The sequence below is a fragment of the Callorhinchus milii genome, unplaced genomic scaffold (assembly GCF_018977255.1).
Source record: "Callorhinchus milii isolate IMCB2004 unplaced genomic scaffold, IMCB_Cmil_1.0 Scaffold13, whole genome shotgun sequence".
NCBI lineage: Eukaryota > Metazoa > Chordata > Chondrichthyes > Chimaeriformes > Callorhinchidae > Callorhinchus > Callorhinchus milii.
In genome coordinates, this window is record NW_024704754.1 from 10,707,738 (window position 1) to 10,779,826 (window position 72,089).

At 42.5% G+C, this 72,089-nt stretch overlaps 1 protein-coding gene and 1 non-coding gene across 4 annotated transcripts; both read right to left on the reverse strand.

Annotated features, from left to right (window-relative positions):
- Positions 1-26,987: 26,987 nt before the first annotated feature.
- LOC103177273 (GDNF family receptor alpha-4) lies at positions 26,988-47,841 on the reverse strand. 3 transcript variants are annotated; one of them, XM_007891363.2, is made up of 8 exons: positions 47,404-47,841; positions 39,087-39,368; positions 37,271-37,363; positions 33,918-34,263; positions 32,266-32,375; positions 31,224-31,358; positions 30,529-30,674; positions 26,988-29,353 (listed from the first exon to the last, which is right to left on the reverse strand). In XM_007891363.2, exons 1-8 carry the CDS (start codon positions 47,441-47,443, stop codon positions 29,183-29,185), a joined length of 1,323 nt encoding a protein of 440 aa, XP_007889554.1. In that variant the 5' UTR covers positions 47,444-47,841; the 3' UTR covers positions 26,988-29,182. The 3 variants fall into 3 exon arrangements, with proteins under 3 accessions (XP_007889554.1, XP_007889553.1, XP_042196086.1); XM_007891362.2 differs by having other exon boundaries at positions 33,918-34,266; XM_042340152.1 differs by lacking the exon at positions 47,404-47,841 and adding an exon at positions 40,858-40,896 and having other exon boundaries at positions 33,918-34,266.
- A 3,725-nt stretch (positions 47,842-51,566) lies between these two features.
- trnap-cgg lies at positions 51,567-51,638 on the reverse strand. Its single transcript has one exon. It is a non-coding gene; the product is annotated as a tRNA-Pro (tRNA).
- Positions 51,639-72,089: the final 20,451 nt, after the last annotated feature.

Genomic DNA, 72,089 nt, shown 5'->3' on the forward strand with positions numbered 1-72,089 from the left:
GAAAACCGCTGTTATCACACCCCTCCTCAAAAAACCCACCCTCGATCCCTCTAATCTTGCACACTACCATCCCATCTCCAACCTACCCTTCCTTGCCAAAGTCCTGAAACATATTTTTGCAGGTCAACTATCACACCTCTCTCTCCACTCCCTTCTCGAGCCCCTACAGACTGGTTTTCGCCCTGCCAACAGCACAGAGACAGCGCTTGTCAAAGTCACAAACAGCATTCTCTCTATCTCTGATCAGGGCTCCCTCTGCCACCTTGTTCTCCTAGATCTCTTTGCCGATTCGACAGAGTTGATCACACCATCCTCCACCTTTGGCTCCCCTCCCTCATCTACCTTAGTGGGACTGCACTCGCATGGTTTGAGTCATACTTAACCAACCGCCTCCATTTCATCTAAGAAAATGGTTTCTCCTCCCGCACTTGCCTGGTCACCTGCGGGGTATCCTAGGGTTCCATCCTTGGCCCTCTTTTCCTTATCTATATGCTCCCTCTGGGCAATGTCATCCGCAGACATGGGGTAAACTTCCACGTATATGCGAATGACCCACCAATCTACCTTGCCTCCTCCAGTACCAACTCCAGGTCCACCGACGTTCTATCAGCTTGTCTGCAGACATCAAGGTCTGGATGAGTGTAAACTTCCTGCAGCTGAATACGGCCAAGACAGAAGCCATATTCCTTGGCTCCCGTCAATGTCTTCACTTCTGCGGATCTAATCTCCTTAAGCTCCCTGGGCTCTACCTCAGACCCACTGACTAGTGTGCAACCTAGGTGTCCGGTTCGACCCCAACTGTCCTTCCTCGCCCACATCCAGTCCGCTTTCTCCCACCTCTGCCACATTGCCTGCCTGCGACCGTACCTTACCTCAAATGCAGCTGAAACCCTCGTACATGGGTTTGTCATCTCTTGCTTGGATTACTCCAACACACTTCTCGCCGGTCTCTCCAGCTCTACCATTCTCAAGATCCAGCCCATTCAAAACTCTGCTGCTCGCATACTGACCCAGACCAAACTCCATACCCACATCTCACCAGTTCTGGCCCAGGCTCCACAGTAATTCCATTCCCCAGTCACTCCGCTTCGCCTCCTCCTTAGCCTCCTTCAAGTCCCACCTCAAGACCCTCCTCTTTCGACCATACCATCGGCCACCCCCTTTCCCCTCCCCTCTCCCCGCCTGACCCCAGCTCGGGTTTGAAATGCTGTACACTGTCCAGCACCTTGGGACATCTTCCCGACGGGAAAGGCACTATACAAATGTAATCTTGTTGTTGTTAAATCTAGGTGCTTTAAATGCAATATCATCGAATGGATCAACTTCAAGATCTTCACTCTCATGTTCAAATCCATTCAGTCCCTGGCACCTCCCGACCTCCTCACTCCACAATCCACCACCCAGCACCTCCGCTCGACTGGCATCGGCCTCTTGCTCATCCCTTGCACCCTCTGCCCCACCATCGGAGTTCGTGCTTTCAGCCACTATGCCCCAAAACTCTGGAACACTCTCCCTCAATCCCCCCACCTTGCCCCCTGTTTCCGCTCTTTCAAGTCCCGCCCGAAAACTTTCCTGTTCGACCATGTTTACAGCCACCTCCCCCCTCCCCCCGGCTTGAGTCAGACTCCACAACTGTTAAAAGTTGAGACGCTACCCTGCGTGGAAGGCGCTATATACGAGCAAGTTGTTGTTGTTCTATATCTCAGGTCCATAGCACGAAAGTGCCCTTGAAATGAAGGTATTATTTCAAGGGCACAAATGTACTAAAGTCAGCCGAACTGGCAGACGTGGCCTTATTTTGGTGTCTCATTCCAAGGATGGACTATGGAAAGATATCTGGCACAAGAATGTTCAATACTGTCACTGGATACTGGAGAGAAAAATGTACTAATCCCCAATACAGTACCAGCATTCTGCATTTCACCAGCATGAAATAAAGAATAAAAAAGTAAAAGTAAAGTGAAACATTAATTAAAGATAACGCTAAACACGTACTGGAACAAACTAACCACAATACCCCTTCCTCAAAGAGTTTCCTTGAAGTCAGATGCTCTTAGTAAGACTTAGCAGAGCTTAAGACACTAAGCCCTTGACACAAAATCTAGGTGCTTTAAATGCAATATTAGGACCCTAGCAACCTGTGATCCTTAGCCCTCTTTACATAATGGAAAAGAGGGCAGAGTGAAACACAAACAGATCGTGGTATCGAGACATCTCACACCGAGCTTCAAATTTCAGTGATTTGGATGACACTCTGAATCAATAGGATGGAATGAGGCCAGGTTTCTAAGCGCAAGGATTTAATATCAGACACACAAACGGTCTCACGTTCAGAAGAACAAGGCTTGAAGGGAGAAGGAATGACAGAGATTCATCTACGCATATCTCCAAGGACACAGATAAAATCATCAGTTTGAAGCCCGAACCTTCTGGGATTTGTTTAAGCAGCAAGTTAGGATGAATAATGCGTTGTTTTGATAAGATGACCCATACTGTCAGGGCTCTTAAACTTGATAAAAAGTTACTCCAGCTGCTTGAAGAAAAAAGATAACTTTCTGTTTGCAATTTAGCAAAAATGGGATGACATTAACGTTGTAGGTTATTGATGGGTGTGTAGTTTCGGGACCCTGGAAACATCTATATTGTTCCATAATTGGTGCTTTAAAGCATTGCTCCTCCCAGAAAACAAGCATCTTTTGTTACTGTGTTATAACCAGTGTGTGAATGCAATGGTCCCATGATACATAACACTATTTTGGATTTGCAAAACACATTGTACAACACACTGGAATGCACTGGCAATCTCTAAACTCTCTAAGCAGTCATGATTTGCCGTGGAAAGAGTTGAGGGACTTGCTACTCAATTGAACGATTCCCTCAAGTGGCTGAGCTGTCTCGTTCTTGCAAACTGTCTGGTGATCAACCCTTCTGCAGGTTGGGGGGGGGTTGTCCTTTGGCGAAGAGATCCTGGAGCTAAGTCATCTCCTCTATGAACTTAGTGATCTGACACCTGGCTTATGCAGCCCCCTAGTAATTCAGCAACTATTAATGATTGATCAGCCTGTTTTCTTCATCAATGGGAATTGTAGGAGCAGTTATATTATGAGACGGAGGGAGGGGATTATTTTTCATACTTCAGTAATGGGTTGCATAGGAACATTCAACGATGACCTGCTGCAACAATGACTCCGGACACTGCTCTATTAACTTGCAGCAAATAAATGATTAGCTGGAATCACTTTTCTGGTGATAATAATTGCCATATTTGATCAGTTGCATTTGGTTCACCCAAATGGGTAATCTACCTAGTAAGAGCTGGTGCTCAGGTATTAATATTTGCTGTTTGAAGGTGGGTGTGGGGCGGGGGGGATATAATTTTTTTCAGGACAAGCCTTTGTGCTGGAGCAGGCAGTTCTGGTAATGGGAAGAGAATGGAGGAGGAAGATGATGTGCCAATTTATCTGGCACAAACCTATTGTAGCAGGTCTCCACGGTACAGGAGCATGTCTGACCAGGAGAGGAAAAAAGTTGAGCAAGGGGAAGAAGAGATGAAGAGGGAAGAGGAGAAAAGGGGATAGAAGGAGGAAGTGAACAAAGAGATGAAGAATTTGGGGGAGGAAGGTGGTGGGGGAAGTGTTGATTTCCTCAGTTCAGACCTATCTCTCTTTGTTCAGCGAGGAAGTGGTACAGAGCCCTCGCTTATCAAAATGCAGTGAAAGAGTTTGAGCTGAAATGATCTTTTTCTCTCTTTAGCAGCTCAAGGGCATAACTCTCATTTCAGTGATTTGCAACACATCAATAGCCAAGGGGAAAAAAAACATCAAGGGCCTCATAAAAATGGACTCGTACGGACCAATAAAAGCAAGGAACAGGCAGGGAGAAACAGCTCTTTACTGCAAACCAACCAATAGCTTTGTGTAAAGTGAAATCCCTTCTGGGAGACACTGGCTGTGAATTTATGGCTTATCACTTCCACTTTGCTACAGGATGCATCACTGCGTTCAGGGTAGAGTGATTTATGATGTTCTCATGAATGTATCTAACTTGCGCGATACCTGACTTGGAACTGGATGATTGGACAGTATAGAGGGAGCTTTATTCTGTACCTAACTAGTGCTGTTACATGACCTGGAATTGTTTGGTGTCATAGTGCAGAGGGAGCTTTACTTTTTTATGAAACCTCTGTTGTACTTGACCTGGGAGTGTACAGTGGCATAATATAGAGGAAGCTTTAATTTGTATCTAATACCAAGCAGTACCTGATCTCAGAGTATTGAAGGTGACAATGTGATGGAAGCATTGACTTGTTTCCAACTTATTCTGTGGCTGAACTTGGACTGCTCAATGCTGGAGATTGGTGCGAAAAAATAAACGTACGTTTTGTTCCTCGATATTGACATTCTTCATCTTGAAAAGCACAAAAAATCACCAAACAGTATTTTTTTCAGTTGTGGAAAGAGGGTGAGCAACACTTCCATTATTCCGGAAGTCACTTTCATTAACATTGACTGCCAAAGACCTCAAAATTCTTTCTGACACCAACAAATACTTCCAGTGCTGGAGGATTCAAATTGACATTGGTGACTCACCTCAAATGAAAGAATTGAAACAGGAAATAGGTTTTCATTTTCAATCCTGAGTGAGACATGTTTTTCAATAAATTTATTTTCAATATGGAGGTTCAATTTTTTTCATTTCATTGCCTCTTAACTTGTCCAATTTAATTTAAAGAGTCATAAATAGAGAAAATGTTCAGTATTCAGTAAGTCGTGCCTGCTTGTTCATGTGGACATTACAGATCCCAAGGCACTACTTAAACAAAGTGAAGGAAGTTTTTCCTGGCATCCTGGCTGACAATCCTTCAGATAGAGCTGGGCATTCACTTCATGACTGTTTGTGGGACGTTGCTGTGATCAAATTGGCTGTTGTGTTCACCCACGAAAATACAGTCACTATGTTTTACAATATAATAATAGTCATTACTCTTTACAGTATATCCTGTATATCCTGTAAAGTGTTTTAAGATGTCCCTCTGATGAAAAAGGTGCTCTATCAAAGGCAAGGAATATTAAGATTGAGGTACAAGTGTAGAGTTCACAATTAATCCACTTTGAATAAACCATTGGTATATAATAATAATCATCATGTGGAATCCTGTGGCTTAGTGGTTAGAGCACTCGCCTCACAAGCGAGATGATTTGGGTTCAATTCCCGGGCGGGGCCAAATGTTGGGTAAGTTTCCTTACTTCACACACCTCTGTTTACCTAGCAGTAAATAGGAACCCAGATCACTTCTCCGGGTGTAATAATAATAATAATAATAATAATCCTTGCATTTGATATAGCGCTTTTCACGTCGGGAGGATGTCCCAAAGCGCTTCACAGAACACACTGTAAAGTGAATTGACTGTATATTTGTGGGCGAACGCGGCAGCCAATTGCGCACAGCAATGTCCCACAAACAGTCGTAGATTGAAAATGACCAATTTATTATTGTTTTTTTTTTATTATTTTTATTATAATAATTGTTATTATTTTTTGTAATAATCCCTTTCCAAAAAAGAGCAATTTGGTCATTCAATCCACGACTGTTTATGGGATATTTGTGTGCGCAATTGACAGCTGTGTTTTGCCCACAAAATATACAGCTAATTCACTTTACAGTATATTCTGTGAAGTGCTTTGAGACATCTGAAAGATATAAGGCTCTATATCAAATGCAAGGATTATTATTATTATTTTCATCATCATTCTTGCATCATCCTTCACATCAGGAGGATGTCTCAAAGCGCTTCACACAATACATTGTAAAATGGAGTCACTGGATTTTCATGTGTCCAGCTACATGCTGTAAACACTCAAATATGCATATACACACCCATAATCAGCCATAAAATCATAGAATTGTACAGCACAGAAGGAGGCCAATTGGTCATTGCTCTTACATAAGTTTGCATTTATTGAAGATGCACTGCCATGCTGATCATGGGTGAGAAATTCCTTGACGATGTACTAGGAAATATAATAGGAAAATACCACTCTAAGCATACATTACCACTCATTGCACTTAGCAACAAAAGGAATTTCACTCTTCAACTCTACAAGACTGAAAACATACACTTACAATCAATCATTTACAACTCTGCAAACATGGTTCCAATGGTATCTGTCAGAAGGTCATCTGAGAGAGTTAAGCTGGTACAGTCATTTACCATACTCACCTTTAACTTCTCAGATACAGGTTGCAATCCTACCCAGAACTGGGGTGAAAGTCTCCTTTATCTGTCAGTTATAAGAGTACATTCAAGTTGTGGGAGTCCAAACCTTAGATCCCACTGTTTGTATGTCCACAGCACAACTAGACTGGCAAAGGAATTGGAATCACACTACTAATAAGTACATTGTTGGCAAAAAGCAGAAAGATGCTTTTTTGGGTGCAATATATTTATCAAAGAATGGCATAGCAATTGCAACAATATAATATTATTGGTGATATTATCAGATGGCCCACTTATGATCTTCAATATATGTGAGTTGCAAGTTGTTGTTCACAGGGTATATCTCTCCTCCAGCACCGAATTACTGAACTCAATTGTTTCTTAATGACCCAAGTGTTGTTACTGTCAGATTGAATGTTTCTGGAGTCAGAAGGAAATGAAGAACTATAGAACAAAGCAAGTCATTTTGACCCATGGAGCCTAATGGGATTATCACTGACCAACCTACCTTCTTGAGCAAGTAAACACAAACCTGTACAGATGAAATACTCTGAAAGCATCAAGACTTTAATCAGTATTTTTCAACCTTCATCAGTCATTTTCCAGAGGTATTGCTGCCATGAACTCTTCAGGACTCAAGTTGAAATGTTACAAACTTCCTTCAGAAAGCTTTTTAAGCATTTTACCTTATAATAATCCTTGTAATTGTGTGATAATCCTTATCACATCTTTGAGACGTCTCAAAGCGCTTCACAGAATGTACTGTAAAATGAATTGACTGTATATTTTGTGGGTGAAATGCAGCACACAGCAATGTCCACAAACAGCTGTGGATTGAATGACCAAATTATTATTTTGAAAAAAAGGTTATCCTGAAAAAGTGATCTGCCAATCGACTGACAACCAAGTTCCTACTTACTGCTAGGTAAACAGAGGCATGTGTAGTAAGGAAACTTGCCTAACATTTCGCCCTGCCCAGGAATCGAACCCAGGTCCTCTCACTTGCGAGGCAAGTGCTCTTATCACTAAGTGCAGGACTTCATATCACAATATGAAAACAGCCCTGTGTCTTGCCATCATCAAAGAGCTATATGGTCAGCTCACCGAGAACAAAGGAAGACGTAACTATAGGTGTGAACTAGAATGATTGAAATAGTGCTTACTCCCCCAAACTGCCGAGAATGAGAGAGAGCCCTAACACAACCAGCTTGCATTTTACACAAGGCTCAAGTGTTATTGGAGGCTGTACTTATTGACTGAATGTCTCGCTGAGCAAGGAGGAGGAACCATTGAGCAAGGCAATTAATATTGATGGAAATTAGCTTCTTGTGCAGTTTTGTACCTTCTGAACTTGTAGCCATTCATGCCTGAAATAAGATAAGAAAAATAATCATACAAAGTCAGAATAGAGTTCATCCCAGAGTAAAGGATCAGGGAATAGGGATGGTGATAATTATTACATCAGCAATGCTGTCAAAAGCAGCCATTTGTTACTGCTGGCTAGGTGGCTGACAGCTATTGAGTGCTTTTCATCACTTTCCTGGTCAATGTAAATTAAATTAAAGTAAGTTAAGAGCCAAATACAGAACAAGTAAGTGTGTGTGTATGTGCTTTGAGTTCTCAGTGGAACTATCCTCTGTATCTCATGCTTTTTGAACGTGGGTGGTGGGGGCTTATCTTATGTGGAGTCCTGTAGCTCAGTGGTTAGAGCACTCGCTTTGCAAGCGAGAGACTTGAGTTCAATTCCAGGCAGGGCGAACCCTTGGGCAAGTTTCCTTACTCCACACATCTAATAATAATCCCTCCAAAACCCAAAACAATAATAAATTGGTCATTTTCAATCTACGACTGTTTGTGGGACACTGCTGTGCGCAATTGGCTGCTGCGTTCGCCCACAAATATACAGTCAATTCACTTTACAGTGTGTTCTGTGAAGCGCTTTGGGACGTCCTCCCGACGTGAAAAGCACTATATCAAATGCAAGGATTATTATTATTGTTATATTATCTGGTCCTCTGTGTGTCTAGCAAGGAAATAATTCCTTCAAAAAAATATACAAATATACATGAAAATGTTCAGGGTTATATCTTTAAATTGCCATATGTAACATGTACATGTGTGTGCTAAGATTAAATTTCTTCCATCTTCTCCCTTCCCTGTGATGCAAAGAAGGAGCATTGGCTCCTTTAAGGCTGGTCTCAAGACCCTTCTCTTCGACCGTGCCTTTGGTCTACCTCTGCCACTAATTGTATTGACTGTATATTTCTCTGCCTTCCCTCACCCCTACCCCACCCCTCCCCCCTGCACTTTGGAACGTCCTCCTGATGTGAAAGGCGCTCTATAAGTGTAATTTTGTTGTTGTTCACTCCCAACCATTGATAATTATCTCCCTTCGGCTCTGGAAGATGTGACTATTAATAATAATAATAATAATCCTTGCATTTGATATCGCGCTTTATCATGTCTTCGAGACATCTCAAAGCGCTTTACAGAATATGATGTAAAGTGAATTGACTGTAAATTTTCTGGGCAAAATGTGGCAGCCAATTGCACGCAGCAGTGTGGGTTGCTTAATAAAATGAAGATCCACATTAGTTTTGAGGTGAAAATCTTCTGATTTTCAGGAAGAAAGGCCATTTGGTATATGATGCCCTCTACGGCCCATTCACAATGTCCACAACGTGAATTTCAACCCATCTATTCAGGGAGACACTTAGCAGAAATACATCATGAACCCCAAAGGCATTCAACCAAAAATCCAGAATATTATTTCACCCCACCTCTCCACTATTCACACATGTCCTTCTATGAACTATCCTTCCCCTGCACCCCCCACATCGTACCCGTCCTGTCACAGCAGCCCACATATTACTGTTACATTTCCAATAGCTCACTGAGTAAATATATCTTTTTTCGGGGCGCTGTCTCTTGTGAATGGATGGTTAGGAACCACTCAGAATCTAGTGCTGTCTGCAGGTAGGATTGAATATGTAACAAGTGTCAAACAGAATGCGGGTAAAGAGAATGTCATTGTAATATACAGCATTGTATATATAGACTCAGCAAAAACTCAGGCTGTGGATGTAATGCAATCTGTTGTGTGCTGACAGAGCCGAGGTGTCAGACTGAAACCGAGCTGAGGTAGACAGCTAATGTCACAGCCTTGCAGTAATGGGCAGCTCTGCTGATGGGAAACAGTCAGGCAGGCAGATGGTTTCTCCCCTGAGAGCACAGGGGTGAGGACGACAGCAGTGCCCCAATTCCTCACGGGACGGGAGGAGGAGACAAGGTAAGGTAATCTGAAACAGCCAGATCTGCCAGAGGTGGCAGTAGGTCAGCCCGGCATCATTACACTAATGGATCATGTCTGACATTTCAATGTTTCTCTCCCATTCGAAAAACAACCAAGACAGAGTGTTCCATTTTACGAAACAAAAAAAGATAATAATGTTCTAATTTAAACCTGTCTACTTTACTTAGTCAATAAAATGTTAGAGCTTCTCAACGCATTGTCCTGGTATGGTATGATCATATCTCACATGATCGCTGCACATAGAGAACAGCTAGCACCAACAACAACATATTTACCTGTATACAACACAGCTCCTTTTACAATGGAAGGATGTCTCAATGTTTTGCAGAACTGAATGGGAAGCTGAGCTGGGGGAGAAATTGGCCTCAATGTCCCACGGGAGATGGGAGGGTAGAATCAGCAGGAACCCCTGCTGAAAGATCCCCATGTATGACATTCAGTAAGACCAGGATCACATTTAGCTGTGAGTACCTACAGAGAATAAAAGAGACTTCAGCGTTCAGCTGATCACTAAATAATAATAGAACACGGCAAAATTGAATGTGCAATAAACACAACAAAATATTACAAAATATTACACTGTTGACACAAATAATGCATTATTTTCCTTTCAATAACAAACATGTATTAACTTATCTGTTTTTCACCTACAATCACACAATCACTCAAAAAAAATGTGGTCATTCAATCCACAACTGTTCGTGCGAAACTGCTGTGTACAATTGACTGTCGCGTTTTACCCACAAAATACACAGTCAATCCACTTTGCAATATATTCTGTAAAGTGCTTTGAGATGTCTCAACGATGTGATAAGACAAAAATTGGAAGGCTGTCAAATGAAAGGCATATTATTATTAGGAAAATGGAAAAACCTCTTGCTAGTAATGGCATTCCACAGAAAATAATGCGAGTGGGTGGTCCTTTACCTCAGTGGTGTGTAACCTTGTCCTGACCTCAATACTCAGATGTAGGGAAGCCTATTATTTAAGTACAGGACTCCCAAGTTATTAAAGCTCCCTGAAATACCACAGCTTTCATTATTTCTGAACCACTGCTTCATCCGAAAAATACTCAAGACTAGCCACATATCTCTCTGACTGTAGCATGGCGACGTTATCTTACTTAATGCCAATTTTATTCATGAGACTGTGGGTTTAGCATGCTTTATGTGGATTAAATAACTGTGTCAAGAAACATTTTGTAAGGGTTAGACCGATTTCATTAATTTGATGACATCATGTTCTGGAGGAAACATTCACCAAGGGTTAAAGGTCGGGGACGAGACTGGGAGTTGTGCCTAATGAATAGGCCCAGCGGACAGAGGGTATCTCCTTGGCGACATTGAGTTATGACGATTCTTTCATAACTGTGTGAAAGGCCCATAACTCCCAGGAGCTGTGGAGTAATTGTGCTTTATCACATCAGTGATGGTTCAGCATGTACTGTAAGTGCTCTGGGATGCTATCCTGTGTGAGAGGCATTATATAAATGCAAGTTGTTGTTGTTGGCATAGGGTTTGCTGCCACAAGATATTCCTTTCAAATTATTAGTGAGAATAAGATTGCAGTGCGGAACCTTAAAATGTACACGTACTAATCGTGCTTTTTTTAAAAAAAACATTCCACCTTTTACATTCCAAACGTGCTGACTCATGCTAGTTTATAGTTCCATGGGCACATGGCCAATCTTGAGTAGTTTGCTTGTTACTGTATATAAGTATGTGTGTATGTGTGTGCAGGGCAGGGTAGGGAAAGGGTATCACAGTTGAGTCCTGCTGCCCTGTTTCATTTATCTTGTGATGTCTCATTTTTAAGGTACCAAAGCATGCAATACACTGCAATGTCTACTACATCATGGGCACAATTTACTTATTGATGTATAAGAACTGGAGCAAAGTGTGTGCATGCGTGTTGAAGGAGTCCTGTAAGCTCAGTGGTTAGAGCACTCGCTTTGCAAACGAGAGACTTGAGTTCAATTCCAGGCAGAGGGCGAACCCTTGGGCAAGTTTCCTTACTCCACACAGAGCCTAATAATAATCCCTCCAAAACCAAAAACAATAATAAATTGGTCATTTTCAATCTACGACTGTTTGTGGGACATTGCTGTGCACAATTGGCTGCTGCGTTCGCCCACAACTATACAGTCAATTCACTTTACAGTGTGTTCTGTGAAGCGCTTTGGGACGTCCTCCCGACATGAAAAGCGCTATATCAAATGCAAGGATTATTATTATTAAGGTAGAACACAGAACAGTATCTTAAAAGTGCTTTGTTTCTCTGGATCTGAAAATGACCAGAAAGGAAAAGTATGGATAAACAAGGCCCTTTGACCCATTTGATCTCATCTTTTGACCCAGTTGAGACCCATCTGATCTCAACCCACCGTCTTCCCATTTCAACATGAATGTCTGTTCCAGTTCAATTAACTCAGTTAAGAACATAAGAACATGAGAATTTGCTTGACGAAAGACCAAGGTCCATCTAGTTCGCTGTTCATCAGTCGCTTGACATGTCATGTCCCAAATGGTATACTGTATCCTGAGATATTGTTTTCTAGCAGAAATCTATCTAATTTGATCTTGAAACAAATGACATTTTCTGCTTCCGCTGTCTCCCTAGGGAGCCTGTTTCATAAGTTTACAACTCGCTCACTGAAGTAGTGTTTCTGCTGATTTATTCTGAATTTACAAACAAAAAATCAAAAAAAATTACTATAGTATAGCGCCTTTCACATCGAGAGGACGTACCCCTTCAGCCGCAGACCATTAGTAAAGTATCCTATGTTACTGACTAAATCTTTGCTGATGTATTTGCTGATTCCTTACACTCTTAGGTAAGAACATAAGAAATGCTGGACAAAAAAAGACCAAGGTCCATCTAGTTTGCCTTCCACCTCCCCACATGTACATATGTCAGCATATGATCCTTCAGCATATCTTTCCAGCCAGCATGCTATGTTGCTGGCTATATCTCTATTGACATCGATTTCAGTATCTCCCTCACATCAAACTCAGTAACTCCACCAAGCCAGCACTCTGCTCTACCGATTATATCTCTACAGATGTTAATCTATCTCTATCACATTGTCGGGGGCTCAGAAATTCTTCCTAGCTAACCCGCTGTATTACTGTCTGCAAGTCTACTGATGTTCAGCTATCTTATTCAGACTACTGGACTCAATAACTTTTCCTATCTAGTCAGCACTCATAATTAAAACACAAGTATTTAACAAGAAAAAAAGGGGGAATATTTGTCTTTAAAAGAATCTTAGGCAGGAGAGGGCAAATAAAAGACAAAGGAGAGTTATGGCGCAAGAACAAATGACTGAAAATGGGAGCAGACTTCAGCAGTTTGGCAAAAGGTGTTCTAGCTTCATTGTGAAACCAGAACTAATGGGCATAGGTTGAGAATTAAAAAGTTTCAAGCAACACTCGAGGTTAGATGTAGTTAGATGTAGTGTGTGGAAGGAAAAGGATGATATGAATCTTGCCTAACAAATCTAATAGAATTTTTTGAAGAGGTGACTGCGAGGGTTGATGAGGGAAATGCGGTGGACGTTATTTACATGGATTTTAAAAGGGCTTTTGATACAGTATTGCATAAGAGATTAATACAAAAATTAGAGGCCCATGGGATTAAGGGGACAGTGGCAGTTTGGATAAGGAACTGGCTGAGTGACAGAAAGCAGAGGGTGGTGGTGAATGGGTGTTTCTCGGAATGGAAGGAGGTGTGCAGCAGTGTCCCCCAGGGATCGGTATTGGGACCACTGCGCTTCCTAATATATATTAATGATCTGGACTTGGGCATAGAGAGCACTATTTCCAAGTTTGCAGATGATGCAAAGTTAGGTAGGGTAGTAAATAGTGAGGAGGACTGTAACCAACTGCAAGCAGCTATACACAGAATGGTGGAATGGGCTGACATGTGGCAGATGGATTTCAATGTGGATAAGTGTGAGGTGATACACTTAGGTAGGAAGAATGATAGGAGGCAATATAGGCTTAGTAGCTCAATCTTAAGGGGGGTGAACGTACAGAGAGATCTGGGTGTTCAAGTAAGCGAATCATTAAAGGTAGCGGGGCAGGTAGATAAGGCAGTAAAAAAGGCATTTGGTGTACTGAGCTTCATTAGTAGGGGCATAGAGTATAAGAGTAGAGAGGTTATGGTTAATCTATACGAAACACTGGAGGGGCCTCAGCTGGAATACTGCGTCCAGTTCTGGGCACCTTACTTCAGGAAGGACATTAAGGCACTGAAAAGGGTACAGAGGAGATTCACGAGAATGATACCAGGAATGGGGAACCTTAGCGATGAGGACAGGCTGGAGAAGTTAGGACTTTTCCCATTAGAGCAGAGAAGGTTACGTGGGGACCTGATAGAGGTCTTCAAGATCATGAAAGGTTTCGACAGGCGAGATAGGGAAAAGCTGTTTCCGCTGGTAGGTGTGTCTCTGACCCGTGGTCACAGTCTTCAGATATCCACCAAAAGAAGCAGAGGGGAGGTTAGAAGAAAATTTTTCACTCAGCGAGTTGTTCGAATTTGGAATGATCTGCCCGAAAGGGCAGTGAAGTCTGACTCGATAACAGTTTTTAAGAGAGAACTGGAATAGGTATCTGGGGAAGACGGGTTTGCAGGGTTATGGGGAGAAAGCTGGTGATTGGGGTTGGTGAAAGTGACTTGGTCTGTCAAAGAGCCGGCACAGACTCGATGGGCCGAACGGCACTCCTTCTGTGCCGTAATATACTATGAATCTATGAAGATGGATCAAAATTCTGGAATATTTTGATCAATTATCTTTTGGTTTCAGATAAAAGCCAGAAATCATTAAGAAATCTTGTTAAAAGTAACACCAATTTGACCTCACGATGAGTTAGGTCGGTCTCAACAGTGTTGTAGATGTTCGCTGCCTTGTGCTCAGGGATGTTTAGTGTGCAGCCATCCACCAATCATTTCATTTTCTCCCTGATTTGTGTGTGGAGATACTTAAATTACTGACAATTTTGACACTGTCCATTGCGAATTATTGAATTATTTGAAATACGGCACAGTTACAGCAGTGAGGAGAGGATCCAATTGCACGTTACTAAAGATTAACTCAATTAAATTTAAAGGCTCTGCATGGAGCTGGAGAGAACATTGTGCATATCACAGGCCAGTTCTGACCACAATGCCACAAATTCTTTCATTTCACCCATTCCCATGAAGTGCTTTGAGACGTCTTCCTGACATAGAATCATAGAATCATTACGGCGCAGAGGGAGGCCATTCGGCCCATCGAGTCTGTGCCGGCTCTTTGACAGAGCAACTGACTTTTATTAACCCCACTCACCAGCTTTCTCCCTGCAAACCTGTCTTCTCCAGATACCTATCCAGTTCTCTCTTAAAAGCTGTTATCGAATCAGACTTCACTGCCCTTTCGGGCAGATCATTCCAAATTCGAACAACTCGCTGAGTGAAAAAATTTCTTCTAACCTCCCCTCTGCTTCTTTTGGTAGATATCTTAAGACCACGAGTCACAGACACACCTACCAGCGGAAACAGCTTTTCCCTATCTCACCTGTCGAAACCTTTCATGATCTTGAAGACCTCTATCAGGTCCCCGCGTAACCTTCTCTGCTCTAATGGGAAAAGTCCTAACTTTTCCAGCCTGTCCTCATAGCTAAGCTTCCCCATTCCTGGTATCATTCTCGTGAATCTCCTCTGCACCCTTTCCAGTGCCTTAATATCCTTCCTGAGGTAAGGTGCCCAGAACTGGACGCAGTACTCCAGCTGAGGCCTAACCAGTGTTTTGTACAGATTAACCATAACCTCCCTACTCTTATACTCTATGCCCCTACTAATGAAGCTCAGTACACCAAATGCCCTTTTTACTGCCCTATCTACCTGCTCTGCCACCTTCAATGAATCGCTTACTTGAACGCCCAGATCTCTCTGTGCATTCACCCCCCTTAAGATTGAGCGATCAAGTCTATATTGCCTCCTATCATTTTTCCTACCTAAGTGTATCACCTCACACTTATCCACATTGAAATCCATCTGCCACATGTCAGCCCATTCCACCATTCTGTGTATGTCTGCCTGCAGTCCGTCACAATCTTCTTCACTATTTACTCCCCTACCTAACTTGGTATCATCTGCAAACTTGGAAATAGTGCTCCCTACGCCCAAGTCCAGATCATTAATATGTTAGAAAGAGCAGTGGCCCAATACCGATCCCTGGGGGACACCGCTGCACACCTCCTTCCATTGTGAGAAACACCCATTAACCACCACCCTCTGCATTCTGTCACTCAGCAGTTCCTAATCCAAACTGCCACTGTCCCCTTAATACCGTGGGCCTCCAGTTTTTTGTCAAAAGCCTTTTTAAAATCCATGTAAATAATGTCCACCGCATTTCCCTCATCAACCCTCGCAGTCACCTCTTCAAAAAATTCTATTAGATTTGTTAGGCAAGATTTGCCTTTAACAAATCCATGTTGGCTGTCTCTAATTACCTCATGTTCTTTTAACTAGAGATTTATTTTGTCCCGGATTACGGTCTCCAGTAGCTTTCCTATTATCGAAGTTAGGCTGAATGGCCTGTAATTTCCGGGCTTGTCTTTCTGCCCCTTTTTGTAGAGTGGGGTAACATTAGCTACTCTCCAGTCTCTTGGCACCACTCCTGTGTCCAATGATGATTGAAATATAATGGCCAAAGCCACCGCTGTTTGAACCTGTATGAAAGGGTTATATCAAATGTAAAGTTTTTTTAATTTTAATTATAAACAGAGGGAATACATAATAATAATCGTTTCATTTCATATAGGGTTGTTCACATCATGAGGACGTCTCAAAATGCTTCACAGAAACACTGTGGATTAAACTTTCTGTATGACTGTTTCTCACTGGATAAACTGGCTGACCATGGAGGGGTCAGCAGTTGTTCCTTGCCCGACTCCACTAGCTTCCCATCGCAAAGAGGATACAGTTCAAGATCCTGATCCACACCTTCAAGGCCCTCCATGGTGTTGCTCCCCACTACCTCTTCTACCTTCTAACACCCTACCATCCTGCTCGCTCCCTCCGCTCAGCAGGCTCTGGCCTGCTTCACGTCCCCCGCCCACTATTGTCGGGCGGGCCTTCAGCTACTCTGCCCCCACACTCTGGAACTCCATACCTCAGTCCCTCTGCCTCGACTCCTCCCTTGCTTCCTTCAAGGCCCATCTCAAGACGCTCCTCTTTGACCTTGCTTTCGATCACCTTGCTTCCCCCACCTGCCCTCCACTCTCATTGATCCCAACCCCCAGCTCAGGTCGAAACACTGACTGTCGCCTTGGGATATCTTCCCGACGTGAAAGGTGCTCTACAAAATTTAATTTTTCTGTTGTCCTTGTTGTTATCGTTAGTGAGCTAACAAAAGGATTGCTGCGTGACATAGGAATTTCACAATGAGGGTTTCATAACACCAGTTTCCATCAGATAAAGAGTTAGAATAATTCAGAGTCCATAATGCCACGAGAGTCCTGTAGGCCCACAGTGCAGAACAACACCAAGGTTCAAAGGGTAGCAAAGAACATTAGAGAGAATATCAGGAAGCTGTGATTCAGTGAGCGATATTTGAGCACCTGAAGCCTATCATTTATAGGAGGAGGGGAAGATTAACTTTATATGGATAACAATGCCCTTTTAATATAATGGTCCTTATCACTACAGAGACCATATGTGACAGCCTATGGGGTATTACAAATATGCACATAGTAATTATGACATCAGAATTTAGTCAGTAGTCTCAATCTAATGCTTTGCTTTCTCAGATCAGCATGATAAATGTTCCCTGGAGGTTTCGTGCACAGTGCTGATCCCTGGCAGCTCTTTACTGTTCAATTTCTGCAGTCATTTTCTCACTTCACTGACTATCTTAAGATACAACAAGGGTGAAAATTGCAGCAAGGAAGGTGTAATAATAATAATCCTTGCATTTGATATAGCGCTTCATCATGCCTTTGAAATGTCTCGAAGCGCTTCACAGAATATATTGTAAATTGAATTTTGTGGGCGAAAACACGGCAGCCAATTGCGAACAGCAGTGTCCCACAAACAGTCGTGAATTGAAGTGACTATTATTATTTTTTTGAAGGAATTATTACCCCTGGAAAAGCAATCCACCAATCGACTAATAACTGGGTTCCTACTTACTTATAGGTAAACAGACGTGTGGAGCAAGGAAACCTGCACATTTTGCTCTGCTGGGAATTGAACCTGGTGCTCTAACCACTAAGCTACAGGACTCCACCACAAATTTCACCCATTGCTTCATTAGCTGAAAGCCACAAAACCAACTTCTGTTTCTTTCAGAAGCAACCTTATTTCTCACTACCTGACAATGCAACAGTGCTCCAGATCAGTGTAACATAACACAATGTTTCAGATTAGTGCAACATTACATTATTATTCCAATATTGTACAATAATAATGTTCCACATAAATGCAATAGCAAAACAAAGACATTCTCCTCCGTAAAAGGCATTATATAAGTGCAAATCTGTATTTGTTGTAAGAAAAACAGTATGTGTTTGTGTGTGTGTGTGTAGGATTTATTGCAGTAATTGAAGGTATCAGCCTATTTAACAGAACAGATGTGTGTGTATGAATTTACTCCATGGGCCTCTGTTTACCTGCAGTAAGTAGGAGCCTGGTTGTTAGTCGATCGGCGGATCACTTTCTGGGGGTAATAATCACTCCCAAAAATAGGTCACTCAATCCACGACTGTTTGTGGGATACTGCTGTGTGCAATTGGCTGTTGCGTTTTGCCCACAAAATAGTCAATCCACTTTTCAATATATTCTATAAAGCACTTTGAGACATCTCAACGATGCGATAAGGCGCTATATCAAATGGAAGAATTATTATTATGAACTTGTGGATCCATTCCGTTATCCCTTGTTACAATCACCAAAATTCCTAAGTTATTTGAGTGCCTCCCTACACGGGACAAATTATGGGTGTGATTCTGTATCTGTCACTGTACTCTGGAGCTGCAATATACTAGTGAAATCTAGAGTTTCTGCTTCCTCTGAGCATATTCCTGGAGGAATGTCCTGAGCATTGGCATGTAATTAGCATTCCCTTTTCCCGGTCCATTAGCTGCTCAATGTTAGTCACATTCATACACTGCTTATTAATTAGCAGCAGGCAAGACTGTCATCTCCAAGTGCTCAGCTAAGCACCTCCCCCCATTATAATAATTTACAAGCCAGGATTTAATAGAGAAGCACTGTTCACACAGAGACAGAGTGACGGGTTATCCAAGCTTAATGTCACAAAGAGTATCTGTAAACCACAACGAATGGGTTACTTCTCTGGATTTTGCCACAGGTTTCCACTGCTAAAGCAGCCTGTAGGAAGAAAGTACAACAACAACTTGCATTTATATAGCCAGTCACATGGTGTAGCATCCCAGAGCGCTTCTCAGTGATAATACACAAACTCTGTTTCACCTTATGTAGGAACATAGGAAGTAAGCGACAAGAAAAAACTATTATATTATAAAATTATAGACATTTATAGTGTAGAAAGAGGCTATTTGACCATTTGGTTCCGCTCTCAAACACATTTAGCCCATTCCCTTGATTCCCATGCAAATGTGGATTCTGCCTAACTGAGGGAATTGAACAACTTTTTTTTGTCAGCCGCATGTCTGACACGTGCGGAAATCCATCACCATGCTTAAGAGTATCCAAACTAAGCTAAAATTTCCATGAATCCTGCCTACACATGGAAATTCCAGAGATAGATTGTTGGAATGGTATGCACACTTTCTCCCTGGAGGGACACATCCTGCTTATCTAATTTCAGAAAGCAATAATAATCTATACTAATAAAACAACAATTTCTGTCTGTCTGCGCTTCTCAACAAGGATCTCAATAACCAATTTATGTAGAGACATGATTTATACCTCATCGGAAAGGTCTTGCACCTAGGAATGACATAGGCATATTTGTTTTTGGGTGTCTCCTATCGTATATGAGTTATGACCTAAAATGTATTTTGGTTTTGTGTTTTTTGCTGCAGTTACACCTGGTGGCCACCGAGTCAAAGTGGCGCTGTGCCATCATGCGTCACAGAGCACGCACATAGCCAAGTGGTGGCGGAAACAAAATAAAGAACACAGACAAAGCTAAGCCGCGGCAATAACAACAAAATTCCATTTTTAAAGCGCCTTTCAAGTCGGGAGTACGTCCCAGTGATTGTAAATTATACGTTTATATATTTATCATTATATTATCATCATCAAATTACATTTGTATGGCGCCTTTCACATCAGGAGGACGTCCCAAGGCGCAAGACAGTCAGGGATCCGCACCCGAGCTAGTGGTTGGGATCAGGAGTGTTGGAGGGGAACGGAGTGTATGATGCTTAAGTGAAAAGCAAACCTTTCAAGAATAAGAAACGGGACAGCCAACTGTGCACAGCAGTGTCCCACAAACAGTTGTCAATTGAGTGACCAATTTATTATTATTGTTTTTTTTGAAGGAATTATTACCCCCGGAAAAGCGATCCGACCATCGACTAACAAAGGGGTTCCTACTTACTACTAGGTGAACAGAGGCGTGTGGAATAAGAAAACTTGCCTAATGTTTCAGCCTGCCGAGAATCAAACCCAGGTCTCTCGCTTGTGAGGTGAGCGCTCTAACCACTGAGCTACAGAACTCCACTATCAAGCATAGGTTGGTAAGAGCCAAGGCTTAGGGACCCCAAAGTGTGCATTGGGGTACTGCTAGAGTCCAACCAGCTAAAACCGCATAGTTGCCATTGATGTTGCTGTCCAGCAAGCTGTCTTGCTGTTTGTCCAGCTAGGACTACACTACCCGTTAGGGTTTTGGCTTGCAGGGTTAACAGAAACTAAGTGGGATGACTCTCTGCCTCCAGTCTGCCCTTCCAGGTCCTGCCGATGAGCCAGGCTGTCATCAGCAGTTCCCTGGAAAAAAGCAGACCTGCCTGACTCTGGAACCGGACTACCGAGACCACCACAGAGGGCTGGCTCAATTCTGACATTCCATTGCCAGGCATGTCACCTTGCAGCCAGTTCAGCTCCAAGGAAACCCCACTTAAACAAATACAGCATTGAACCTCTATATTCAGTTTGGGCCTGAACAGTAGAGTCATGAGTCTCATGACTGGGAGCCTTTTGTCCACGAACAACTAGAACACTTTTTGCCAAACTGCTGAAGTCTGCTCCCATTTTCAATCGTTTGTTCTTGCACCATAACTCTCCTCTGCTTCTTATTTTCCCTCTCCTGCCTAAGATTCTTTTAAAGACAAACAAAATTTGGGGGAGGGGGGAAGATTCATGAAGATGAACTGTCATCTTCACGTATTGGCAAACATGGGAGCTAGAAGCCTTCTTTGGCAATCTGATTTCAGGGACATAGAAAATGAGATCAGCGTCTGAGTGGAGTTCGAACAGGATGGCATCAGACAAGTGCAAATACCCGCATGATTCTCCTTTTGTGCATCCTGTAAATTAGACTTTTACTTTGCTAGTAGAAGCTGCATTATCCAACGTATCCTGTATTGGGAGACCTATATCTATATCTAAATAGGGTGTTGGTAACAACCTGAACCCTGGACAGCTGCTACTTTGCAGGACAAAGCAGGAACGATTAAATTGCTAAACCAGTTACTGAAATCAGATTTTCTCCTTCCCTGGTTCTGGGCTCCTGTGAGGATTGTAGGAGAACAGCTCCCACAAGACACCCCTATTGTCCCAGAAATTCTGGCTGTGGCACACAGCGAGCGGTGACGCTGTAAGACTGTCTGCTCCATGAAAGGCTTTGCATATGTTTGGAAATTACAAGCTGGGTGGGCTGATTTCCCATGTTCCTGATAAAAGGCACACGTATTCAGTGCCATTCCAGGCCTTAATGGCGATAATAATAATAATCCTTGCATTTGATATAGCGCCTTATAACATCGTTGAAACATCTCAAAGCGCTGCATAGCACTTTGAAAAGTGAATTAACTGTGTATTTACGTGGGGGAAAAATTGACTGTATTTTTGTGATCACGAGCAGTTACAGTATATCAAACAGTGTAATGCAACCACTATCTGGAGCCCTTTTACACACTTCAACACTTCAATACACTTTAACACAGGGTGCTCCTAAATGATATTAACGTGAGCCCCCCCCTCCCACCCCATCCACATAAAACATCAAGAATCAGAAATTCAGGATTCAAATTACTGATTTTATTAACGAGTTTGAAATCCAGGCGAAACCTTCATGGTAAGAATGAACAGAACTGAGAATGGAGATACAAGGGGTTGCTATGTCTCTCTTATACTTCACAAAGTTCTTATTCTGTCCTTGGTATGAGTCCTTGGTATGAAATTGCTTGGCCTGTTCTTGTACATCAGGTCTCTATAAATGCGTTGCTTAGTACTTCAGTCAAACCTCACTACAATGAACACCCTCGGGACCGACAGAAAACATTGTTATATCATTATTTTAGGGTTTGGACGACAAATAAGATGCAAAAATCATGTCTTGCCATTGGGGTCGTTAACAACAACAAGATTCCATTTATAGAGCGCCTTTCACATCGGGAGGATGTCCCAAGGCGCTGGACAGTTGGGTCAGGACCCGATCAGGGGGGTTAAAACCAAGGGTTTGGTATAAGCAGGGCTTGTTATAGTGAGGTTTGACTGTACTTATGCCCAGCAGCTGCCCTTCCTTGTCTCTCAGTGGGGATGGGATTGAAGATCATTGTGAGTGCTTGATATCTGTTTCAGACCACCTTCTGAGCTCAGTGGAGAGTCGAATGGAACCTTGAATCGTGAAGCAAGATTAGTTGCTAAGCCTCGCTTCATCAATGGACGGTAACCCCTCTTCAATTGTGCCTCACCCCCTGCTTCAAGTGGTTGGTAACTTAAGGACATGTTGAATGCTGACAGCTTTCAGACCCCATACAGATGTCTGAGACGCATATGCAGTACAGGGATTTATGTCCGTTATTCTTTAATAAGAAATGTGTATTGATCGAACCATTAAAAAATTCAGCGTGAGGAAGAATATGTTCTTTGCTACATTCAAAGTTTTAAAATTTCAATTTCAATTTCTTAATAAAAAATCCTGTCCAACAATTGTCCAGATAAATCATTCATTTCATGGTAGTAGTAAAACATTGCTTTGCACAAATTGGCCGCTACATTCACCTACAGATACACAATCACTACAATTTACAAAAATTACCTGTGAAGCACTTTGAGACATTTCGGTTGTATGGGAGTTATATCAATCAAGTGCAAGAACTATTATTCAATCGGTTAAGAAATACTGCAAGTTAGACTGCACTTTTCAATGGGGTGGGTGGGGTGCGGCATAGTGTCTCAGATGGATGGCCCTCATGATACAGTGGGTATCTCTCTCTTCAGTGAAGAATTCACATACTAAAAGGATAAGTTTGATTTCTGGTGTATCCTGAGCAGGCTGAACTCAGCCAGGTAATAGTCAGGGGCAGTACAATTAGTCTCAGAAATGGCAAAGACAGTGTTTTTGATTTCAATGCAATGTCCTTTGCTTAAAATTGTGTGCATGAGAGCAGAGTTCGATTTGGCTGTGATCTTTTCCATGGTCAAATAGTCAGCCATTACTGACTATATTGGCTCACAATAAAAGAACAGCCAGTTGGGTGAGCTATCCGAGGGTGTTTAATATCCTGAGAACTGAACGGGAGATATAAAAAATAAAAATCTGAAAAAAAAGGGATGAAATCTCACTAACAGCCCCTTATAAATAGCCCTTTCAAAGAGATAGTCTCACTTTTTCAGCTGCTGGTTTTAAAAGCAAATGAACCAAATTACAAACAATTAATTTTAACTTTAGCATTCTTTCAAAATCTACCGCAGCCTCTAAATTACTATTTAGTCCTTCTTCCAAACTGCAGATAATTCTCTTATTGAACCATTCTGTCAATCATGCGACAATGTTAATCTTCACTGATGGTAACACAAGACATCAGTCTTCAGTCAGTGTAATCTCAGTTGCTCCGAGCTGCCATTAGCATTGTTTTCTTATTACTGAGACTGCAGAACACATTATAAAAGTGATGGATGCAAAGTGACGGAAGACTGTAATTTAATCTCAGGGTTCAGAATGCACCCTGAGCTTCCCTCTCCTATGGTTTATGATATCATCTGAACCCCTTAATCACATTCCAGCCTGGTACTTGCTGCCAAATGCCATAATTCTAGTTCTTTATCTCAGTTGTATTTTACTCATTTTACTGAACGAGGAGCTGAATCAGCAAAGATGAGTAAAGATACAGGGCTCTATCAAATGTTCATCACTAAAAGTAGCCATCTTTTTGGCAAGACTATATTAATGGGTGTGTTTGTGGAGAGGCTCCATTATCAAAACCTAACAAAGAGATCACTAATTTAGCAACAGGATATCGTAGACACCAATGATTAGTGCAGGGTGCTGGCCAGAAGTACTTACTTAACCTGACAGTGTGAGGGAGCTGGATATACAACACAACACAATTTACATTGATATGGCACCTTTCACGTTGGGAGAATGTCTCAAAGAGCTTCCGAGCTGGGGGAAAGATGAAAGCAGAGAGGGAAAGATGACTTTAGCAGAGATAAACTCATTAATATATTGAGTAATATATGTGTACCCTCCTACCCTACACTACACACCCTCCTCTTCTCAGGGTCAGTATCTGTTCCATGCAAATTCTCCTGCTTCGTTAGACATCACTGTTTTAAAATAGTTGGAAGGTATCCCACCTCTGTGACCATTTCAATTAAAAGTAGCCATCCGTGGTCTGGCTTTCAGCCTCTGCCCCCATCCTTTGGAACCCCATCTCACATTCCCTTTGCCTTGCTCCCTCCCTTGCCTCCTTCAAGGCATGTCTTAAAACCCTCCTCTTCGACTTTGGCCACCCTCCTACCCTCCCTGCTCTCCATCCTCCCTGATCCGAACCCCTCCTGCTCAAGTCCAAATTCCTGACTGTCCAGCACCGTGGGACATGAAAGGCACTATACAAATGTAATTTGGTATTCTATCTGCAATTGCAGTTAATGCTAAAACATTAGTCACATTATACATGAATGTTACATAACTCAATGAACATACACAAGACAGAAGATAGATTAGGGGCTAGGATGGAAACAACTGTGAATCCAATTATATTTTCACTTGACCAGCATTATTCTAGAGCAAGGGGTGGGTTCACTTTATACCAACAACAACTTGCATTTATACCCCATGCAGGATAGCGTCCCAGAGCGCTTGACAGTGGTGGAGCACGGCACTGAGCTGGAGGGAGGGATAAGTGATCGTAGTGCATGTTGAATAGGAAGGTATTCAGGATTTGTGCGTCATTCGCATACAAGTGAAAGTTTACACCATGTCTGCGGATGACTTCATCAAGAGGGAGCATATAGATGAGGAAAAGGAGGGGGCCAAGGATTGAGTCCTGGTGTACACCACAGGTGACCAGGTAGGGGCGGGAGGAGAAACTGTTTGAGGAGATAAAGTGAAGGGGGTTTGTTAGATGGGACTTGAACCAGACTAGTGCAGTCCCACTGAGGTGGATGAGGGAGGAGAGGCAGTGAATGAGGATGGCATGGTCAACTGTCAAATGCGGCAGCGAAGTCCAGGAGGACGAGGAGGCAGAGGCTAATTTGACCTTGACAAGCGCCGTCTATGTGCTGTGCGCAGGGTGGAAACTAGACTGGAGGGGCTTGAGGAGGGAGTTGAGGAAGAGGTGAGAGCAAAGCTGGTTAGCGTCAACTCGTTCCAGAGCATTGCAAGGAAGGGCAGGTTGGAAATGGGTTGGTAATTTGTGAGGTTGAAGGGGTCAAGGATGGGATTTTTTGAAGAGAGGGATGACAGCGGTTTTAAGGGGGAGAGGTACAGAATCTGAGAACGGCTGGTTGACTGTGTCGGCCAGCAGCAGGGAGAAGAGGGGGCGTTTCGTGACCAGCAACTGGGTGGGGATGGGGTTGAGGCAGCAGGTGGTGGGCTTCATCTGAGAGATGGTGGTTGAGAGGGAGGTCGGAGTAATCGGGGCAAAGGAGTGTAGGGAGGGAGGAGTGGTAGCAGCCATGGTGGAAGGAGGGGGTGGTGTAGATGTTCTGGGGGGTGTGGAAGGGGATGTAGGGGACGAGGATGTAGTCAAGCTGATATTTTCAAGGACCTCTTTGCACTTGGTGTTTGAAGTGAAGCAATTCCAGGAGCAGTTTCTCATGCAAACATTGGCAAGTTTACTACAGCATTTGGAAGTTGGATTTGGGCAGATACTATTTCTGCTCTGACTTCAAATAGAAGTTTCAAGACACAGAGCTAGCTAGCCCAGCCATCAAAGTCAGAGCAGAGACAGGTCATGAATGATGGTGGGGTCAGAGCCAAAAGGTCAAATGATTATTAGCTGCAGGAGCTAACCCCAGGATTTGTGCAATTGGCTTCAAATCTATGGAACTGAGTTCCTCTTCAACCAGAGTTGAAGCCGCTAAGCAAGTTAAAGTCTATGAGTCTAGAACCAAGAGCCTTCTTCCACTGGACCAAGCAGTAAGAAGTGCTTTTATCATTTTAAAATCAATCAATAACCTAAACTTTCAATTTGAATAACTGCAGTCATGAGGGGAGGTTGCCTACAGGAGAAAAAAAAGCTAACGGAGTTGGCTATAAAAAGGATTTGATAGCTAATTCCAATTCTGGAGCCAAAGTGGACACAAGGTAAATTCTAATGATCCATCTCATTTAGGTTTATCACACAATAGCCAACATTGTTGACCAGAAAATAGTATGATCAATCCAAATTACACAGCAATAATGGATAACTAAGAATTGCATCAGGCACTGATCTATCACGAACTGTAATAGATCATGATAGTGATGTGTTCTGAGGAAGTGTCGTGGACCCGAAATGTTGACTCACTTTCCTTTCTCCATAGATGCTGCCTGACCTGCTGAGTTTTCCCAGCTTTCTCTGTTTTACTTTAGGTAAGTTGTTTATAAGCATCACCTGAACTTGGAGATGATATTGTAACTTTTATTCTACTTTGTTCAGTTGTCTAGTCTGATACTGAGTATCATGCTATAAACCCTTGACTATCCAGCAACTTGGGACATCCTCCTGACTTGAAAGGTGCTAAATACAAATGCAATTTATTATTGTTGTTGTGGTAGACAGCAGTGGCTATTGTATTTGATATAAAATGAGACACACACACAGAGGAATAATGATAGGGATATTGTTTTAACAAATGATAATCACCAGTAGATTTGAAGGAAATAATACAAGTTACACATTATAAATAATAGGGTTAGTATACATTCTAAAACATAATAACGGCATCTTAGGAAGATCATCATAGATCAGTATATTCTGGAATAGGATTTAAAAGCGATCAGAGTATAGAGCATTGCACAGTTGATGGTGCCTTATTTCTGTTAAATTTTCTCACTTCCTTACCTGAAGGAGCTGACTCACACTGGGGCATGTTTCCATCGACACTGACAATTTTCTGGTACCTGGCCCAAGTAGTCGTTCCTCACATGAGCGCTTAAAACAGTGAGTGTTGGCAGGCTGTTCCGACTTAGTAAGAATATCACAATCAAGGGCAATCCTCAACTTATTCCACAGACACGTACAAGCTTTCCAACAGGTGTCATTGGTTAGTGACGAATTATTGTTCTAATTATTTTCTCCTCCTCAACTCAGGAACACTGATACCAATTACAATATACACAAATGCCATCCCAGCTAAGATGAGATAAGTCAGCACAGACCTAGCTTCAAACAATAGATAAATGACTCAGCATCACGTCACTAGCTCGGTTTATTGTAAATTTTTGATCAGGGCAATTTGAGGCTATATCTATTTCATAATTAGAGTACGTGTACTATTACATCACATTATCAGTACATTACAAGACCGTACTCCAAATAAGAGCGTTGGGTGACCTCACATACCTAAACAGTGTGAATTTTGAATCTTACCTGATGTCGGGACTGGTGTTTTATATCCATTTAATCTTTTAACACTGATAACATATTTATTATGGCAAATGTTCTTTGTAAATAGATTTTAGTGCCATTGGGGTTGAAAAAGTGCATCTCAGGAAATGATTTCTCGGTGCCAAAAAAAGTGTTTTCTAAAGCACAAACCCCTCCTCTCCCCCCTCACTATACTAAAAAAACTTGGCATCAGCCTGAGATTAAAAGCTGAGTTGTTGTGAGCCAGTGAGATGTATATAGCTTCCCCACAGAAAATGCAGTTCACAAGGCAACTTACTGTTTCCTATCGCAAGACTCCAGTAACATTATCACCTTCCCAAGTAGCACATCAATTTTCTAGCGGGTGAATTTTTTTTTTTGGGGGGGCAGTGTTTTTCAGGTATCACTGCAGAGTGACAGCATCATAGAATGGGTGGTGGGGGAGGGGGAACAGAGAGCGGGGGCATATTAACAAGGACATTCAAAAGGCTATCACCAACTTTGAGGTACAGCAACTGAAGGTCCCATTGGATGATTCCTTTTCAAGAAAAACAACAGATTGCGGAAAATACCACTATTTCATAAGTATATAACATGATTACAGCATTAGACTGGAGTATGCGCAACAATGCATGTTGCGGCTGTGATACTGGGTTTACATTGGAGCCAATGCATAGGGCAAGAGTATGTGGTGATGAACTCTACTGAACTGCATCCCTCTGCTTTAATTATAACACACAGAACTGGTGGGACTCAGCACGTTTATCCAGCATTAGACAAGGCTTAATGTGATCATCATTCATAAGCTCAACCCCAAAAGGAATTATCCAGTAATGCCATTTTATTTAATTTGATCATTTGATGGTCATGCGGGTCGGTTGTCAGTGAGGGAGAAGCACAGCATCAGAAGGGATCTCAAACACTCGACCACAAAGTGTGGGAACACAGATAGTCCTAGGTGTGCACAGTGCCTCAGGACATTTCCCTATCTGTCCTTTTAAAGCATGCAATCTTTGGATTCTAAGAGCAATCATCTTCTAAAAAATAAAGCTATTCTCAGCGGGGCATAAATAATTCGAACATAAAATGAGTTAATCCCAGCAAGGATTCTGCGTGTGAAACACTCCCCTTCCCACATTCTAGGATTATTGTGTGTTTGGGCCCCTGAATGTTTAATAGTCAAAGAATGGGGACACTCTTGAGGAAGAGACCTTAAAAATATTGGGCTCACAGAATGGGACAAGACTTAAAAGATCTGGGTTGAGCTATCCTGTTCTTTCCACACTTCTGGCTTAAGTGAAGGAGATAAGTGTTCAATGTTGTTGAAACCCATGCACTTAACCAAACCATTACTACATTCATATTGGCTTTGAAGGGAATGAATAAAACGGGGTTTTGGCTTGTACTGTATATACTTTAGCAAATCACATTAAAGGAGTTATACTAATTAAGGAGCAAACTGCACTATACTTCCAGTTACTGTTTTAACACAATGGCAAATTGGTTGGATCTCTCTCAAAACCTTTTCCCAGTCCACGTTATAGCATTGTGGCAGTTTTTTTTTCTTTTTCAAACAAATCACAGTTGAGAGGGGACTCACGAACAAGAAAAATGTCAGGCTCTTCCTTTTCTGTTGAAACAGTCTTGCTTACTTCCTTTCAAATAACATTGGCTACAATGGCCATGAAGGTGTAGAGTGATGTGATGGTGAAGGGTCTCGTTGCAGAGAGGCTCTGGCCGTTAGTTCCAGAATTGACCTTGCAATCAATTATTTTTTCAAGTAGCTCTTTCCCTTGAGAAACCTGTTTTTGGCTTCCATGCTCGCAGTCCTGCAATGGAATCAGATAACAATCATGGCCAAAGTCCTTGGTTTTTGTGTCTGTGTTGCACTTAGATTTCTGTGCAGTGAGTTACAACACTCAGTTTCCCCACGGGGCCATGGAGTTAATTCAGATTCAGACTTAGATGCAGCAGTGCTTTGTCTGAGAGCTCTTAGAAGACAGAAATTGATGTGAGTTTGAACAATCTCAATTAGGTTCAATCTCAGAGGTTATTAGTAGAATATGTACTCATACATTCTCAGTTTAAAACACTTGAGACTCCATTGTTTACGGCTCTACAGGTGACTCTCAGTCAATGCTTGGTAATAATAATAATCCTTGCATTTGATATAGCGCCATATCACATTGTTGAGACGTCTCAAAACGCTTCACAGAATATATTGTAACGTGGATTGGCTGCATATTTTGTGGACAAAATGTATTCAAGTATGGAAATTATCAATGGTGTCTGGTATGTGCTCCACTCTGACAGTGCTAGAAATTGTGTACTCCTGGGGATTGATGTTATATTTCTTTTCTTCAACAAATAGCACACATTGTGATGCTGAAGAACCATTCAATATTAGAGTTCCAAAGAGATCTCAAAAGCACCATTACTGTAATACTAAAACTAATAAAAGAACACTTCACTATTGGATCTGGACCTGTATAATTTAAGTCATTTTACATTCTTGCTTTCCTATCTTCTACATTGCAACTTTCATTTTGATTTCTTTTCTTATTTAATCTACAAATATTTAATTTGCCGCCGTCTTCTCCGTCCTGAGGCGTACACTCCGTTTTGGTCGTGGGATTCACTTTGGTTCTCAATGTTTCCGATCAACAGAAAATTAGAACACTGAAGTTTGACCTGGATCCATATATTACAACAACCAGTTCAAACCTATGATGTTTGTTTCAGATAAACTACATACCAATGAAGTTGGGCAGATTGAAATGAGTTATCTCAAAGCAAACACCTGAAGTTTAGGATAAATAACCTGTTTCCCCCCGCATTAACTTTGCTTCTCAGCATTTAATATCCTGGAACATGTCCCTCACCTAATCTTCTCTCTAATGAGAACCGGTCCTATTCTGTCAGACAAAGTGAAGGTATGTCCCATTCTTTAACTAACTCACTCATTCATTCATAACACTGGTGAGATTGAGGAAACAGCTTTTACCTCTTCGGTTTCCAGCGTGAATAACATACCAGCATCATTATTTGACCCTTCCTTGTTCGGGATGTTGAAGGGAAAGCGTTGAGTCGTTGTCAGCAAAGACAACAGGCTACTGAATGATGAATTGGAGTAGGCATGAATGGAGTTTTCTATTGAAAAAAACAGACCAAATTATGTCAAGCTTCAGGCAGTGAGGCTGGAATACTTGTAATCCTATAAATTACATTAATTTGGTATGGGTGAAATTTGCGTATTTACTTACTTAATTATTAATTATTTAATTGTGTATTTACTTACATGGCTGCTTTCCACACCAACACTCATTAGACCTTTTGAAGTGAGATTATCAACTTGTAAGCAGTGTTGTTCCAATGCTACCTCATATTGCATCTTAAACTTAAGAGGAAGCATCACCTTCACTTTAGTGGTTAGATTGGTTTACCAATACATTGGGTCACCTAATTGTGCTATAGTTCAAATTGGGATGTAAATTTGCATCCCCCCAGGGAGAGAGTATACATTGCATTCTAACAATCTATCTCTGGAATTTCCATGTGGACGTAGTGATGGGTTTCCACATGTGTCAGACACCCGGCTGACACTCCGCCCACCAAAAAACAATTTCTATTAGTGTAGTTAGTGTGACAACCTAAAATCAGGTTAAGATGGTCCCAGTGTCATCAACTGTTCTTACTTACTGAGGCAACTGTTGTTTGTGAAGAAGTTCAAAAAGTTCTCACACTCTTCGTGCTGGTTGCCACTGTTGGTACATGAGCACCAAATGGAGGTGTCCAAGCTTGTGTTACTTACGTAGTTTGGCGTTAAGATGGTACCTGTTACAACACATTTTCCAAAGTTCAGTTAAGTATCTGATTTGAACATTGGAGCCAAAAGGGTGAGATGGGGTGAGGAAAGAGTGCTCAGGGGTGAGAGGGAGGAAAGAAACACAATGCATAAAGTCTGTAGCCCTCTTCTAAATTTATGTTTAAGCACAACTGGAAAATAGTTTTCTATTAGAATTACAGCATTCTAACTCAACACGTCTTTCCACAATATCTGGCACTGCATCTTCTGACACATGTGTTCCTCAAGTCTCATTCGCTCAGAGGAATACAAAACACTCTCCCATATCTCAGCCACTCCATAGTGCTCGGTGGTACTTCACTCACTGCATGCCCTATGACTAATAAACCACCCTGACCTATAATCTGGTTCTATTATTGGAAAGCTGCAATTAATAGCAAACTCGATGCATAAATGCACGCATGAAGGAGAAGGGAATGGAGAGGGGTTAAGAAAGCGGATTAGGATGGGTGGAGGATTATGTGCGGTATAAATACCGTCAGGGGACTAGTTGGGCTTCTTTCAGTGCTGGGCAATCTATATAAAATTTGTTTTTCAATAGTACAGATTAGACTCAAATGTCAATGAGCTGACAGTGTTTGTGTCCAACGCCTTGGGAAGGGATCAAAAGAAGGAAACGGCACTGCATGCTTTTGTTTACTACACGCACTCTACAGGGTGGTCCAAACCTTCGGCTGCTGAGGGCCGGATGCCTTGTTTGAGAAGTGTCCACAGGCCCCATAAGCAACATTTTTGTGTTTCCCTTCCAGAAACATAACATTTAGAGGTTATGGAGGGAGTGGGTGGGCCAGATGAAATGGAGGGAGGGGGGAGGGAGCAGGGGATGAAGTCTAGAACATGTGTATGCTTAATGAAGATCAGAGCCAGGCTGCTTACCAATGAGGCCAGTGTAGGACTGCAGGCAGGTAGCGTAGCTCTCCCGGAAGCAGAAGCTCACAGACTTCTTGGATGGTTGGCAGCTGGTCTGGAAGTCTGCTAGACGGGATCTATCAGGAGGAGAAGAGCCAGAGAAGAGCATTCATACAGAGAGAGTCCCTCCAACAGGCTGCCCTCTGACAACCAGGGCAAGAGCTGAACAATGTTGTACCAAAATTTCAGGACGACAAGCCAGCAAATCATATGGTTGCATCACAAGCAGAGTGAGTTCACAGCCTCACAGCTGGAAGAGCCCAGAAAGAGCTGGAGGTCACCTCTGTGGTGTAGCTTGTGACTTTTTGTGGGACCTTGCACAGATTGCTTAAAGCAATTGCCTCCAAATATACTTCAGCTGAAATTACCTGAGAAGCGCTTGTGATGTTTTGTTGTTAAAGATGCTATATCAAAGGCAAAGATTATTATTAACTTCTAAGAGCAGGCCAGATCATTTGATCCTCTAAAGTCATCATCCATTTGCTTCTTTCAAATTTAATGGGGATGCCTCTGTAACTCAACCAACTGAGAGCATTCTTGCCCATGTCAGAAGGTTGTGGGTTCAACTACAACATCAGGATCTTCAGCTCACAGTCTTGGCTGACAGTACAATGTTGGCGGGTGCATTGCATTGTCAAGGGGCCTTGCTTAGGGGTGAGATGTTAAACCAAGGTCACTTCTACCTGTTCAGGGGACGTTAAAGCACAACTTGAAAAGAGAACATTCCCCTTGTGACCTGGCAAACATTCCTATAGATAAAAATTATCATTTACTTTATGGCTGTTTCTGGGACACTGTTGTGCAAAATTGGCTGTTGCAAATACACAGTCACTATACTTTACTGTAAATCCTGAGAGCTGTATTGATGAAATTATAAGGTACAGTATTTGAATGCAAATTTCTTGCAGTTAAACATCAACAAGACAAAGCCATATTCTTTGGCTCCCGCTGATGTCTTCTATTCTGTGGTTCCGACCTCATCAACCTACCCGATCTGTCCTTAAAACTCTCTGAAGCCATGCACAACTTAGGCCTCAGGTTCAATCCCAGTTATCCTTCCTCCCCCACATCCAGTCCCTGAACAGGTCAGCTTTCCTCCACAACATTGCCCGTCTCTGACAATACCTCACTCCACAAGCTGCTGAAACCCTTGTCCACGCCTTCGTCACCTCTCGGCTGGACTACACAAATGCCCTCATCACTGTTCTCCCCTCCTTCACTATTCACAAAATTCAACTCATCTAAAACTCTGCTGCCTGTATCTCACTCATATTAAACTATGCACCCCGATTACCGCAGTCCTTGCCAAACTCCACTGGCTCCCTGTCACAGAACGGATCAACTTTAAGATCCTCTAGTGTTTAAATCCCTCCATGCTTTGGCACCCCCCTATCTCTTTAACCTCCTCTCTCCTCACAGCACTACCCGCTGCCTCCACTCTACTGGCTCCGGCCTCCTCCTTATCCTTCGAATCCTCCGCTCTACCAACGGCAGCTGTGCCTTCAGCCACTACACCTCAAAGCTATGGAACTCCCTCCCTCAATCCATTTGCCTTGCCCCCTCTTTCCCCATTTTCAGGTTGCGAATCCAAGGGTCATTACTCTAATCAATCAGCCTACCTGCAAACCACATCTTTGTTGCATGCCTCCTGCAGACTCAAGCAGTTCTGCTTCTCTGGCTCTTCAAAGGAGCAGGCAGGGACGATGGTCTGTCGTCGTCGCTCAGCGCATACGCTGTCCTCACAGGGGCAGAAGAGAGCCGTGTAGCTGTACTCCACTGGCACCCGGTCAAAAAATCTGCGCAAACATTTGTGGCACTTGCTCTTGTTGCAGCCGAATCTTGAGGAAGGCTTCATGCAGAATTTGGCATACTCAGTGCGGAAATGCTTGCAAGTCTCATCCACGTTGCACACTTTAGCAGCGTCCAAGCAGTGGTTCACTCTGGTGGTCAGGTGAGTCTCCGAGGCTTCTGAGAAAGGATAGGAGTGTTAAATAGAAAACACCAAAGAATGGCACCATAGATGACCAGACCCTAGTGCAGAACCACATAAACGAAAACCCAGCCTATTTGGTTTGGTCCACAATTTGATCCCTTTTAGAGAATGCAAGATCACAGCAATTTCTTTTCATCTTTTATGTGAAAAGCGCTATATCAAATGCAAGGATTATTATTATTATTATCTTGATTTGAACCTAAATTTAGATTTACCAAAGCTCAATCTGATCCCCACGAATAAAACAAACTATTAATTGGAATACCAGTTTGGCTTAATTAATGGCACTCTCGCTTCTGGATTATAAGATTTTGTGTTCAAGTCCTGAATTGAATTTACAATCCAGGCTGACATCAGTGAGCAATGCAGCGCTCCCCCAGTGCAGTAGGGGAGCACTGCATTGCGAGATCCATTGCACTGCACTGCATTGCACTGCATATCCGTCCTTCTGAACAGATATGAAACTGAGGACCTTTCTGCTAGTCCTCAGGTGGACGTTAAGCTCCATTAATACCATCTGAAAAGTGAAAATTCTCCAGATAAATTACTTTATGGCTGTTTACGGGACTCTGCTGTGTACAAAATGATTGTGACATCTGCCAAATTATTCTGAATAAAAATGAATGTAAGAAAACCTTTGAAACATTTCAGCGTATAAGGTGCTACAGAAATACAGGTTCTTTCCTCATAATTTTTCCTTTATTCTTATTTTCAGGCTCTCTACCCACCTCCTCCGCCCATTCCAGCACACAAATCCATTATCTCATTCAAGTCATTATCGGGCAGACAATCAGCCTGTTTTTAGGCTTCTGACTACCTGGATCTTGATCAAATCTTTGAGTGGTGTTTGACTCTCTCCTGTCCACCCTTTGCAGCGATAGCCCTCACCAACAACAACAAATTGCATTTATATATCGTGTTTTGTATCAGGAGGACATCCTAAGGTTCTGGACAATAAGGGGTTTGCACCCAAGCTGCAGATTGGGATCAGCGAGGGGTGGAGGGCAAGAGGGAAGGAGGAGCGAAGATGACCGAAGGCATGGTTCAAAAAGAAGGTCTTTGGATGGGCCTTAAAGGAGGTAAGGAGGGTGGGGAGGGGCTCCGGGATGGAGTTCCAGAGTGTAAGGGCAGAAAGGCTGAAGGCCTGACCGCTGATAGTGGAGCAGACAGGGTGGGGGACATAGAGCAGGAGGACCTTTTACTTATTGCTCAGTTTATTACTTATTTATAAAATCCCACAGCAACTCTGCTAAACTTAGTGAGTAGAGCAGAATAGCCAGAGACAAAGTTGTGAGTGTCTGCAAATGGGTACTGGGGCCTCACGGAACCTCCATCTGCTTTAGAAGTTCTACTTCATATTTCCATCCAGCTGAGATCGGGAAACAACAGGGCAGCTCTGGAGCCTCAATGTTCTGCAGCGACGGGCTGCCCTGTACCATTTCCAAAGTGTAGTGAATGTTGATGTGAGTAAGGCCATTTTCCACTCAAGTTTAAGGGAATTGTTGTTGGATTTTATTAATAAGTAATTACATTTTATATCGATTGGGACTTTTTAAAATATATATTGAAAATGCATTACAACAACAACTTGCATTTATATAGGGCCCCTTCATGCAAGTTGCGTCCCAGAGCGCTTAATGCATGAATGCTTAATGAAAATGCATTAATGAAAATGCATTAAGTTATTTAGAAACGCATAGAGACAAGTTAGCAAAACATAGTGAGTACTGGAACAGAATTAGGTCCTTAGAGTGAATTCAATAGCCAACTGCCTCACAGCGAATCCTGGGAAAGAGGGGCAGGTGGTGGAGGCTGGGGCCACACTTGGGTGTGGGAGGTCACTCTTGGAAGGGAGCAGCTGGGCTTGAAGGGAAAAGGTCATACCCAGAGGTGAAAGATCATCTAATACTCGGGTTTGTTTTCCTCATGCTTTGCATAGAATGATGCAGTGTCATTATGTGAAGCATTCTGGAACATTAGCCTCTCTCTTTCAGATGTTGGTTGAACAGCATATTAGTTTTATTCTTGCAAAGAAGTTTATAAAACAACAAATGCACAGAACAATGAAGCACCACATCAATGCTTCCCTTCCACAGAGCATATACAAAACACCCTGCCATAGACATCATCCTTCTTATTTAATCTCCTGAGGGAAAAATAATTCAGCAAACCCTCTAAAACATCTATTTCATTTCCTCAATACTTCCCTCAGGTTTTGATTAGTTCTAGCTGCTCGCTTTCCATTGATGACCTGTCTGGGGTTCAGATAGGAATTCTATTCCATTCTAAGTAAGTGAAACATGCCACAGAAAATCCACTCCAGAAGCAGAGTGGATTTCTCACAGATGGATGTGATGTGACGTGCTTCTGGTTACCAGAAGTCTCTTCATGCTCAGATTTGAAAGAAGGGGTGAGATGAAGGGAGATCAAGTGAGGAGTTGCCGAGATTGGGGGCAGATAGGCTGGTAAGCACAATAATCTGTCATTCATTTGTGGTACCTTGTTGGAGCAAGAAGCTGTCCTAATTGTCTACAAAACCAGACTCTACACAGCCATTTCTGTAAGGGTCTCTGAGATTTTTTGACGTGATAGTTGTACAATTTGTTACAAAAGGGAGGAAACGTAGGATGTGGTAGCGCATTGTCATGAGTGATATTCTACACCACATTTTTCTCTACAAAGTTTAATAAATAATAATAATAGCAATTGATATAGCGCCTTATCACATCTTCGAGACGTCTCAAAGAACTTCACAGAATATACTGAAAAGTGAATTGACTGTGTATTTTGTGGGCGAAATGCGGCAGCCAGTTGTGCACAGCAGTGTCCCATAAACAGTCATGGATTGAGTGACTTATTTAAAAAAATATAATAATATGCTACTAATAATAAATAATATTATAATAATAAACAAACACAGCACAAAAAATTAGTCTGAGCTTTAAAATGCATCGCAATGATCTTTGTTTGGTGCAGTACCTGAAACCAAGGCAGCGAGTCTCCCAAAGTCCAGGCCCCAGGATGGTCCAGCCGTTGAATATTCATAGGGTGATGCTTCAAAATCATTGTAGCCTACAGCAAAAGAAAGACAGGACAATGCTATCAGTTAGCAATTTGCTCTGGCAGATTGGGCTTTCAGTATCGTTATCATTTCCAACAATCTGGCCACGAGCGGCTGACTGGCTTCTCTTATACTAATATTTTGTTCACTTTGTGCCATTGATTCATGATTGTTGCGAACATGAATGACTGTCCCAAGTCACTTAACTTAGGGCTAGGGTTCCTTTCCCAACAGCTGCGCGAGAGATGCGATCACCTTGTTCTCATCTGTCTTCCCCATCCCCCATCTGCTCCCAACTGGACTAGATTCAAACAACAACATTGAAATGAGAAGAGCTCCTCCTCCCATCTGTCTTTTCTCCATTCAGTGTCACATCCTTGAGCTAGAAAGAGCTTCTGATCCAGGATTTATAATGATGGAATCAAAATTGGTGCAATAGTTATGGTCTTTCTCAAAATAGACTTGTTTAGATTATGATTGGACTGTCAAAGGAACTGAAAAGTAAATTATGCCATATTTTACTGTGTGTGTCTCAGTGTCAGTTCCTGAATTCATGTGTAATTTTGTTGTTGGACATGTATACCATTTGAAAGAGTATGATAGACTCTCATGAAAGCCTACTGCATGGACTGTGTACACTTCACTTACAGTATAATGATCCATTTGTACATATTACATAGCTCTCCAGCTCTGTGTGTTGTGTGCGTGTGGTCTGTGGTATGTGGGTGTTTGGGTGTGTGCGGTGTGGGTGCGTGCGGTGTGGATGTGTGGGTGCATATGGTCTGGGCCTGTGGGTGCGTGCGATATGGGGGTGTGGGTCTGTGGATGTAGGTGTGTGGGTGAGTGGGGTGTGGGTATGGGTGCATGGGTGTGGGGATGTGGGCGTTGTGGGTGAGTGCGGTGTGGGTGCGTGTAGATATGGTGTGTGGGTGTGATGTGTGTGCACGTTTCTGTATGTGCGAGTATGTGTGTATGTATTATCTGTTGTGTGTGAACATGTATACGATTTACAGTTAAAGACAATCCTCTTGTTCTGGGTTCATAGCAAATTGTGTCTGTTACACTGACCAGTCCTCAGATGCCAATTTCATCTCTGACTTCCATTGCACCCAAAGGAGATTCTCAATCACTAGCAGGAGATGGCGCCTGAATTCTGCTTCATTTGAGTGCTTATTCCCATGGAAATTGGGAATTCCATTAGTTAGTGTTAGTGATTAACAAGGAATAAACCCCAGTATCTTTTCCTCTTATATAATATAATAATAATAATCCTTGCATTTGATATAGCGCTTTTCACGTCGGGAGGACGTCCCAAAGCGCTTCACAGAATAGACTGTAAAGTGAATTGACTGTATATTTGTGGGCAAACGCGGCAGCCAATTGCGCACAGCAATGTCCCACAAACAGTCGTAGATTGAAAATGACCAATTTATTATTGTTTTTTTTGTTTTTTTGGAGGGATTATTATTATTATTATTATTATTATATCTCCTCATTGTGCCTCAATCTTTCTCCCAGACTGTCTCTAATTACTCCGTCTCACACTATTCCTTCTCTCTCCCTTTGATGTTCAAGAATTTCTCGCCCCCTACATTCGTAACTGTCCTTACTCCCTCATGGTGTCTCACACTTTCTGCCCCATCCCACTCTCCTCCTTTGTCCTTCTCTTTGGTATCAGACTGTCTCCCATCCTATCAATTAATGGCTTCCTTTTGTCCTCTTGACCCTGCCTACCTGGGACTTGGCTTTGGTGCATGGTCCAGTATATCCTCAGGCATCTCTTCTCCTTCTTCATGCCCTTTTTGCACTTGCAGACAGAGAGTGGGCTTGACTGGAGTGCAAGAACAGTGTTCATGCACTCGTTTCTAGCATCGTGCTCCAGGCGCTGGACCCCATTGCCGGTCAGGCATTGCTGTAGTGTTCGGAAATTCGTGCTGCAGCTCGGGTCCTCGAAGCACAGATTTGCGGCTGTCAGACAGTTGGTGTCACCTGTGAATTCTTGTGCCAGAAGGAGATCTGTGAAAGACAGTGAATAAGGTTTATCCTGCAACAATAGTAATAATAAGAATCCTTGTATTTGATATAGCACCTTATCACGTCGTTGAAATGTCTCAAAGTGCTACAGAATAAACTGTATATTTTGTGAGTGAAACAGGGCAACCAATTGGGCACAGCAGTGTCCCATAAACATTTGTGGATTGAATGACCACATTTTTTGTAGGATCATTGTCCCCAGAAAGCAATCCATCAACCAATTAACAACCGGGTTCCTACTTACTGCTAATAGAGGCGTGTGGAGTAAGGAAACTTGCCTAAGATTTCATCCTGCCCAGGAATCGAACCCGGTTCCTCTCACTTGCGAGATGAGTGCTCTAACCAATACATTACAGAACTCCACATATGTTAGAGGAGTGAGCTATGAGCAATGATTAGACAAGTGAGGATTCTTCAGTCTTGAGAGAAAAGGCCTCAGAGGGGAAGTGTACACAATTTTAATTGGGAATGAAAAAGTAAACCGAGATCAATACTTTAGGACGTATCAAGTAGAGCAAGAGGACATAGGTTTAGAGTCGTAAAAGGCAATTTCAGGACAGTTACCAGGAAGTTTTTCTTTACGGTAGGGTAATAAACAACTGGACAAGTTTGCCAAAAAAAGTGATGAAGGCCAGGACAGTAGACTCATTTAAAAATCAGCTTTTGTGGGGATGGTAGGGTGGGTGTTCTGGAGGGAGGGAGATCGGATGAGTCAAAGAGCTTTCTTCATCCACCAATCTTGGGATTTTGTGAACAAATCCCAATCAGAATATGTGGACATATGTGTGCCTGTGCTTTTCATCAATGCTGATCAGGTATCAGTATATTCTGTGAAGCACTTTGACACATCTCAACAATGTGATAAGGTTCTATATCAAATGCAAGTATTATTATTATTTTTATAATAATTATTTAAACCCTATGCCAGGACTTCAAACTCACAATATAGGCTGACACAGAGCTGGAGGGAGTGCTGCATTTTTTAATGTGCCGTCCTTCGGATGAGGAACGAAACCGAGGACTCCTCTGCCTGCTCATGAGGATGTTAAAGATCCTATGACTATTTGAAAAGAGAAGGGAGTTTTTCCCCCCGTGTCCTAGAAAATAATCTTTCAAGGCATAGAGAAAAATTGGTCATTCACTTCATAGCTGTTTGTGGGATATTGCTGTACGCAAATTGACTGCCACACTGAGAGTTACATAGAGTGATACTGCACAGAAACAGGCTATTTGTCCCAATTAGTCCATGCCCGTGTTTGTACAGCACACCAAGCCCCCAACCCTCCTATTCCCCTCTATTGCTGTCTCCCTCAGTGTACATCAAGTTTTCTCTTAAATACGTTGATGCTATTTGCTTCAACGAGTTTCCAGCAGTGAGTTCCACCGTCACTACATTTTAGAGTAAACCCTGTGAAGCTCGAGACATTTCTTCAATGTGATAAATCACTGTAACAAATAACAAGTTTATTACCATTATTTATTCTTGTCTCAGCTTCTGTGTGTATTTTAGTTGCAAATTCACCTCCTGTTGTGCACACCTGTGTGCCTATATGTGTCTGGGTATGCACACCGATGGTTGCTATGTTAACAGTGGGGGAAATCCTGGCAAAGCAGTGAGCAAGAACCTTCTTCGCCTAGGTTTCCTCTAAAATTACAGTCTAAACAGGAAGCAGCGAAGGGAACAAGGGTTTTCACTCCATCAATTTCTTCTCAGTAAGCAACGTTTAGTCCTGTGTTAAGTAAGATAGTAACAGTGAAATAACAGGATACATTGCAGTCGGTCTCCAGAGTGGAGGTTATTACAGTCCAGGTTGTCATCTTAATGTAGTCCTTCATCATTGGAGATGTTACCTTCAGATGAGACATTGAATCCAAATCACGTCTGCCTGTTTTGAGATGGACATGAAAGATCCCATACAACTATTCAAAAGGGAGTCCTGGCCAATAAATCCACCAGATTATTTGGTTATTCGCTTCATTGCTGTTTCTGCGACCTTGTTCCACACAAAACAGGCTGCTGCCATTACACAGTCACTACTCTTAACAGCAATTCCCTGTGAAGCACTGAGAGATGTTTCAATGTTACAGGCACGATATCAAATTACAAGAATTATTCTTATAATATTCTGTTTGTGTATGTTTGAAATCCACTGGTTGGGGGGTGGGGGAAGGGAAGCACAGATTGATTTTTATTTTCTGCTGTCAGGAAAATTGTAGTTGAAAAAAATAAGTCAATATATTTATATGTTTAAAAAAGATTTTAAAAATTACTCATTAAAATTATTTGTCGAAAATCAAGAAAAATAAACATTGGTTTCCACCAATCCTGGGTATGATTTACTGAGGAGGGATTCATCTTCTGCTCCACACAATTCCCACCACTGCACCCATATTCTGAATATAAGATACAGAGGACATGGCCCGCGATTGAATGTGGGTAAATTTAAAACAAATTTCAGTGAGCAAGTAGTAAATGAGAGACAATGGACAATGGAAGCAGAAAGCCTCGATTCTTTCAAAAGCAAATTAGATAGACTTATTTTAGGAAATAATATCTTGCAATACAGTATATCGTTTGGGACATACAATTCAAAGTTATCTTTATATAGCGCTTTTCACATCATGAAGACATCCCGAGGCGCCTGACAGTCAGAAATTTGGACCTGAGCAGGGGGATATGGGATCAGGGAGGGTGGAGGGCAGGGAGGGTAGGAGACATGACATGTGCATGTGACTGCCAGGATGGTGGAAGGCAAACTGAATGGACTTGGTCTTCTCTTGTCTCACAATTCTTATATACACTAATCCAATAATTTGTTTCAGCTCTAACCATCTCTATATGTGACTCAATATTTCAGATGTAATCTGAAGTGTGCAGCTGGTTCCAGAAAGCCTGCATACATACAGCAAAATAAGAACATAAGAATTAGGAGCCTCGATTCGGCCCCTCGATCCTGCCCCGCCATTCGATAAGATCATGGCTGATCTTCTGACCTAACTCTAATTACCTGCCCTATCCCCATATCCCCTAATCCCTCTTTTTTTAAAAAATCTATCAGTCTCAGCCTTGAAGATGTTCAAGGACTGAGCATCTACAGCCTGAGTGAGCATCTACAACTCTGAGTGAAGAAATGTTGCCTCAACTCTGTTCTAAAAGGCTGACCCTTAATTTTAAGACTGTGACCCCTGGTTATAGATTCTCCTACCACGGGAAACAGACCCTCAGTGTCAACTTTATCAGACCTTTAAGAATCTTATACTTTTCAATAAGCTCTCCCCTAATTCTTCTGTACCCTAGAGAATACAGCCCTAGTTTATTCAGCCTATCCTCATAGGTCAGTCCCCTCATCCCAGGAACTAACCGAGTGAATCTACGCTGCACCCCCTCTTGGGCAAGTATGTCCTTTTTTAAATAAGGAGACCAAAACTGCACACAATACTCGAGGAGCAGTCTCACCAGGGCCCTATACAGTTGCAGCAAGACTTCCCTACTCTTGTACTCTAAACCTTTTGCAATGAACGCTAACATGCTATTCGCCTTCTTAGTTGCTGCTGCACCTGCAAACTAACTTTTTGAGACTGGTGTACAAGGACACCCAAATCCCTCTGAACACTAGCACTATCTAATCTCTCCCCCTCTAGAAAACAATCTGTTTTTCTATTTTTTCTACCTAAGTGAATAACTTCACACTTCCCCACATTAAATTCCATCTGCCACCTACTCGCCCACTCCCCGAGCCTATCTATATCCCGTTGCAATCTTTTTGCATCATCCTCAGAGCTTACTCTCCCACCCAGTTTAGTGTCATCCGCGAATTTAGATACGTTACATTCAATGTCCTCGTCCTCAATGTATTCTTATAATGTCTAATGTTTAAGGGCACCAACTGGTTCAGGAAGCTAGAAATTTAAACAAATTCCACATCAGGTCAATGGTTCCTCATATGACGGTACAACCTTTCAGCCACGGCAAAGTGGACTTCCCATAAGTTGGCCTCATGCCAACTGGTTATCAGTGTATACCACCCTTTGCAAATTAAATTTGCAACACACGCTCAAACCCCAGGCTGTGAATTAATTTGGATTTTATGGACTCTCCCTGAGCTACAGTGGATGGATGCCAGCAGCACCCATTCTTCATGATGGCGCTTAGACAGTGAGCAGTGCAGGCTACTTTTGTGTGCAAACTCGATCCTATCCTAATCTAATTGCACATTCATAACAGGCAACTTCCTGTAGGCTCACTGGATGATAATAATAATTTGGTATCGTGCCTTTCATGTTGGGAGGGCACCCCAAAGAGTTTCACAGGTTAGACTGCAAAGTGTAGTGACTGTGCATTTGTAGGCGAACGCGGCAGCTAATTTGAGCACAGCAATGTCCCACAAACAGCCATGAAGTGAATGACCATTTCTCTTTTCAAATAGTGCCATGGGATCTTTAACTTTCACCTGACCAGGCAGACTGTTTAACAGAGGATAATGACCAGGATGACAAACACCGGCCAGGTTTCTCCTCTCTAGCCTGAGACCTATGAGGGGCATTTAAGGCACACCTGAGATCAGCAAACTCAACGCAGACCAGCAGAGGAGTTTCTGGTTCTCTGTGGTTTACAAGCCAGCTGTATCCACTAGACCTTTGGCGAAGCTATATGCTGGAATCTAATTGAGTGACTCGGTAAGTTTATACTGTATATGAAATAATGGAAATCAGTTACACGCTGGAATCTAATTGATGGTTAAGAGAATTTATATACAGAATAATTAATACCCACAAGTGCATTAGGAGCTTTAATCCAATTGAGAGGTTTGGATGATTTGTATGTAGAATAATTCATATCAGGAGTACTTTAGAGGATGGAATCTAATTGCCAAAATCATTAGAAAGCATGCAGATGTAGTCTTGAAAACAACTTGTTGGTATTTATTCCCAAGTCTGTGCCAACGGAGCTCTTGTTTCAACAGTCGTCACTCCATGACACAGTGGCCAAAGCAGGGAAGTCACTGCCTGCAAAACAGTGTCCACGAATCTTCATCACAGCTCACTGTGTCACTGCACAACTGCAACTGGATAACACATGCTCAAACATTCATTACGCTTGGTGCAGAACCATGCCACTGCCCCACTCAAAGAGGTAAAAGTACCCTCACTTGACATTAGGTTTTTGAAAGCAAAATTATTTCTTATCCTTTTTTTCCTTGATGAAGAGACTAAAATCTTGAGCAACACAACAGAATTGAAACTCAATGCTGGGTTGTGGGATGGTTCATTGCCTCATTGCCTTAATGTTTGCCGACAACATACACTGTCACCATGTGTAGGTAGGATGCATGGAATTCTCAGCTTGGTTTGGATACTTTTGAGCATGGTATAGGTTTCCGCATGTGTCAGACATCCAGCTGACCAAAAAACAAAACACTGTCACGAAACTTCGCAGTAAAAATTCTGTGAAAAGCTTTGAGACATTCGATGATGTGATAAGGTGCAACTAGGCGTCAGCCTGGCTACATCGGTAGCACTTTCACTTTTGAGTCTGAAGGATGTGGGTTCAAGCCCCATATCGTGATCAGCCCTCTCATTGGAGGCTGGGGTGGCCAATATAGTGCTGGTGAGTGCAGCATTGTTGGAGGGGTTGTGCTTTGGATGAGATGTCTCCCTGGACAGGAGGACATTAAAGAACCAATGGAACTATTTACAAATAGAAGGGAGTTTATCCCAGTGTCCCATCCAACAATCGCCCAGAGAAAAATAAACATTAACTTCATGGTTAGTTGGGGATGGGGGGGGGGGCATTGCTTTACTGCTGCGTTCACTGACAAAATGCACAACTTTACAGTAAATCCCATGAAGCGCTTTGAGACGTCATGTGAAAGGCACTATATCAAATGTAAGTATTGTTAATACTGTCAATTTTGCAAAAGACGGAAGGCCACACTGGCTTACTTGTATAAAAAATCCCAATACATACATCGGCCCAAACCACAATTCTTGTGATCCAATAGTTTTTATTTCCACTTTTAGCCCAGAGAGAAGTATCTCATCCATACACACACACACCCTGACAGCTAACACAAGTAGACAAAGAAGCGCTGAAACATCTGGAGAGAAATTGTGCTCGCTCCTATCAACAACAACTTGAATTTATAGAGTGCCCCTCACACGGGTAGCGTCCCAGAGCACTTGACAATGACAAGAGTACAACTCCGAGTCGGAAGTGAGGGGGGAGGTGACCGTAGGCATGGTCAAAGAGGAAGGTCTTTATCACTCCCATAAAATGTTATTTGTGAATTTTAAAGACAATTGTACAGTAATCTGCAATGGATCGCTTATACAACAGACAGCTGTGTGTGATTACTTCCCTGCTCGATCTCTTTATTGCTCTGTAACTGCATGACGTGATTTTTTTTGGGTTCAATTATTAACTCTTTCAGTGCCGATGCGGTCAGAGGCGACTAAATTGACACAAAATGAATGGACCCCAAGAAACAGCAGGACTCTGCATTTTACTGGTCTGAACCCCACACATTTTAAGATCTGCTGTCACTCTTGGGAGTGTGCGAGGCTACCTTCTCAATGTAACGTTTCACCCACAAAATACACACACAGAAAATCCACTTTACAATATATCCTATGAAGTGTTTTGAAACGTCTGAACAATGTGATAAGGCGCTATATCAACAATGCAAGGATTATTATTTCAGTCTGGAAATTATAGCCTGGGTCTGGCCTGGATTGGTGGGGGGTGAGAAGGGGGAGCAAATCTATAAATTGTGGAGTCCTGTAGCTCAGTGGTTAGAGCACTCGCTTTGCAAGCGAGAGACCTGAGTTCAATTCCTGGCAGAGGGCGAAACCTTGGGCAAGTTTCCTTACTCCACACAGAGCCTAACAATAATCCCTCCAAAACCAAAAACAATAATAAATTGGTCATTTTCAATCTACAACTGTTTGTGGGACATTGCTGTGCACAAGTGGCTGCCGTGTTCGCCCACAAATATACAGTCAATTCACTTTACAGTGTGTTCTGTGAAGCGCTTTGGGACGTCCTCCCGACGTGAAAGGCGCTATATCAAATGCAAGGATTATTATTATTATAAGGAGCATTTGGGGCTTTTCTAAAAAACCTGGTGAGACACTTTGTGGCACAAAATAACCAAACCAGTATAGTCTGGACATTCAGCATTGTCTATGTCGGCAAAACATCAACACTGTAATTTGTAAGTATCAAGTTCATAAATGACCCTAAAGAAAATCATTAGAATAATCTTTGCATTTGATATAGTCCGTTACCACATTGTTGAGACATCTCAAAGCGCTTCACAGAATATATTGTAAAGTGGATTGACTGTAATTTATGGGCGAAAAGCAGCAGCCAATTGAGCACAATAGTGTCCCACAAACAGTGGTGGATTGAGTGATCAATTTTTTTCTAGAAAAAAACAGCCAGAGTCGCTCTGAATTCATTATATTTTCTCTCTCTGGGGATTGTTGGTTGGACACTGGGATAATATCCCTTCTGTTTGCAAATAACGCTATGGGTTCTTTAATGTCTACCTCAACAAGACACTTCGATTCAATATGTCATCCAAAACAACACCTCTGACAATACAGCTCTGTACAGCACTGTTTTCATCAATTCATTAGGACCAACTGTCTCCCTTTGTGCAGAGACCTGGAGCTCGGGAGCCAACCGCAGCCTTCCCCCCACTGCAGCCATCAGCAACAGCCTCTCCATCGCCACAAGGACTCGGACATATTTCACGTTCGTTTTTTTATTTAAAAAAAATACGCACTTTCATTCAAAAAGGATTAATGGGGAAAGGAGAGAAGGCTGAGGGAAACCACAAGAATATTTGGTTACATTTGAAATAAAAAAATATAATCTCTATTCGGAGTTGGGTTTGGGAGGGAGACTTTTTAAAGTTACTGATTTAAAAATACACCGTCTATAAACCCCAACTGAGATAAGAGTGGGAAGAGGTGTGAATAACCGGTAGCAGTGCTGTGGGGCTGTACTCACTCAGTACTGTCAGGGCAACGTACACCCGCGTAACCATCATCGCTGTGGCACTGACTCGGCTGCCGCCGCACTCCCGGAGCTGCTGATCAGTTTCGTGTCAGTTTCAGTGTCTCGCTGTTCCCTTTCCACACGCGCTGTGCTGAGCCATGACTCCGGGGACCGCTCCACAGCGCCGCGGCTCTCAGAGCGCACACACACACACACAAAAACTTTAACAATTTAGCAAACAAAACAGACACTCGATCCGTGCAGCAGCGCGACCTCCTTTCAAAGTGTCAAAGCTCAAAGCGACGCCTCTCGATTAATTAATTCTTCCTCCAGATATTTTACAACACAAAATCCGAACTATTTGCTGCCAATTTTGGTGACGATTTTCGTTGTTTCCGTCCCTCCTGTGGCTGCTCTCCCCCTCTCCGCTCCCCCTCTCCCCCTCTCCCTCTCCCCTCTCCCCCCCTCTCCCCTCTCCCTCTCCCCCTCTCCGCTCCGTGTTGCTGTTGCGGAGTCGGTCGGTCGGTCAATGAGAAGCCAATGCGTTGCTCTCTCTCTCTCTCTCTTTGTGTGTCCGCCTCCAGACTGCACAGTGTCGCCAGTGACCCACGTGCGGACAACTAACAGCCGTCACTGCGCCAAACAGGTACCACCGGTCACAGGCACAGCTGCAGCAATCAGCACAGAGAAACCTCACATAAGTCGTATCAATTGGGACCATTGAATATTGAACATTGAATATGATTTATGCAAAAAACGAGTTATGTAAAACAACAACAACAACTTGGATTTATATAGCGCCCTCCACACTGGGCGGAGTCTCAGAGCGCTTCACAGTAATGGATCCCAGGCAAACCAGGGGAGGGGGAGGAGCCGGGGGAGGGGGAGGAGCCGGGGGAGGGGAGGAGCCGGGGGAGGGGGAGGAGCCGGGGAGGGGGAGGAGCCGGGGGAGGGGGAGGAGCCGGGGGAGGGGAGGAGCCGGGGGAGGGGAGGAGCCGGGGGAGGGGGAGGAGCCGGGGAGGGGGAGGAGCCGGGGAGGGGGAGGAAGGTGACCAAAGGTTCGGTCGAAAAACAAGGTCTTCAGCAGAGACCTGAAAATGGGAAGGGAGGGAGTGAGACGAAGGGAGTGGGAAGGGAGTTCCAGAGCCTCGGGGCATAGTGGCTGAAGGTACGGCCGCCAAGGGTGGAGCGGAGGACTTTGGGGATGAGGAGGAATAACTAAATGGAATAATTATTATTAGCTAAATGGAATAGGAAATTCAACGGGATTTGGTTAGATGTACGACTTAGGCAATTATACGATTTATACAGATCAAACTTATGTTTTACTGTACCAATACTCAGGAGGGGGGAATCATAAATATGGACCCTAATAAAAAGAGTGGGGTATTTAAAACCAACCAACCCCACTAACTAACCCATATTGGTTTTCTCACAAAGATACTTCTCACTGAAATTCATTCTGTTTACCCAGAACCAAGTAAATGCCCCAATGTCTCCTTGCCAGTGCAAAACATATATAAGTTTCGCCCACAAAATATACAGTCAATTCACTTTACAGTATATTCTGTAAAGCACTTTGAGACATCTCAACTTTACAGTGATAAGGCATAATATCAAATGCAAGGATTATTATTATAATTCCTCGTTCCTTGTGCTTTGCGATCATGTTACTCTCTGAGTGGAAATCAAAATGGCACCTTTCCCCATTAGAGACACAACCCTGTTTTTCTCCTTGCTGTACTGTCAGAACACGGGGTCCCTCTCCCCTCTACCACCCCCTTCTCAGGAGACTAAGTCACGATTGTCATTGGCTAGTCCATGCTTGTCCACATCAAACATAGTCCAAACATGGTCTAAACATGGAAAGAATAAATATAACAATAATCCTTTATTTCATAAAGTACCTTATCATGTTGTTGAAGCATCTCAAAGCACTTCACAGAAGATCCTATGAAGTGAATCGTATATTTTGTGGGCGAAACATGACACCAATTGCACGCAGTGGTGTCCCACAAACAGTTAGGGTTTGAGTGACCAAATTATTATTATTTTTATATAAAAAATAGGATACAATATAATTTTATAAAATATAATAGGATGATGCATTTTGTTCCTTCTATGCTTTATACCTTGCACATTTACGACAAGAACAAAAAATTACATTTGTATAGCGTCTTTCACATCAAGAGGGCGTCCCAAGGCACCTGGAAAAAAAATTACTGAAAACATCCTGGATTAAACTCCTATAAACTACAAACTAGATTTATTTTTGCTGCCAAATAAGCCTTTATTTATTGACACCTAATCTGTTGTGACCCACAGATATCCAATTAGGACAGGAACCGCCTTTGTATTCCTATCATACCATGTGGATCATCTATTCTATCTAATGTGCGTAATATTATAAATACTATTTGACTATTTCCAGTTCATTTTCTTCTACTGATCTCACATTTGATCTATCAGCCAGAGTCCTTAACTATTTTATCTCTCAATATCTCATCATATCTCTCAATCCCTTCTCCTCTGAGAAACCCATTTTTAACCCATTTTTACTGTTTACTTCAAAGTCATCTCTGGCAACTAAACTTGTTCCACAAGGTTATTGCCCTATCCAGTTACTGTCAGATTTGCCTTCTTACTCTTTGCTTCCTAATATTACATTTAAGGTCCCCTGGGTCTGAAAACTGAATACTTTTCTCAGATCAGCCTTGTCAACCTCCTGTGACATTTTGAAAACTTCTAACAGATCATTTCACAACAACAACAACAACAACAACAAGATTCCATTTATAAAGCGCCTTTCACGTCAGGAGGACGTCCCAAGGCGCTGCACAGTTGGATCATGACCCGAGCAGGGGGGAAATGGTCAGGGGGAGGGAAGGAGCGAGGAGGGGGGAAATGGTCAGGGTGAGGGGAGGGAAGGGAGGGAGCGAGGAGGGGGAAGAGAGTCGAGAGGGGAGCTGAAGGCTCGGTCAAAGAGAAGTAGGCCATTCAGCCACTCGAGCCTGTTCCGCCATTCTATTAGATCATGGCTGACCTGTACCCCAACTCCAATTACCCGCCCTTGCCCCATATCCCTTGATACCTGACTTAACAAATATCTATCCACCTCAATCTTGAAAATGTGAATAGATCCAGCATCCTCAGCCTTTTGGGGGAGAGAGTTCCTGATTTCCACTACCCTTTGGGTGAAAAACTGCCTCCTGATTTCACTTTTGTAGGTACGAAAACAACAACAAAATTACATTTGTAAAGCATGTAATTATATTTGTAAGGCATGTAACTTAAGTTTGCCTACAAAAAACTTGTTACTAAACTTTACAGTATATCACGTGAGACACTTTGAAACGTTTTTGAGATGTCAAAGGCACGATATCATATGTAAGGATTATTATTATAATGATAATAATAATAGTAATAATTAATAATAACCCAGTGATGGGTTTCGATATGTGTGTGACTGGTCTGCCCTTCCGGAGCCTGATGATGAGCCAGGCTGGGCTGTCATCAGCATTACCCTGGAATACTGTGGACCTGCCTAGTTCAGGAACTGAACTACAGACCATCACAGAGGGCTGGTTCGATTCCCATATTAATCGCTGATAGTCAGATTTAATATTTCTTGCTATTTATTTGTGTTTCGTCCACAAAATATACAGTCACTACACCTTACGGTTAATCCTGTGAATTGCTTTGAGATGTCTCAACAACACGATAAGGCGCTATGTTAAATGCAAGGATTATTATATTATTATAACAAATATTATTAAGAACAGGTATCATCTCTCCCATTCTATGACTTCTTGACTTACTCAATAACCATCAGTGTAGAACCTTACTGAAAATCCAATTACTTTACATGCTGTCTAGAAGCACTGTGAATTGCTCCTAGATATTTCCTATGTGAAGAGGTGCTGTATAATATAATTATAATCGTTGGATTTGATATGGCACTTTTCATGTCTTTGTGTTTCACAGCGTCTCACAGCTGTATACTGTAAAGTGAATTGACTGTAAAGTGAATAGTTGTGGGTGAAACGCGACAGCCAATTGCTCACAGCAATGTCCCACAAACAGTCGTGGATTGAAGTGACCAATTTTATTATTGTGTTTTATTTTCTTGAGGGATTATTATCAGGCGTGTGGAGTAAGGAAAGTTGCCCAAGGTTTCACCCTGCCAGGAATCGAACCCAGGTCTCTCGCTTCCGAGGCGAGTGCTCTAACGACTGAGCTACAGGACTCCTACTTATCAGAGTGTCAGTGCCTGTGAGACCCTTGGCCCTTATTTTGGCATCAGCCATGTTCATCCTCTCTGTTGGAGACTTGGCACAAGATTCCATAATAACTGTAAGCAGAAAGTTTTGATTCTTTCAAAGCAAATTAAATAGATTTATTTTAGGAAACAAAATCTCAGGATACTTTATATAGTTTGGGATATGACATGTACATGCGATTGCCAGGATGGTGGAAGGTGAACTGGATGGACCTTGGTCCTCTTTTGTCTAGCAGTTCTATAATATATAATAATCATCCTTGAATTTTGAAATACCACTTTTCACATCTTCTAGACGTCTCAAAGCATTTCACAGAATATACTGTAAAGTGAATTGACTGTATATTTGTGGGAGAAATGCGACAGTAAATTGCACGTAGCAGTGTCCCACAAACAGTCGTGAATTGAGTGAACAAATGATTTTTTTTAAAAGGATTATTATCCCCAGAAAAGCAATCTTCCAATCGACTAACAACCGGGTTCCTACTTACTGCTAGGTAAACAGAGGCATGTGGAGTAAGGAAACTTCCCCAACATTTCGCCCTGCCGGGGAATCGAACCCAGGTCTCTCGCTTGCGAGACGAGTGCTCTAACTGAACTACAGACTCCTACTGATCAGAGTGTTAGTGTTTGTGAGACCCTTGGTCCTTATTTTGGCATTCAGTCATGTTCATCCTCTCTGTTGGAGACTTGGGACAAGATTCCACAGTAACTGGAAGCAGACAGTGTTGATTCTTTCAAAGCAAATTCTTTTGCTCTTATGTAAGTTCTTATGTGAGGTGGGATGATGACAGTGATGAGCGATGACTCTTTTGTTTGTTACAGATGAGGTGCCTCATTGAACAAGAATTGAAAGTTGCTTTAAATATTTAAAGGCTGGTCACTGCAGTGACAATCCATGGGGCCACGACAAGCAGCAATGTCACATGATTGTCCTCAGCAGCTTGGAGATCACCACAAATCATTGGCTTCTATTACAAGTCCATTAGCTAATCCCTATGTAATGCACCTACCACTGGGGTTAATTACATGCACATCAAATTCCAATGCTGGATACACACACTGCTCACACTCACTGACACAGAATTTGTACACTCCTCACACTCACTGAGACAAGATACAATACAAAATGATATTTCTAAAGCACCTGTCACATCAGGAGGACGTCCCAAGGCATTGAACAGTCAGGTATTAGGACCCGAGGAGTGGGGTTGGGATCAAGGAGGGTGGAGCGCAGAGAGGGTAGGACCGTGGCCGAAAGGTGGGGGTGATGGGGTTGCAGAGCCTGGTACGGGAGATGACACAAGCTGCAGTGTTCTGGATGATCTGCAGCTAGTGCGGGGAAGAGTTGGGAAGGCCGACAAGCAGGGAGTTGCCATAGTCAAGTCTGGTTGTAATGAAGGCATGTATGAGGGTTTCGGCAGCCTGAGGAGTGAGGCTGTGGCAGAGTCGGGCAATGGTGCGGACGTGAGGGAAGGCAGAGCAGGTCATGGCATGGATGTGGGGGAGAAAGGATAGTTGAGGGTCGAACAAGACTCCTAGGTTCCTGACTGGCTTGGTGAGGTGGAGTGTACCTACCTGCCTGTACCCTCCATTGCTCTGGCTCCGGTCTGCTCCACATCCCCCGCCCCAACCGCCCTACCATCAGTGGCCGGGCCTTCAGCCTCTCAGCCCCTAGGCTCTGGAACTCTATCCCCCAGTGCCTTCGCCGCCTCCTCCCTTTCCTCCTTCAAGGCCGGTCTCAAGACCTTTCTCTTTGACCATGCCTTCAACTCCCCTCTCGACTCTCTACCCCCTTCTCGCTCCCTCCCTTCCCTCCCCTCACTCTGACCATTTTCCCCCAATGCTCAGGTCCTGACCCATCTGTACAGCGCCTTGGGACGTCCTCCCGACATGAAAGGCGCTCAATAAATGGAATCTTGTTGTTGTTGCTGCATCCATGGACGCTGATGCTGCCAGTGCCAGGATCTGCACACACTGCTCACATGTTTGAGACACTCTCACATTCACTAAGATACAACCCTTCTGACTCAGAGATGAGAGTACTGAGCCAGACTGACTCCCCATTGGGATATTCATCACTCCAGCCAGTTATTATTTGACCTATCAGCCTCTGAGTTAGGCGATTGTGGGTTCAAGCTCTACATCAGGACTTTAAACTCGCAGTCTAGGCTGGCACTGCAATACAGTGCTTGGGGATGCATTTCATTGCCAGATGTGCTGCACTTTGGATTGCATAGAATTACAGAGAATATACAGCACAGAAACAGGCCATTTGGTCCAACTGGTCTATGCCGGTGTTTATGCTCCACATGAGTCTCCTCCTGCCCGTCCTCAACTAAGCCCATCAGCATAACCTTCTATTCCTTTCTCCCTCATGTACTTATCTAACTTCTCTGTAAATGCATCTATGTTATTCGCTTCAACTAGTCCTTGTGGTAGCAAGTTCTACATTCCTTCCACTCTCTGGGTAAAGAAATTTCTTCCAACATCCCTATTTGATTTATTGCTGACATATTTTATATTGATGGCCCCTGGGTTTGGGCTCCCCCACAAGTGGAAACATCTTCTCCATGTATATCCTATCAAAACCTTTCATCATTTTAAAGACCTTTACGAAGTCACCTCTCACCCTTCTCTTTTCAAGAGAAAAGAGTCCAAGCTGGTTCAGCTTCTCCTGATAGGTATCCCTCTAGAAATGAAATGATAGCTATCCCTCTAGAAATGAACCCCAACGTTCGGTTTGCTTTTTTTGTGGCCTTATTAACCTGCGTCGCTACTTTTAGTGATTGGTGTATCTGTACCCCTAGATAATAATAATAATGATCCTTGCATGTGATATAGCACTTTTCACGTCTTCTAGACGTCTCAAAGTACTTCACAGAATAGACTGTATATTTGTGGGTGAAATGCGGCAGCCAATTGTGCACAGCAGTGTCCCACAAACAGTCATGGATCGAAATGACCAATTTATTATTTTTTTTGAGGGATTATTATTGAAAATCAGTAATTGAATGTAATTAGATCCCTTTACTCCTCTGCACAATTTAGATTCTTATTTTCCTGGCAGTATCTGACCTCCTTATTCCTACCAAAATGTACCACCTCACACTTATTTATATTGAAATTAATTTGTCAATGAAATGCCCATTCAGCAAGTTTATTAATGTCTTGTAATTTGTTGCAGTCCTCCTCAGTATTAACTACTCCCCCCAATTTGGTGTCATCCGTAAATTTTGAAATTGTACTTTCGATCCACGAGTCCAAAACATTAATGCAAATTGTGAACAACAGTGGGTCTCAATACCCATCCTTGTGGAATACCACTGCCCACCCCCTGCCAGTCTAAGTAGCTACCCTTTACCCCTACTCACTGTTTTCGGTTTTGCAGCCAGCTTGCTATCCATTCTGTTATTTTTCCCCCGACTCCACATGCTCTGACCTTATTCATTAGTCTATTATGTGGTACCTTATCAAACGCCTTTTGCAAATCCAAATATATTACATCTACTGCATTCCCCTTGTCTACTCTTTCTGTTACCTCTTCAAAGAATTCAATGAGGTTGGTCAAGCCTGACCTTCCTTTTTGAAATCGGTGCTGACTATTCTTTATTATATTTCCAGTTTCTAGATGTTTTTCCATTACCTCTTTCAGTAAGGATTCTATTATCTTTCCTACCACTGGTGTTAAGCCGAGAGGTCTTTAGAATCATAGAATTATACAGCACCGAAGGTGGCCATTTGGCCCATCGCGTCTGTGCTGGCTCTTTGAAAAGAGCTATCCAATTCAATCCCACTGCCCCACTCTCTCCCCCAGCCCTGCAACTTTTCCTCCCCAAATAATTATCTACTTCTCTCTTAAAAACTATTATCAAATTGGCTTCCACCACCCTTTCAGGCATAAAGGGTAGTTCACTGGGCTTGTTCCATCACCCTTTTTAAATATAGGTATAATATTAGCTATCCTCCAGTCCTCTAGCACTACTTCCTTTTCTAAGAATTATTATATATATATATATATATATATGCAATACTGCCACTGCTATCTCTTCCCTAGATTCTTTTAATTACGCAAATGCAATCCAGGCGGACCAGGGATTTTATCCTCCCTGAGTTTGGTTAGTTTATCCATCATCTCTCCCCTTTGTATCTTAAATGTATTTATATTATTTTTGACCTCTTCTACTGTCATGTCCACTTGATCCATCTCCCTGGTAAATACTGAGGCAAAGTCATTGTTCAATATTTTTGCCATTTCGCTGTCACTGCCTGTGAGCTTATCTTGTCCATCCCTTAGTGCCCCTAGTCCTATTTGGTTTTTCTTTTGTTATTTAGGTCTGTAGAATATTTTACTATTTCTTTTTATATTTCTTGATAATTTAATAATTTTTCTTTGCCTTCCTATTTTTTTGTGACTTCTTTCCTAACCTCTTCGTATTTTTTTTGTCATGCTCTCCCTTGTCGTTTATGCACTTTAGTGAACGCCATTTTTCTCAGTCTCAACTGTGCCCTGATATCTTTAGTCATCCACATTGTCTCATTATTGTTAGCTATATCTTGTTTTTTAGCAGAATATATTTCTCCTGGGCTCTATTTTTAAATGTTTCCCACTGCTGCTCTATCTGTTTGTTCGCCAATATTGATTTCCAGTTTATATTCCAAGTTCTATTCTCATCCCTTCAAAATCAGCTTTTTTCCAATCTATTACCCTGGTCTTTGCCATATTCATGTCCTTCTCAATCTTCAGCCTACACCTTCTTAATCTATGATGGCTATTGCCTTGATGTTCCCCTACTCGTACTTCTCTTATCTGCTCTGGTTCATTTCCCATTACTAAATCCAGCAGGGATTCCTCCCTTGTTGGGCCTCTTACATACTGGGTAAGAAATGAGTCCTGTACACATTGAAGGAACTCCATTCCCTTTACCCCTTTACCTACCTCTTCTAGCCAATTTATTTGGGGGTAGTTGAAATCCCCCATGATTATTACTCTATGTCTTTTACTCATTTCCATAATTTGCTTGCATATTTCTTCCTCCCTTCCACTATTAGGTGGTCTGTAGAGTACCCCTACTTGTGTGATTGATGAGACATTAAACAAAATATCCATCTGCCTGTTCCTGTTAAATGTTAAAGATTTCATGCCACTATTTAAAAAGAGAAGGGGGTTTCTTCTAGTGTCTTGGCCAGTAATCCTCCAAATAAAATTGTTCATTCACTTCATGGCTGGACACAATCATAGAATCATACAGCACAAAAAGAGGCCATTCGGCCCATCGAGTTTGTGCCAGCTCTTTGAATAGAGCAATTAATATCAGTCCCACTCCCCAGCCCTTTCCCCATAACCCTGCAAACCCGTCCTCCTCAAATACCCGTCCATCGCGTTTTTAAAAGTTGTTATCAAATCGGCCTCGACCACCCTTTCAGACAATGCGTTCCAGATTCGAACAACTCGCTGCGTGAAAAAATTTCTTCTCACCTCCCCTCTGCTTCTTTTAGAGACTATTTTGAATCTGTGACCTCGAGTTACCGACACACCCACCAGTGGAAACAGTTTTTCCCTTTCTAACCTATCAAATCCCCTCATGATTTTGAAGACCTCTATTAGGTCTCCTCGTAATCTTCTCTGCTCCAATGAGAATAATCCTCACCTCTCCAGCCTTTCCTCATAATCAAGGTCCCTCATTCCTGGTACCATCCTCGTAAATCTCCTCTGCACACTTTCCAATGCCTTAACATCCTTCCTATCGTGTGGTGCCCAGAACTGGGCGCAGTATTCTAACTGAGGCCTAACCAGTGTCTTATATAAGTTAATCATAACCTCCTGACTCTTGTACTCTATGCCCCTATTTATAAAGCCTAGAATCCCTTTATCCATCCTCTCCGTTACCTCATCGAAAAATTCTATTAGATTTGTTAGACAAGATTTGCCTTTCACAAATCCATGTTGGCTGTCCCTAATTAACCCATATTCTTCTAAGTGAAGATTTATTCTGTCCCGGATTATAGTCTCCAGGAGTTTCCCCACTAGTGATGTTAGACTGACTGTCCCGTAGTTTCCAGGTTTGTCCTTCTGTCCCTTTTTGTACAGGAGAGTCACATTGGCCACTCTCCAGTCCTCTGGCACCACTCCTGTGTCCAAAGAAGATTGAAAAATTGTAGCCAAAGCCTCCGCTATTTGTACCCGTGCCTCCCATAGTAACCTTGGCTGCATTCCATCCGGACCGGGCGACTTATCTACCTTCAGCGCAGTCAACCTTTTCAGTACTTCCTCTCTGTATACTTATTCTATCCATTTCCTCTTCCCTCTCCTCCGATACTGCGGCACTTGGTGCATCCACTTCTTTTGTGAAGACAGATGCAAAGTACTCATTCAGCACATCAGCTATGCCCTCTGCCTCCACAATAAGATTTCCCCTTGGTCCTTAATTGGCCCCACCCTGCCTTTGACTAGCCTTTTTTCCTTGATATGTTTGTAAAATATTTTAGAATTCCCTTTAATGTTACCCGCTAACCTTTTTTTGTATAATCTTTTTGCCCCTCTTACTTCCTTTTTCAAACCTCTTCTTCACTTCCTATATTTGATTTGGTTGTCTTCTGTTTCTTGGGTTTGACATTTGTCATACGCCTCCTTTTTCTGCTTCATTCTAGATACAATTACCTTCGTCATCCAGGGAGGTTAAGCCCTACTTTTCCTTTTGTGGGCACGTATTTATTTTGTCCCCGAGCTATCTTGAAGACTTCCCACTGCTCTTTAGTTGTTTTACCCGCCAATCTTTCTTTCCAGTCCACCTTGGCTCAGTCCCTTTTTAACTCACTGAAATTTGTCCTCTTCCAGTTGAATATCTTCACCATAGATGGTTCCTTGTCCCTTTCCATATGCACTCTGAATCTAATGATGTTGTGATCACTATTGTCCAGATGCTCTCCCATTGAAACCTGCACCACTTGCCCTACTTCATTCCCCAGAACTAGATCTAGCACTGCTTCCTTCCTTGTTGGGCTGGAAACGTAACGATCAAGAAAGTTGTCCTGTATGCATTTTAGGAATATTTCCCCCTCCTTTCCCTTTGCGCTGTTGTTTTGCCAGTCTATGTTGGGATAATTAAAGTCCCCCATTATCATGACTCTATTGGTCTTGCATCTGTCTGAGATCTGCTTGCAGATCTGCTCGCCTGTTTCCTTCCCACTATTTGGTGGTCTATAGTATACCCCTACCCGTGTAACAGCTCCTTTTTNGTTCCTTAACTCTAACCAGATAGATTCCATGTTGGGGCCCTCCAGCACCTCGACCCTTTCCACGGCTATAACCGTATCTTTGACTAACATTGCCACATCCCCTCCTTTTGTTCCTTCCCTATCACTCCTGAATACATTATAGCCAGGAATATTCAGCTCCCATTCCTGTCCTTGCTTGAGCCAAGTCTCTATTATTGCTACTACATCGTATTTGTTATTGCTACTACACCCCATATGACCACTTGAGCCTGCAGCTCACCAATCTTGTTTGCTAAACTCCATGCATTTAGGCACATGCACTCCAAGACTGACTTGACCTGTTCTGCGCTTCCCCCCTGTTTTATTTCTCCATTTTCTAGCTCTTCGTTTTTTGCATTCCCTTCCCCCCTCGAAACTAGTTTAAACCCTCCCCAACAGCATTAGTTAGCCTGTCTGCAAGCACATTCACCCCAGCCCTGTTTAGGTGCAACCCATCCATATGATTCAGGCCCCACCTGTCCCAGAAATGGTCCCAATGATCCAGAAACTTGAAGCCCTCTTTTCTGGACCATTTCTCCAGCCAAGCATTCAAATGCTTGATCCTGCCATTATGGTACTTATTTGCTCGAGGCACAGGGAGCAATCCAGAGATCACCACCTTGGATGTTCGATTCTTTAGTATCTTCCCCAGCTTTTGATATTGACCTTGTAGAGTCTCAGCCCTTTTTTTAAAACCACCATCATGGATTCCCACCTGGACTAACACTTCTGGATGTTCTCCTTCCCCCTGAAGAATTGACTTGTGTTTATCTACAAAAATACACTTGACAGTAAATCCTGCAAATTGCTTTAAGACATCTTCCTGACATGAAAGGGGCTATATCAAATGCAAAGATTATTATTATTAATCATTATTATTGTGTCCTGCTGAATTTGCTGTGAGTTGAGATGAAAGCACTGAAACCCTGAAGGGAGCAGAGCAGATCTTGTGTTTTTTGAAACAAGGGCTACCTAACAGACTCATTGTACAATTCAGAAGCAACAGACCTGCATAACACATTCTTCAAATTTTTAAGACTGAGGTGGATAGATTTTTGTTAGGTAAGTTTATCAAGGGATTTTTCAAGTTTATCGAGCAAAGGCAGATAAATGGAGTTGATCTCATCCATGATCTAATAGAATGGCAGAACAGGCTCAAGGGGCTGAATGGCTACTCCTGTTACTATGTTCCTACCTAGAATGCCTTCCACAAAGGAACAAAATCTCCCTTCTCCCCTCCCCGAAAGCTCAGCAAATGTAATGCTTTTACAGTGATTTCCTAACGAAGATGAATTCTGGCTTGTTTTTAAATGCACCAAGCAGGTGAGGGAATAATCTGTGTTATCAAATGCAAGGATTATTATTTATGGCCTACAGTCTGCTGTGGTTTGGCTTTGGTTATCGAGTAAACCATTAATATTTACCACTCATCAAATAGGGCAGTGTTTTGCTCAACTCTTAAAACACGTAGACACGGATCAAACTCATGTTGTGCCTAACACGAGCCAACCGGTCTTAGGCAAATTTTGTTACTCCACATGCCTCTGTTTATCTAACAGTAAGTAGGAACCTGGCTGTTAGTCGATTGGCAGATCACTTTGTGGGGTAATAATCTTTTTAAAAATTTAGTCACTCAATTCCCAACTGTTTGTGGGACACTGTTGTGCACAATTGGCTGCTGCGTTTTGCCCACAAAATATACAGTCAATTCACTTTACAGTAAATTCTGTGAAACGCTTTGAGACGTCTCAACAATGTGATAAGGCGCTATATAAAATGCAAGGATTATTATTACAACCGATCATAAGTAGTTTGCTGGTGTCAGTGAATGGCACGTTTTGGACCCAACGAGCCCTTGAGGTAGGGGGGAGAGGAAGCTAGATGGAGAGAAGTGGATCTGTTTTTGCAAGAGTAAATCAGAAGCCATTGTTCAGCTCCACTAACAATGCTGGAGGGAAATAAAACAGCCCCAAGTGTTTATTCAGTAGGACAGCTCTGTTTGACTAGCTGCTGAAGCTCAAATGGAAGGCTGTTAACTGTTACTAAACCTAATTATAATAATACTCTCATTTATCACATTGTCAAGGCGTTTCAAAGCACTTTGTAAGATTTACTGTAAAGTGTAGTGATTTTATCTGAAGTCAAACCCAGCAGCCAATTTGCACCTGAACATACAAACGCCAACTCCATTTAATATCTTATCCAAAGGAAGGCACGAAACACGAGGCAGCACACACTCGCATTGCACTGGAGTGTCAGCCTACACTATGAGCTCAAAGACCTGACGTGGTGCTTGACTCGTAGGTGAGAGTGCTACCAACTGAGCCAGGCTGACATTTGGTGGGGAAGAGGATTTTTTGGCTAACCTTGGGAGTCTCAGAGAAAGAGTCAGGCCTCTGAAAGATGCTGCCACAGGTTATCACTGAAGCAAGTCAGGAGGCCAGGTGCACAAAGCAACAGGTGCTGCAGTCCTTGTAAACCAGGAGAGAGATGAGCCAGCCCAGGACAGGTGCTTGTGTGTTGCACAAGCCAAACAGGTCATTTTGTAAATTGTTAAACACTAAATAAACAAGTAACAAAGAGTGATCATGTGATCCTATCCCCATCTCACCATGGGGTACAGGACACTGACCAGTTGAAGAACTGGAGTCAAATGCTTTCATTAGAAGGAAGAGGTAAATAAAATTGTCTTTTATTACAGTGAACCTTTAAGGGATTTATTTATTTATTTAAGGTTACACTTGACAGCTGGTGCTGCCAGTATCCTGATTTTTTTATTAACATATTTATATTGGGGGATATTTCTGGCAACGAATTGCAAAAAGTTGGTGCCAGTGTTTATTCTGTGGACAGAAGGTGCTGGGACCGACCCTGAAGCGATCACTGCCATTTACTGGTAAAGATAAGCGATAGAGGAGAAAACAGAAGGCAGAGCGTGTGTGGGGCTCTGCAAAAACAAAGGCTCTGACACTGGGCTCCACTCACCATGTTTATCTGCACTCTCTGCTTGGGGGACTGAGTACACAAAACACCACTGAGACAATACAGTAAGAGCGTATTTGATCGCCTTTGTATTGCGCTGTATTATCTACATCGAAACATGGCACAAGAGGAAAAAGACAGCCCGGAGCTTGGCCTGTCCCTGGCCTAGACTCACAAGGTCACAAACTAATCAAGCAGAATCAGAAAGATCATCATAGAGGAACGAAGAAGGGCTGCTGCGACTACAATATTATGGCTTGACTTTATCGACAGAAATATTAGGCAATCCCCAGCCCCCACCTCCCACACACACACAGCATGAAAAGTGGAACCCATATCCAAATCCTTGTATTAATATGGCACTATTATAATTTTGAAGTGTCTCTTCAAAGAGAATTGCTGTTGAGAACAGTGACTGTATTTGGGGTCAAATATTCCCGCCAATTTGTACACCGCAGACCCACAAACTGTAACTGATCAATTTATCATCATGATTGTTGGACAGGATGCTGGGAAAATCTCCCTTCTCTTTTTGAATTCTATAGTGTCATGGGATATTTTATGTTCATTTGTGTTGGGGGGCGGGGGAGTGGTGGGGGTAGGTGGGAGGTCAGTTTAAATGCTTCACCCGAAGGACGGCACATCCAACAATGCTGTGGTGGAGTTTCAGCCTGGATTGTGAGCTCAAAGACCCGATGTGGGTCACATTACAATAAATTCTGTGAAGCGTTTCGATACATGTTGACGATGAGTTAAGGCGCTATATCAACAACAACAACAAGATTCCATTTATAAAGCGCCTTCACGTCAGGAGGACGTCCCAAGGCGCTGCACAGTTGGGTCATGACCCGAGCAGGGGGGAAATGGTCAGGGTGAGGGGAGGGAAGGGAGGGGGCGGGGAAGGGGGAAATGGTCAGGGTGAGGGGAGGGAAGGGAGGGAGCGAGGAGGGGGAAGAGAGTCGAGAGGGGAGCTGAAGACTCGGTCAAAGAGAAAGGTTTTGAGACCGGCCTTGAAGGAGGAAAGGGAGGAAGCGGCGAAGGCACTGGGGGATAGAGTTCCAGAGCCTCGGGGCTGATACATATATATTTGATACATATATCAAATGTAAGGATGATTATTATTATTATCCCCTGAGCCATAACATACCCACAAATAGACTCAAGACCTTGTTTAATGATTTGAAGTCATGATCTCTCACCTGGGAACACAACCATTGCCCCTGCTCTTCATTATATTAACATGTAGTCTTGAAACAGTTCTGTGCGTCATTAATGGAATGTATTACCTCATGTACAGAAAGATCCTAATTGAGAGATAATAATGAAAGTTAAACGCTAACATTACTCTGTTAACAGGAATCAATGCAGTCACTGTCCACAGAGAATCTTTTTATAAAAAGAATCTGTTGCTTAGCAACTGCTATTTTTAATCAGGTGTTCAGCTGAGCATTAATCAGTTACACGAAAGGCTCAAATAAAATGGCTTCCTGATGTTGCTGCCAATTTTTAAGCTTTACTAATAATAGACTATTGGTTAATTTTATGTTCATCAAAGTGATTGGTATTAGCTCTGAGCTCTTAACCATTTCAAGACCTCAGTGTCATCAATCAGACTACCAGATCATGTACAACACAGGTTAGAAGTAAAGAGTAAAGTAAAGCATCCTTCACTCTATCCCATCCCATCGTATAATCCTAGGGTAGGCTCAGCATGGACTTGATGCAAAGTAAATCCAGCATCTAAACTGTGCAAATTACATTCTGAAAAAAAGTGTGGTCACTCAATCCGTGATTGTGGGACACTGCTGTGCGCAATTGGCTGCCGTGTTTTACCCACAAAATACAGTCAATTCACTTTACAATATATTCTGTGAAGTGCTTTGAGACGTCTCAATCATGTGATAAGGTGCTATATCAAATGCAAGGATTATTATTGTTATTGTTACATCACTCAAATGGAATGAGATGGTGTGGAGTGATCAAGTTAATGGGTTTATGGTGAATTTGGAAATATTCACCAGATCACAGGGAGAACCTATTTTACAAATTGCACCATAGAATCCTTAAAATCCAACTGAAAAGAATAGGAGTGCAGTTTACTATCTCAGCAGAAGAAAGGCACTTCCAACAATACCGTAACCTCCACTATCACAGTAAAGTATCAGTCTGGATTGGGTGTCCTATTGTAAAGGAGATTCTTTCATCATAAAACTGGAAGAAAGCTCTGAAACCTTTTAACAACAAAGAGGCAATAATAATATCCCTGTCTCCAATTTATTAATGATTTCCTCTTGTGTTGAGGAGCTAATGGTTCGAATGAGAAGCCCGGGAGTATCAGAGAACAGTATGATAGTGAAGGCCAATGGTCACAGTGTAGGCCTCCACCAAGGCTGAAATGAGGAGGAAAAAGGGAAGCTCAGTCAGGCCAAAGTAGTTAGGCAATCTTAGATCTGAAATACCTAAGGCTCATAGGAGAAAGGAACGTCCGAGACAACAACAACAAAATTACATTTGTATAGCGCCTTTCACGTCGGGACAGGTAAGGAATTCTAGAGTCTGGAGGTTCTGGGGAATAATGGATAGAGAAGGAGATTGTTCAATGAGTTTTCATTTCAACATTATGAGATAGACTGAATACCCATCATCACCTGACTGGTTTATAATGTGATTGAGCCTTATTGGAGCAAGTCTTTTATCTCTCACAAAAACTCATTTATGAAGCTAGTGTGTTATATATATATATGCAGCTTTTGAGTATCCTATATCAAATGCAAGGAATATTATTACCCTCCACCCCTCTTGATTCCAAACCCCAACTCGGGTGCAAATCCTTAACTATCCAGCATCTTGGGATATCCTTCCAACCTGAAAGATGCGATACAAATGTAATTTTGTTGTTGTTGTAGTGCCCTTTTGAGTAGCGGCAGTCGACTGAGTTGATCCTCTTTCAGAGGTAACATGGAGATCAGGATAGACTCCAGTGTCACAGAACCATCAGGTAATAGAGATGAAAGGAGAAAATTGCTTGTACTCAGTAGCACTGTTGATTGATTTGCTTCCTGCAGGCTGTTCAATCTGCTCCGAGTGATGAAATCTCCTTCCTTTCTGATTTTGCAGCAACCTCTGAAGCAACCTGGGTCCAGGGGGCCTTCAAACCACCCTCCCCCCACCACATACACAAGTCAACAGCACTGTCTCGACCTTTGCTATTTAGTTTAGAGATGTGTGTGTGATTGGGTTACTGGTAAACGTTGAATGCTCTTCCAGTTTCACAGGGCGCTTTTCAATACCACACACTCAGCCTTTGTTATGAGAACATTGGAACAACTCATTGGCAAATGAGTGACTTGCTCATGGAAATTTAATCTTATCAAACAGAAAATATTTTGTGCCACATAGGATAAAGTGAGGGGGTGTGGGGAGGGGGTTAGGAGATAGATTTATGCTCATTCCTCACACACTATGGTCCTGCTTTGTTGGTGGTGGGAGGGGGAAGGGGGTTGAAATTCTACCTGGGTCTAGACTTTCGTTATTTTTTTGGTATTTCAGAGTGCCGAATGTGGCAAATTCTCAAATTTGGGACGTCCTCCCGACGTGAAAAGCGCTATATCAAATGCAAGGAATTAAAAAAATTAAAATTAAATGCGGTCCTACTTTTGAAGCCAGTTTCTGTAGCTCTTAAAAGTTCTCACAGCAATTTCCGGGGAAGATGGGAGTAAGCAGCACAAAATCAAACCCATTTTGTGCACAGAAAGTTCTCACAACCAAACAATCCTGGTGCATTGTTGACCAAGACACACGGAGATACTCCCTTCTCTTTTTGAATAGTGCCAGGCAGTCAGGACCACAGTTTAACATCTTTCCTGAAGCATGACACCTCCAATGATGCAGGGATCCTTCAATAGTGCACTGGAGTTGTAAACTCATTCACAATAAATTACATTTGTATCGTGCTTTTCACTTTGTGAGGAATTCCCAAGGCGCTAGACAGTCAAGGATTTGTACCTGAGCTGGGGGTTGGGATCAGGAAAGGCGGAGGGTAGGTGTAACTAAAATCCCAACATTGGAAGTGAAGCCCTTTCTGACCCAGAAACACATTTACTAACACTTTTCTTCTAGTTTGCAACCTTCTCCCTTTTAAGGCCAGAACATTTCTTGCTTTGAGCTTCTGTCTACCTGAAATCACACCACATTCACTTGGAAATCAAGCAAGCATTGCACTTTGTCCTTATCCTTTGTACAAGTCTGATAATAAGAGACACTGATGGATAATCTGGGAGTAATCACCAGGCAGTAATCTCACCAAAGAGTTCAGATCAGATCACAAAACACAGGAATTAGATGTTGTCCTCATTCCACTTGAAGAAACAAACATTGGTGAAGTTATTTGGGGAGGACAGGATTGCAGGGCTATGGAGAGAAAGCGGGCCAGTGGGATTGAGTTGGATTACTCTTTTAGGAGCCGGCGCAGACCCGATGGGCCAAATGGCCTCTTTCTGTGCTGTGTGATTCTATGATTCTATTCTAAAAACAAAAACCTGGAATTTTTGCTCGACCTGCATCAGCCAGTTTCTTGCAGTTCAACATGGACAGGACAGGGAAATTCTCCTCTCTGTTCCCTTGCTCAGCATCCGATCCCATCTTTGTAAAGCATTCTCAGACCTGTGAAGGGCATTTTATAAATGCACGTATTATACAATAATAATCCTTGCATTTAACATAGCCCTTATCATGTCTTGAGACATCTCAAAATGCCTCACAGAATATATTGTAAAGTGGATTCACTGTGTATTTTGTGTGTGAAACACGGCAGCCAATTGCACACAACAGTGTCCCACAAACATGGATTGAGTGACCACATTTTATTATTACCCTCAGAAAGTGATCATCCAATCGACTAACAAATGGGTTCTTACTTACTGCTAGGTAAACAGAGGCATGGGGAGTAAGGAAACTTGCCTAAGGTTTAAGAATTTTTCATGGTCTGCAGAAGGAATGGTCTTGATTGCCCTTCAACTTTTCCTGTGTACTCAATGCAAGAAGCAGGTGATGGTGTTACAAACACCAGCACCCTAATCTATCATCACAGGATCCAATTATATTCTGAACAACCGCAATTATGGACACTATTGCTTGCTTGGTAAATCTTATTCTAAACTATTATAACTTTGAATCGGTTAAACCTGGGGAGGAGAGAGGGAACTTGTGGTCATGGGGCAGAATCTGATAAGCAGACTATTGATCCTATATCTCTAAACTCACAGTTCTGCTCTCTGCATAAAGCAAAATAAGTTTTTCTTTTGCTGATTTGCTTAAAAGCTGAAAGAGGAAGAATCCCCATGATCTTGCTGTAGCCTTTCAACAAAGCCAGTGTGTATAGCAGGGCATGTGGAGCTTGTTACCGCACCTCAGACAGAACTTTGCCGCCCTCCAGTGGCCAAGTTCATTCCTGATGTGGGTGTGAAATATGGTCCCGATCATCAGTGGCTCTCTTCACATTCCTCTTTCTCTATTGTGACTGCATTTGGGGAAAGCACAAATGTCAGATAGGAGAATCTCAGCCTGAGTAAACATCAAGAAATGGGACATGACAATGGGAGGATAAAGCCACCATCAGAGAACAAGTCCTGGAGTGACCTTTTAAAATGCTACTCAAGCGAGGTTAACCTTTTATGCTGGGAATAGTGTTCAATCGCTCCTCGTTACAGAAAGTGCCTAACAGTTGCAGTTCTTTCCTGGTGGTCAGTATAAAAATCGTGCCAAAGACTGGCGGAGAGGGCTGCACCCAAGAAAGTCAATGGAGAAAATTAAATTAGAGCCAGCATATTAATTTTGAAAATATCAGAGGCAATGGGAGGCTTCTAAAGCATGCTGAATGAGACAACGTTGCTGAACTGGAGAACATGCTTTGATAGTGTTAGTGTTCAGAGGGATTTGGTGTCCTTGTACACCAGTCTCAAAAAGTTAGTTTGCAGGTGCAGCAGCAACTAAGAAGGCGAATGGCATGTTAGCGTTCATTGCAAAAGGTTTAGAGTACAAGAGTAGGGAAGTCTTGCTGCAACTGTATAGGGCCTTGGTAAGACCGCTCCTTGAGTATTGTGTGCAGTTTTGGTCTCCTTATTTTAAAAAAGGACATACTTGCCCAAGAGGGGGTGCAGCGTAGATTCACTCGGTTAGTTCCTGGGATGAGCGGACTGACCTATGAGGATAGGCTGAATAAACTAGGGCTGTATTCTCTAGGGTACAGAAGAATTAGGGGAGATCTTATTGAAACGTATAAGATTCTTAAAGGTCTGATAAAGTAGACACAGAGAGACTGTTTCCCCGGTAGGAGAATCTATAACCAGGGGTCACAGTCTTAAAATTAAGGATCAGCCTTTTAGAACAGAGTTGAGGAAACATTTCTTCACTCAGAGGGTAGTGAATTTATGAATTCACTACCCCAGAAGGCTGTAGATGCTTAGTCCTTGAACATCTTCAAGGCTGAGACTGATAGATTTTTAAAAAATAGAGGGATTAGGGGATATGGGGATAGGGCAGGTAATTAGAGTTAGGTCAGAAGATCAGCCATGATCTTATTAAATGGCAGGGCAGGCTCGAGGGGCCAAATGGCCTACTCCTGCTCCTAATTTTTATGTTCTTATAATAAAATAATCCTTGCATTTGATACAGCACTTTTCACATCTGCTAGACATCTCAAAGCGATTCACAGAATATACTGTAAAGTGAATTGACTGTATATTTGTGATTGGAATGCAGTAGCTAATTGATACAATGGTACTCCTCGCAAGCAGAATCTATTAGATTTCATAATAAGAATTATTATTGGATTTTAGATTTAAAAGGCACAAAAACTGCATTGGAAAGTGTATAAAGCTCTGAACATCTGAAACGAAAACTGTATGAAACTGAACCGGCAATGAATTCCAATGAACCCTCTTTTTGGGGGTGGGGGGAAGAGAGGAATATTCAAACTTACAAATTACCAACAAATCATTAGCATTGGGGAATGGAACAATTTCCATTTGCAAATGCAAGGATTATTATGACAACACTTGCATTTATACCACACCCCTCATGCAGGGCAGCGTCCCAAAACTCTTGATTGTGGTGGAGCACGACGCAAAGTTGGGGCGAGGTGACCGTAGGCACAGCCGAATAGGAAGGTCTTCAGGCGACCAGTGGAAGAGTGTTCCAGAGTTTTGGGGCGCAGTGTGGCCACCGATGGTGGAACGGAGGGCACAAGGGGCAAGTAGAAGGCCGGAGCCAGTTGAGTAGAGGCAGAGGGTTGTGGGATAAACAGATCAGAGAAGTAGGGAGGTGCCAGGGCATGAAAGGATTTGAAAAAGAGTGCGAGGATCTTGAAATCTATCTGTTCTGCGATATGGAGCCAGTGGAGCCTGCCTAGAACTGGTGTGCAATGTGGTGGAGGCAAGCATAAGGAAGAGGAAGAAGATATTCAAGTAAATATTTTGAATCCAGTAAGGTAGAATAATGGGTTTATAATCAGTAGATTTTGATATAAAAATTAGAGCTCACCTAGATTGGTTTCTCAATAAAGAATATTTTAAATGCGTTTAGAAATTTCACTGAAACGCTGTTACATAGAGTGTTACAGCACAGAAACAAGCCATTCAACTAATTCACGCCAGTGTTTATACTCTACACGAGCTTCCCCCTTCCTAATCTCCTTTATTGCCTTCTCCATCATTATCAATGATTATATCAAATATGTTATAAGATACTCAACTTGCATTGATCTCAGGCTAGTGCAGTCCCACTCAGGTGGATAAATAATAATGATCCTTGCATTTGATATAATTAGTGCCTTATCACGTCCTCGAGACGTCGCAAAGTGCTTCATAAAATGTTCTGTAAAGTGAATTGACTGTATATTTTGTGGATGAAATGTGGCAGCCAATTGCACACAACAGTGTCCCACAAACAGTCGTGCATTGAATGACCATTTTTTTAAAAAAAATTGTTTGAAGGAATTATCATCCTAAGAAAAGTGATCTGTCAATCAACTAACAACCAGCTTCCTATTTACTGCTAGATAAACAGAGGTGGCGCAGTAAGGAAACTTGTCCAACATTTTGCCCTGCCAGGAATCGAACCCAGGTCTCTTGCTTGTGAGGCAAATGCTCTAACCACTGAGCTACAGGACTTATTCATAGAATCATACAGCACAGAAAGAGGCCATTTGGCCCATCACGTCTGCGCCGGCTCCTAAAAGAGGAATCCAACTCAATCCCACTGGCCCGCTTTCTCTCCATAGCCCTGCAATCCTATCCTCCCCAAATACCCATCTAATTTTCTCTTAAAAGTTGTTATTGAATCGGCTTCCACTACCCTTTCAGGTAACGCATTCCAGATCCAAACAACTCGCTGGGTGAAAAACATTTTTCCTAAACTCCCCTCTGTTTCTTTTAACAAGTCTCTTAAATCGGTGTCCTCGGTTACTGACCCACTCGCCAGTGGAAACAGTTTTTCCTAGTTCAACCTATCAAATCCTCTCATGAACTTGAAAACCTCTATTAAATCCCCTCTTAATCTTCACTGCTCTATGGAGAATAATCCTAGTTTCACTAACCTCACCTCATAACTAAGGTCCTTCATTCCTGGTACCACCCTGGTAAACTCCTTTACACCCTCTCCAATGCCCCAACATCTTTCCTAAAGTGCGGTGCCCAGAACTGAATGCAATACTCCAACTGAGGCCTAACCAGCATTTTATAAATATTCAACATAACCTCCCGACTTTTGTATTCTATGCCCCTATTTATTAAACCTAGTATCCCGTATGCTTTTTTAATAGCTGTATCTACCTGTCCTGCCACCTTCAGAGATTTGCTTATGTGGACCCCCAGGTCTCTCTGTTCAATTGCTCCCTTTATGATTGTACCATCAGCTTATACTGCCTCTCCTCATTCTTCCTACCAAAATGCAACACTTCACATTTCTCCACACTAAACCTCATCTATCACGTTTCTGCCCATTTTACCAATCTATCCAAGTCCTCTTGGAGTCTGGTGCTATCCTCCTCACCATTAACTACTTTTCCTAGCTTAGTATCATCTGCAAATTTGGAAATTGTGCTCCCTGTATCCAGGTCCAGATCATTCATATAGATCAGAAAGAGCAGTGGTCCCAATACCGATTTCTGAGGGACACCACTACACACCTCCCTCCAGTCAGAAACGCAAACCATTTACTACCACTCTCTGCTTTCTGTCTCCAGTTCTGGATCTATGTTGCCACAGTCCCTTTAATACTGTGGGCTTTTATTTTGTTTATAAGTCTCTTATGTGGCACTTTGTCAAATGCCTTTTGAAAATCTAGATAAACTAAATCTACTGCACTACCTTCATCCACCCTCTGTCAAAAAATTCTATTAAGTTTGTCAGACATGATCTGCTTTTAACAAATCCGTGTTGACTGTCCTTTATTAAACTATATTTTTCTAAGTGAGAATTTATATTGTCCCAGATTAGTCTCCAGAAGTTTCCCTACTACTGATGTTGGGCTGATTGTCCTGTAGGTCTCAGATTTATCCTTCTGTCCCTTTTTGTACAGGGGAGTAACATTTGCAAACTTCCAGTCCTCTGGCACCACTCCAGTGTCCAAAGAGGATTGAAAGATTGTGGCCAAAGACTCCACTATTTCCACCCTTTCTTCCCTCAGTAACCTGGGATGCATCCCGTCTGGAGCAGATGACTTATCTATGTTGAGCACCAACAGCCTTTGTAGTACCTGTGGAGTCCTGTAGCTCAGTGGTTAGAGCACACGCTTTGCAAGTGAGAGACCTGAGTTCAATTCCAGGCAAGGCAAAGCCTTGGGCAAGTTTCCTTACTCCACACAGAGCCTAATAATAATCCCTCCAAAAACCCAAAGCAATAATAAATTGGTCATTTTCAATCTATGACTGTTTGTGGGACACTGCTGTGCGCAATTGGCTGCTGCGTTTGCCCACAAATATACAGTCAATTCACTTTACAGTGTGTTCTGTGAAGTGCTTTGGGACGTCCTCTCGACGTGAAAAGCGCTATATCAAATGCAAGGATTATTATTATTACCTCCTCTGTTGATTTTTATCATATCCAATTTCTGTTCACATGCCTGCGATATTGTGGCATTGGTTTCATCGTCTTCTTTTGTGAAGACAGTTGCAAAGTGCTTA

Bases quoted from the DNA above. Each gene is read 5' to 3' on its own strand.
- LOC103177273 (XM_007891362.2), bottom strand. From the start codon at position 47,443: ATGATGGTTACGCGGGTGTACGTTGCCCTGACAGTACTGA. The intron at 39,369-47,403 runs GTGAGTACAGCC...TGTCTTTCACAG, and splicing joins CGTTGCCCTGACAGTACTGA to ATCTCCTTCTGGCACAAGAA. The intron at 31,359-32,265 runs GTAAGCAGCCTG...GTGTTGTAACAG, and splicing joins GTCCTACACTGGCCTCATTG to GTACCATCTTAACGCCAAAC.